The following is a 53,932-nucleotide window of genomic DNA, read 5'->3' as shown; positions in this document are numbered from 1 at the left end:
TAAATGTGTGGTGGGTGTGTTGCAGGAACCGCTCCGCCGTAGGGATGTTGGGAAGACTTTAGTAAAGCCAGATTGGCGAGACCGTTTTTGCATTGGCTCCCACAGGTCCTTTCCTCCCTGCTGCTCTGCCACACAGTCCCAACACCTATCTCTTCATCTCATATGATACCTATAGGTAACATATGAGAGGAAGAGATGGGTATTGAGACTGTGGGGCAGAGCGGCGGGGAGGAATGGATCCGCGTGAGCCAATGCTAAAACGGTCTCAACAATCTGGTTTCACTATAGCAGGGCAATGTTGTGCACCCGTGAGTGAGGAACGTTTATTTGTACACCATACCACTTTTCTTTTGAAAGGCTAATCCTCAAATGACTTGAATTATTTTTGTGAGCTTGTTATGTGAAAATGATACATACATGTAAGGAGGCAGGGCAGCAGGAGGCAGATCAGCTGAGCGTCACTCTCCTGCCCACAGTGAGTTGCCTCGTAATCTTAAATGTAGTTGACTATGATAGTATTGCTGAGAGCTACACTGAATTTCTTCCCATTTAAAAAGATCGTTTTTTTGTTTTTTTTTTAAGTGTACTCTCCAAAGGTTTCAAGGCGTATGATGTAGGAAGAACGGCTTATCACTGTAGGCTAACTGGCGCCGCAGAGACAGCCTTCCCCCTGCCTGGTCAGAGGCTCCCACCACAGCAGTATTGTGGCTGCTGGGTGTCTATTTTGATATCTGCATCTGTATTCTCCTGCTGCAGCACTGGCATTTCCATCACAGAATCCATACTAGATGAATATCATATCAATACTAAATACTATAAGTACTGTACGCAACTCACCGCGGGCAGGAGAGTGACGGTCAGCTGATCTGCCTTCTCCTGCCCCGCCTCCCTACATTTATATATTAATTTCACATAACAAGCTCACAAAAAAATATTTATTCATTTGAGGATTAGCCTTTCAGAAACTTTGAAGTGATATGGTGTACAAATAAGTGTTCCTCACTCCAGGCTGCTTGACATCGTCCTGCTAATCTTCCCTACATCCCTACGGCAGAGCGATTCCCGCAACACACTCGCCACATGTTTAAGCAACCTCAATTTATAGCAAAAAACAGCATATGTGAAAAGAGTATTTCTGTCTTAGAATGAGGTGAAGTATCATATCCTTGAGTTTCTACCATAACTGCAGGACACCATATATATATATATATATATATATATATATATATATATATATATATATATATATATATATATATATATATATATATATATATATATATATATATATGTCACCATCCTTATGACAATCATAATGGGAGGGTCACATTCAAACAAGGAGAAAAGTGATTGAGGAATGATCTTCCTGTATAAAAAAATAAAAAAAAATAAAAAAATCCTCCCTTACACACACACACACACACACACACACACACACAGGAAGATCTTGACAATTTATGAATGGAGCCAGGAGTGGGAAATAAATTTAATGCAAAGAAATGCAAGGTATTAGAAATGGGCACCAGTACAAAAAGACTAACATGGGACTACTTGATGGGAAAGGAAAATATCCACAAGGCAAAAGGGGAAAAAGACCTGGGAGTATTGGTCTAGGACAACCTGTCACCAGAAAAACACATTAACAAGAGTGTTGGAGAAACGTACAAGCTGTTGATGAATATAAGAATAACGCTTCACTACATGAACGAAGAGATGATGAAGAAACTGATAGTAGTTATGATTCGTCCAAGATTAGAATATGCGGTAGTAATATGGTACCCACACAAAAAGAAGCACATATACAAGATTGAAAGAATGCAGAGAGCAGCAACCAAGGCAGGCCCTAGCCTGGCGGACTTAACATACCAAGAAAGAGTGGAAAAGTTGGGGCTACCATCCCTAAAAGAAAGAAGAGAGAGGTGATATGATTGCAGTTTTCAGGGTGATGAAGAGAATAGATAAAATCGATAGAGAGGATCTGTTTGTATGGGATGGAAAAGCAACTAGAGGACATTAAAGGAAGCTGAGAAAAGAAGATGCTTGAAAGATGTAAAGAAATACAGCTTCTCCAATAGATGCATTGACCAGAGGAACAGATGTTGTTCAAACCAGAAACATAAATGAGTTTAAAGCAAAGTTTGACCAATTGAGACTCAGAGACGGGACCACACGAGCGTAGCTCACTTCCTATCACAACTAGGTAAATACACAAGAAAATTATTTAACATTCCATATTCATATTTGTCAAAACTATAAATACTTAAATGATAAAAATGTTACTCATCTTGAGTTTGCCAATTTCCTTATGTTTCCACTGGTGACACCATACATGGGGAAAGGTTATGGTCAAGCCCAAATTTCTTAGAAAAAAAAATTCATAAATTAACAACCTCCACCATCCACTGGGTAGCAATGAGTCTCAGTGACTTCGTTGGCAGTTGTACACCACAGACAAGCCACCTTTACAAAAATTAGTAATCTAAAAAAATAAATTAAGGTTTGCACAACATATTTCATCACTTTGCAAATTTGTTTTGGCACAGAGAAACAGTAGAGGTGAAGAATTATTGAATCTTAACATAGTCTCCTTGACTGAATTAATGTGGATTTTACACAGAAAAGGCAGTGTTTAGTTAATGAGTGACTTTAAGGGTACTGTAAAGAATGAGAGGCATAGGAAAGAATTCTGGAAATACTGAAAAGATGGATGAGAGATTATCATTGGTATTATTTTTGCTAGCATACTAGCTGAATGAACCATGTGTCAGTCCTCAAAGACTAGGAAATGACTGGAGTACAAATCTGGAGGCTTGTTACAAGTAGTAGAATATCAGGTCACTTCCTGGGCACTGGAATCACCCTTCAAGCGCAGACACTGGTCAGAACCTTTTTCCTTGTGATTTTCAAGTTTGGCTATTCTGGAGCCAAACTGGATTGCTCGCTTGGGTAGACGGGCTGCCTGACTGAGGCCAAGGGTGGCTGCAACAAGACGCAACAACAATTTCTCCCCAGTGCCTCGGCCCAGCAGCATGTTGGTCTTTATCCACACAGGCATCTCATTGAGTGTTGACACTACTTCCTCATCCAAGTATGGGAACCTGCAATGAGGATGTTTTTCTGTTCAGCTTTACTTTTAGACTTATTTACTCCCTTGGCTGTTTACATTAATTGAGGAAAACTGACAGGTAAAGTAATAACTAAAGTAAACTCAGATAAGGTGTCTAAAGCAAATTTTCATACATGCTTAAAAAAAAAACTAGATTCTGAAATTTACAATCACAACAAATTTTTAACCTGACGTATGAGTTATACAGCTGACAAACACCAAAAGTAATGTACAGTGTCTATGATCACAATATCTACATAAACAGCTTCCCTATGAGAAATCTGCTCCCATAAGGTAGCAACACAGTCTTCAGTTTTTCTTAGGCCCACATCTTAATATTTTGGGACTCTAAGCCGAGGCATATAAGTGGGCCCCTTCTCAATTATCAAATATTACTATCACATTTTGTGTGATAAGTAATAGTTGAGGTGGTTTCTCAATCCTCTCTTTACTTGAATGCTTATATTGCTACTGATTTAATTCTCTTGACTGACCCCATAGCCCACCTGCCATTATCTCCTCCATCAACCCCACCCACCTGGGAGCCCGGCCATGGTGGGCCAAGATGCGGTTGTCTCGGCCCAAGTTTCTGGTGTGAATACGAGCAACTTCCATCTCAATTTCCTCCAGAAGGGCCAGCCAGCCTCCTGTGGTAAAGCGACCCCGGTGGCGGGAATATCCCCCAAGCTGCTCATCAGCACCTTGTCCACAGAGTAGTACCTGCAAGACAGACATAAATAACATAGATTTGCTGCCAGGTTATCACATCTAATTAAAGAGATGAGGACCTTGAGTATAAGCATCACGTCAGTATACATACAAAAATACATTGGCAATAGGGAAACAACAAAAAAAGAAATTATCTAATTTTCCATACATGTACTACCATTCAATAGTCTGAGATATCTGAGAATTTGGCACAAGGCTGATCTGCTGCAAACCAGAGAAGCAAAGTATATGTATACATATATACAGTAAACACCTTTCAGTTGGCATGCTTTAAGCCAGAATTATGGATGTTGGTAGGGCAAAAAATTACTTATCCAGAATCCATGAACCCTTAATACATACCATGCCTGATGAAGCCATGGGAAGGGGAGGGGTCAAAAATTACAAAGATTTACATAGATGTTCTGACCACATAGACCCTATTACCCAGAGTAGGTGGTCTATCCTTAACCCCTAAAGGTCGGCTGACATGGTATACCCTCAACCTGTAGAGGTCGGTTGATGTGGTATTCCGTCTGGGCTAGAAGGTCGGCTGATGTGGTGTTGCGTCAATATATATATTTGTAGCCCGATTGAGCAACATTTCACTGTATATGCTACACTGCTTATTAGTGCGTATGAATAGGTCCTCAACCTGCTCGGTAGTCAGTTTCTGCCAATTTGTGATAATGAGTTAGAGTGATTTTTCGAGTTCTCCCGCGTTCGGATCGCTGTGCTCCCCTCAGCTCGACGAAAGCAATGCTCTCACTCCCTCTCTCTTCTCTCTCCCTGTTTCTCTCTCACCACGAAATGACATGTTTGGGGCGGAGTGAGAAAACGTTGAGAGACTGGTGTGGTGGGTAGTATTAGCACTAACCCTGCACCAGCCCGTCGCCACAGCCACGCTACGCGAACAAACACATATGCTCTCCAGCACAGAAAGTAGTCCAATTATACTTGTCATATCTCAGCATACACACAGCCCAGAGAGTTCTAGTTGGTCTCATTCGAAAGAGGAGAACTTGAAGGTAATGTATGATGTGTTGTTACGTCAGTACAGTATATAGGTTAAGAGTGAGCGCGGTGGGAAATAGAGTGAGAATCGGCAAATTCCACTCACCCAGCCACACTCGAGCATAGTGGGCTGGTGGGGGGGAAAACTTGTACAAGCTCAAACCTGCCGACCTTTAGGGCTTAAACCTAAACAAAATTACATCAAATGGCCATCAAAATGCTGCAGCTCTACCTTGGTGAACACTAAGGTAAAGGAAGCGGCAGTAGAGTTTGTTTTTAAATTAATCAATCATGTTGCACTGGTAGGAGCTCAATCCATTCATTGGTGAAGAATAATTTGGTGGTCTGAGCTAATTTTTTATGCATAAGTTTAATTTCATTATTTCTTGTTTGCAGTGTATAATTATAAAGAATGTGGATTCATTTACACTTATGAAGCTTATGTAACATATGTGGGAAGTAAAGAAATGTGAATATATTCTGAACCTACAGCCAATCAGCAGTGTCCTTATTTACTCAGTTTGGGATCTAGCCACTGCTGGGAGGGATCCAGCTTATGTGAACAAACTATAGTAACAACAAAACATTCTTTTATCTTCACATAACCTGACACATTACAGTTCAGCTGCCTAGTGCTTGGATATAATCAATCATATCAAATCCCTGAGAAACAGTGTTGGGTGTCAAAATATACTCAAATGTAACCTTATGAGTAGCACTGTGATGGAAAAGTAATAGAGAACCCAACTCCCTAGCCTTAACCTCCTTACCCTTGAAGGTGACACATAAGGAAGGCCCTTGGCTGACCCTTGACCTCTGCCAGCAAACCACAGGGCACAGCCAATGCTGTCATCAAGAACTGAGGCAAGGGGAGCCACAAGGTGACGGATGGTCCTTTCCCTTTCTAATGACAGCTCCTTCTCTGTCACATCAATCTGGAAAAAAATAATTATTTAATAAAGCCATCCATCTCAGACTCAGTATACATACAAAGCTACATTGGCAATGGGGAAACAAAACAAAACACACACACAAAAAAAAAATCTAATTGTCCATACATGTACTACCATTCTGACATATCTGAGAATTTGGCACAAGGCTGATCTGCCGCAAACCAGATCAGCAGAGTTTGTGTATACGTATATATAGTAAACATCTTTCAGTTGGCATGCTTTAAATCAGAATTATGGATGTCGGTAAGGGAAAAAATTGCTTTTTTTATGCAACTGTTCGATGAAAGTCAGAAATATTACCATATTTTGCGGCATATAACGCGCACCTTTTTCACTTAAAAAATGCCAGAAAGTTACCCCGCGCGATATACGCCAAAGGTATAAATTTTGATTTTTTTTTGTTCTGCCGTAATTTTGAAGTTTGCATGGGGTTTTATGGGTCAGCATTACTCCTAGGCTGGCACACAAGTCCTCAATGCCATTCTCTGTTTACATGACTGTAACGATGGCAGGAGAGTTTTTGGTATCTTCTGTGGCTGATTCTGCACTCAAATATTCACAGACCTTGACTCCTCATAAGCCTCCTCTTGCTTCCAAAAGAGCTCTCAGTGTGAACGCAACTGGGAGAGAGCTGAAAGTGACTTTTTCAAACTTCGAAAGTGGTGTTAGTGGTGAAGACAATGACATCAACAGCATTGAACTCCAACCCCTCGTCTTATCAGGAAGGCTGAGCCCTGTTATTGTGCAACCTCAGTTTGGTGGCCATCCTGTAGATCAATTTCATTACGGTGATGGTGGAAGTGATACTCAGGCCCCTGAGGATGCATTCCACCACCCTTCAGGGTTATCAAGTTAAGAACATGAGGGTAATGAAAGGGGTTTGTAACGGGCTCGAGTGCATAGAGGGGGAAGGCTGCTGCCAACCACAAGCTACGCAGCGCTGCCAACACAGGCTTGCTCTGACCTTAAAGTTACTGTGCTTCATCACATCACCACGGAAACACCACATGACGTAGAGATTTCGGGTTTGAGGCAGACTGAAAAGAAAGATGGATAAATCGAATGCTCATAAATTTAAAGCTACTGGTTAGGTAAAGCCGTGAAATTGATAATGGAAAGTGACCAATTTTCAGGAGAACGTCAGAATACTGCCATACGGGGAGAACAGATTTCACGGTACACATCCGCCCTTTAGGGGTTAACAGAAATTTCGGGAAATTGTACATCATCAGTCTCGTTTAACTGTACATATTTCTGAGCATTTTAAGCACTGAATAGGTTTTTTTTATAGTTGTCTTAAAGTTTAGGGTGCACCGGAGTGCATTATATGCCGCAAAATATGGTACTCAAATTATCACATTTATGCATAACCCTAAGAAGCTCCCCCTTCCTCTTCCTACTCCTTCTAAGGAAAAATGAAGACCCCCCTCTTCTTCACCACGTAAAATTCAGAAATATCTATGGAAAATCATAAAATGAAAAAGTAAAAAGAAGGATCCTCACCTCAACAAAATTCCAGTTACGATGAGGCCGAAGTTGCTGCAACTGCTGCCAACACTCTCTGCCAGAAATTCTATCTGGGACCTCAAAGCTAACAGATGGTGGTGCAACATTATCCACCTGTTTCTTGGCTTTATGCTTGCTCCCAACTTTAACATTGACACACACTTTCTGAGAAAAGGCAACATTGAGCAAGTCAATGCTCTCCTCTTGGGGCAGGCAGGCATCTAGGAGCAGGGCCAACACAGCAGAGTCAAGACCCCCGGAAAACAAAACAGCAATTCTTGGATGGTGGCAGTGGCTTGGTGAGGCTGTGCAATTTTGGCAGCAAGGTGGGCACTTGTCTACCCTCCTTTGCACTGCTTGAGTTAGTACCTTTAAAAAATTCCCAATGTTGTTTCCTAGTAAGGCACTGAAAGTTTCTAGATTTCCCTGCTCCAGTGTTGGAGGGAGACTCTTGAGTTGTTCTATGATGGCTGGGGAAGGCAGGGTCATGTTGAGAGGTTGCATGAAATGTGATCCTAACCTCACATCCTTCACCACCTCCACTGCCTTGTGGAGTGATGACAAGCTTTCCTCTTTTATATGAGACCACAGAACCAAATTCATCCTAAACCCCTCATCTACAGTGATCATGGAAAAGTCTACAATGAACAGGCCATAAGCTGGTACCTCTTGTAGCTCATCACACTGCTGCCACACTGAAGTCACCATAAGTCTAGGGTGCTGAGGCGAGGGTAGCTGCCACAATAAGCTATGACGACCAAACACATCCCGGCCAAAGTACAGCCTCAATGATGGCCGGTGGAAGTACACCAGAGCCCAGGGCCCCTTGATGTCTTCCAAGAATGACAAGATACTTTCCTGTTCTCCCGAGGCCAGCCGCTCTGACACATACTGAGTGTCGCTCTTGTCACCAGAAACCTGTAAGACAGACTAGATTTTACACACAGCATCAATTCTCGCTATACTGTACAATGTCTCTCCTGTATGAACATTTTGATATATCTTACATATTAAGTGTTAGTGTATGCTCTCACTTCCCTCAAAGCATTTTAAGATGTCTTACCTGATGGCCGGCCAATATGTCTCCATTCCACAGCAGAACATTCCCCAGTGGGTCCAGGAGGGGCTGGGGCGTGGGTTCAGGTCCTTGGAGCCACAGCACACACCCTTCAAACAAAGCACTAATCTGCCAATTGTAGATAAATTTAAACAAAAATAAATAAATAAATAAAGGATGTAATTTTAGTGTGATGATGTGGTCATGTGAATACACACAAAAAAATTCCTACTGACCCTTATGACCTATTCCTTCAACTATTCAACTATTAATGGAATTATACTGTGGGCTATTTTGTCTGTTAGAAGGCAGTTATACAAACTGCTGTCTATATCAGAGGAGACACAAAAACTATTGAAAGAACAAAAATCTTACTAAACTTGATTACACAAAATTAACATTTACAAGAAGTCACACATTTAAATGAGAAAACACTGAGATGCCTGTTTCAGTGGCTCTAGAGTCTAGACCAGGGGTTCCCAAACTTTTTGTTCCTCAGTACCCTTAGACTCTTTTTATAGGTTCCCATGTACCCCTAACACTAAAAATTAAGCTTGATAGTAAAAAAGGACATTTAAATATTTTGATATTTTAAGTTTATTAGAGTCTTCATGTTTAGATTACATAGGCATCTTAAATGATGAAAACAGAAATAAAGCAATTACTAAGGTAACTGATATTTTGATCCAGCACATACAATACATACCTTTTTATTATTATTATCCAAAACATTAATGAACAAAACTCAGGTATTCTTATTTTAATGCATCGCACTAACTCAACATGAGCGCGATTAAAATAACTGCCGCCCTGTGTTTCTTATTTTATAATAATGAAATGTACTGCTCTTTAGCGCTGTCTTATATACTAATCAACACAAAGAAAATGAGAAAAGTGCAATCTGAGTGCAGATTACAACACCATGTATTGTGCAAGTAATTTGGGAACCCCTGGCTCTAGACAGTCTTAAGACATTGAGTCATACCAAGACTACAAAATGGGGCTCAATAACATGTTTCAAATAAGAACCATGTATTATAAACTATAAACACTATCATTCACAAATGAGACAACAGAGATCATGAAAGCTGCCTTTTTCTGGCTCTAAATACAATCAATCAAAACTTTACAATAACAATGTACTGTAGGACTAGTTCTTACAAAACTACCACTTAAAAATATTACTAGATTACAAACGAATGTAAAACAAAGAAATAACCCATAATCAGAAAAAATGGCCTATATTAATAAAAATGGAAAGCTGAAGTAGACTATAAAAAAGTAAAACAGGTAAAGGGTATACTTTTGCATTTTTTCATCAACTTATCACTTTTAGCTCACACTTTTGTTAAGAGAATAACAAATATAAGTAGAGAAATTCCTACTTTTTCCCCAGGCCTCACATCCCCCGTGGAAATTACACTCCCATAGGGGGCTGCGCCACTAGGTTAAGGACCACTCACTCGCTTAGAGTATCCAGAAAATTTACATTTTAACAGACAGCACTGACTGAAAGAGAATGATTGGTAAGACAGGGTAACTGACTATATAACTCTTAAATTCTTCTAACTGAGCAGCACTTCAAGTTCTTCCTTTTCTTTACTTTGCCTTCATACCCCCTCTAACCATCTCATCGTGCTGCTTTACATCTGGGGTGGCTTTGATATTGTATCTAATTGTCCTCTTCCAGGCTTCCTCTTGGCAATTTTCCCCCTTTCTCACACTAACCACACCCTTTTCATTTTGCTAGATATACTAGAAAAATACTTTTTTTCTAATAATAACACTATACAGCAATATGGTAATTAGTGAGATCAGGAACATCCAAAATTTTCCACATTAAGGGGAGAGTACGCCGTCGAATATATATATACAGTAGAGCCCCATTTAGCGCGAGAATTAGGTGGATAAACGCGGTCGCGCTAACTGAATAAAGTAACCAATATGAAAAAAAATATTTTGTGCACATGTGGGTCTGACTTTTGGGTTTGATAATTACTCAAAATAATCACTCACATTAAAAAAAAAAAAAAAAAACTACGATTGGCTGAGCTCTGAAAACACGCTTGTGATTCACTTGAAGTCCGATGACGTCATCGCCGGCGCTCACCCGGTCAGCGGCCTCGCTGCCTTAAGGCAGCATCACACTTGGACAACCGGCAAATCCAAATTTTTCGGGTGTGCGTCACACACGGCCAAGGTCAGTTGCCCGTATCCACATCCACAACGTAAACAAAGCACTTGCCCTGTATCAACATGGTATCGTCTGCTAAAGTAAGGGCTCTCGCGGCTTGTGCCGCGCATCATGGCGGCTTGTGCCGCGCATCATGGCGGCTTGTGCTGTCCATCATGGCGGCTTGTGCTGCGCATCATGGCGGCTTGTGCTGCGCATCATGGCGGCTTGTGCCGCGCATCATGGCGGCTTGTGCTGCGCATCATGGCGGCTTGTGTCGCGCATCATGGCGGCTTGTGCCGCGCATCACGGCGGCTTGTGCAGTGCATCATGGCGGCTTGTGCCGTGCATCATGGCGGCTTGTGCCGTGCATCATGGCGGCTTGTGCCGCGCATCACGGCGGCTTGTGCAGTGCATCATGGCGGCTTGTGCCGTGCATCATGGCGGCTTGTGCCGCGCATCACGGCGGCTTGTGCAGTGCATCATGGCGGCTTGTGCCGTGCATCATGGCGGCTTGTGCCGCGCATCAAGGTGGCTTGTGCTGCACATCATGGCGGCTTGTGCCGCGCATCATAGCAGCTTGTGCCGTGCATCATGGCGGCTTGTGCCGCGTATCATGGCGGCTTGTGCCACGCATCATGGCGGCTTGTGCCGCGTATCATGGCGGCTTGTGCCGTGCAACATGGCGGCTTGTGCCACGCATCATGGCGGCTTGTGCCGCACATCATGGCGGCTTGGCGCAATTTTCAAAATTCAGTCGTGGTGGCTGCTCGCGCTAACTGAGGCTTTCGCGCTAATTAATTTTTTTTCTTGGTAGATGGTGGCTCGCGCTAATTGCGGTTCGCGCTAATTGATCTCGCGCTAAGTGGGGCTCTACTGTATATATATATATATATATATGTATATATATATATATATATATATATATATATATATATATATATATATATATATATATATATATATATATATATATATATATATATACACATAAGAAATGAGTTGCATGTTGTCGCAATATCTATTGGCTTAGAAGCATTGAGTGGTAGTGTATTTTTTTGTCTACCATAAATTTAAATGCCCCTAGTGAAGGGGATTTAAATACCCCGCTTGTGGACGTGGTACATTGGGAGTCATTACTGTGCATTTTTTTCAATGAATAATGTATAATAATTACATATCAATGCGTTCTATAGTCGGTTCATACGAGTCTGAAGTGTGCATTATCGTGCAATTAACGGCAACCTGCAGCCACACCACATGTCCGATTCCGTGGATACTGTATGCTAGCCTACGCATAGTCAACAGTCGTCAGTGTCAGTAATACGCAGGCAGCAATAACAAATACTGTCAATTATACTCGATTATGAGTTAAAAAAAAATATTAGTAATGTCACAAATAGCTGTTTTAATAATTTACAAGATCGCTGATTATGATTATTAAACAGCCTTGAAGCTGTCCACTACCGAGAAAATTAGCAGGCTTTATATTAACCCTCTTGCACACCGTAAGTTTTTGATAAGTTTCTGTTCCACTCACCATGCATTTCTCAGGCCCGACCAGCCTTTTTTTGCCACCGCAATACTCTACATTCCCGGACATATTTTACCCTCACAGATATATCGTATCCCAATAAATTTGGTATCAATGGCTTGATAAAGACTTGTACTAGAACATGCACAAATAAGAACAGAGGAATATATATATATATATATATATATATATATATATATATATATATATATATATATATATATATATATATATATATATATATATATATATATATATATATATATATATATATATATATATATATATATATATATATATATATATATATATATATTGTTATGCCGGACGTGTTACGTGGGTTCCGTGTCGCCGTCAGGAGACTCCGTGGGAGGGAGATATGTAAACACTTTGCACAGCTTCTGTAGTTTAATATTCTTCTTTAGTAGTACACTTCACTCGGACTCTTCACTTACCACTAGCTTACTATGACTGGGACTGGCTCTCGCCTCTTCTCCTATATATATCCAGAACAGTACAGTCTAGAATATTACAGTATATTTCAGATCATACAAGAACATGTAGCAAAATATATGCGAGTTGGCAACACTTCCTGCCTGGCGCCTGGCCGTGGGGCGCGGACGGCTCGCCTTGCTCTCCGCCCCTTTGCTCGTTTCTCCGGGAGCCTTCTAGAGGCCTATGGTCGCCGGGGGAAGCTTCCAGCACAACACTATCCCCCCCTCTTAATTGTGATCGTCCCGATCACACACTTAACTATGTACAAACATAAGAGAATTAATCAAAAACATAATAATCGTCGTATCGCTGTGGACGCCTGCGTTGTCTCTGTCTTCTGTTCGTTGCCTCCTGCGCGTCTGTCTCTTGGTGCGCCTCGTCGTCGTCCGCTTCTTGGGGTGTCCCTGGAACATCTGCCGAAGCCGGGAGGTTATCTCCCTCGGCTGAAAGGGCCAGGAGGCCTACGTCGTCGACCTCCTCTCGGTCCTGGACGTCCCTTGCGTTTTCGTCGGCTGCTGGGTGTCTGGTTGTTCCAGGTGTAGTTTCCCGGACCGTGGTACCTCCATAGGCGGTTGACGTGGACAACTTTCGGCTTGGTCTTTCCGTTCTCCGGATTCGGTAAGTCACGTCGGAGAGGCGTTCTAGCACAGTGTAAGGGCCTTCCAGGGGCTCTGTAACTTCGGAGACTGTCCTTTCTTCCTCTGCGGGTTGTAAAGCCAGACTCGGTCTCCTTCCTTGAAGTCAACGTGGCTTGCCCTCATATTGTAACCGCGCTTCATGGCCTCCCCGGAGAACTTCAAGGCACCTCGGACTTGATGGTGCACCTCTTCCAGCCGTTCCTCTAGTTGACGGGCAAAACTGGAGGCGTCCCTTGGAAGGCTTTCCCCAGGCGGCCTTCCTGTCAGTAGGTCCACCGGCAATCGCAGCTCACGTCCAAACATCAGCTTTGCCGGTGAATACCCCGTAGTCTCGTGGGCGGCAGACCTGTAGGCCATGAGAAGCGCAGGCAGCTTCTGATCCCATGAAGACTGATCATTGTTGCACTGCTTGGCCAACTCCTGGCCCAACGTCCAATTAAACCTCTCCACCATTCCATCTGACTGTGGGTGCAGAGGGGTGGTCCGGGTCTTCTTGATACCCAGAAGCTTGCAGCACTCAGCAAGGACTGTTGACTCAAAATTCCTTCCCTGGTCGGAATGGAGCTCGTTAGGCACACCGAAGCGACAGAAGAACTCCTCCACCAAAACCTTGGCGATGGTAGTGGCTTCCTGGTCAGGGATGGCGTAGGCTTCCGGCCACTTGGTGAAGTAATCCATTGTGACACAGATGTACCTATTTCCGTTCGTCGTCAGAGGCAAGGGTCCTGCTATATCCACTGCCACCCGTTCCATGGGGGCTCCAACCTGGTATAGTTGCAGTGGGGCACGGTGACGCTTCTTGGGGCCCTTCTTTGCACAGCACACCTCACACGCGTGACACCATTCTTCCACGTCCTTCCTCATGCCAACCCAATAGAACCTTTGGCGCAGGCGACTCAGTGTCTTCTTTACCCCTAGGTGTCCGCTGGTGATGCTGTCGTGCATTTCTTTCCAGACGACTTCCGGGTACTTCACTGGTAACACCGTGGAGCATTATTGGTCAAGACCATAATGTGAGACCCAGGGTCGCTGCAACACCCGGTCGTGAATCCGAAGAGTGTCCCACTGAGTCCAGTAATTTTGGTGGTAGGGCTTTCTCGAGATTACTTCCCACCCAGGTCGCGTTGACTACTGACTCATCCACTACATAAGTGGTATCAGATCTAGTTCCTCCCGCTGACGGTTTACCCAGTCTTCCCATTGCACCTCCGCTGTCTGTTCCACTGTAGTGCGGCGGCACATATTCTGGACGCTTTCCCTCTGGAGGCAATGTTGACACCCGGTAGGCATGGGCGCCGGCTCCTGCTGTCCGCGTTACCGTGTGTTAGTCCAGATCGGTGCACAATAGTGTAGTGATGCTGCTCTAGTTTACCTATCCAGCGAGCAAGCTGGCCCTCAGGGTTTTTCAGTGACTTCAGCCACCGCAATGCAGCGTGATCCGTGCGGATGGTGAAAGTTGCACCGTACAGGTAAGCATGGAAAAGTCAAGGCTCTTGACTACTGCCAGGAGTTCTTTCCGGGTCACGCAATAGTTTTTCTCGGCTGGGGTGAGCTTCTTGCTGAAGTAGGCCACAACCCGTTCCATGTCGGCACATGCCTGGGACAGCACTCCACCAATCCCCTCATCACTGGCATCACAATCCAGTATAAAAGGCTTAGAGGGGTCTGGGTAGGTGAGTACGGGCGAGCTGATGAGGGCCTCCTTGAGCTTCTCAAAGGCAACCTGAGTTTCCGCTGTCCACTCAAACTTGCGCCCCTTCTTCGTCAGGAGGTGCAGTGGTGCATCAATCGTAGCGAAGCCTTTCACAAACCTGCGGTAGTATGAGGACAACCCGAGGAAGCTCCGCAGCTCCTTCACGTTGGTGGGTGTCGGCCAGTCCCTTACCGCAGCCACCTTCTCAGGATCAGTGCGTACTCCAGCCTCGCTCACGATGTGTCCCAAGTATTGGACCTCCTTTTGGAACAGACAGCATTTCTTCGGGCTGAGCTGCGAAAACCTCTGATAGCCTTTCCATCTCCTGCTCGAAGGTCTGGCCAAAGACAATCACGTCGTCGAGGTAGATGAGTGCCGTCTTCCAGTGAAGTCCCTCCAGCACCCTCTCCATCAGCCGCTCAAACGTGGCCGGCGCGTTGCACAGGCCAAAGGGCATGACCTTAAACTGCCACAGGCCTTGACCGTAGGAGAAGGCTGTTTTCTCTTTGTCCTGTTCCGCCATTTTGACTTGGTGATACCCAGACTTCATATCCAGTGTTGAAAACCACTTGGAGCCCACCAAGGCGTCGAGCGTGTCGTCGATCCGTGGGAGTGGGTATGAATCCTTGATGGTGAGATCGTTGAGGGCTCGGTAGTCCACGCAGCACCTGAGGGAACCGTCCTTTTTCCTGACGAGCACTACAGCAGACGCCCACGGGCTGCTGGACCGCTCGATTAACCCTTGTTGCCGGAGATCATCCATTACCTCATCCATCTCCTTGCGACGGGCTGGTGCCATCCTTCGAGGAGCTTGCTTCACTGGGCGGTGGCTACCTGTGTCGATGTGGTGCTCTACCAGGTCCGTACACCCCAAGTCCAGGTCTCCTGTGGAAAACACATCTGCATTTCTCACGAGAAGCTCCCTGAGCTGTTCCACTTGGGGTTCCTCTAGACACTTGGAGCTCCTGTCAAACAGGTCGCACAGGTAGTCAGGCAGCTCCTCCTGGGGCTTCGTCAGGGTTCTCCTGCACACTGATATCTTCGGGGCATGTACAGGACAGACTGGTCGTTGCCCCCGTGAACCAGTCCTTCTTAGTTTCCCGAGTGGTGGTCCCTCGTTGGGGGCACATTTTTCCGACACTCATTCTTCCAGTGCCCCTTTTCTCCACAGGTCCAGCACTTGGGTCCTTCCCTGGGCTTCTTCTTAGCGGCACCTTCATATTCCTTCTTCCTCTTATAGCATTCGTTCTCCTTGTGCCCAACCTTCTCGCAGTACCAGCACTTTCCTTGGAACCTGTCTGTGTCGCTGACAGCGCCCTTTCGTGCCCTAAAGCCAGAAGTCGAGTCGTCCCTGAAGCTTGACAAGCTAGACCTAACAAAGGACTCAAACTCCATGGCACGTGCCAGAGCTTCCTGCATTGATGTTGGCTTAGCTTGGTTCACTTGTATCTTCAGCTGAGGGCTGTCCAGGCATCGATGAATTGATCACGCAGCAAAACCGTCAGCAGGTCAGGGGTGGCACCTGGGTATGCCTTGTGCGCCATGCTCTCAAGGTCCTGAGCGAGTTCCTGAAGAGACTCGCCGCGCCTCCTGTTGCGGGTTCTGAACCTAACCCTGAAGAGCTCGTTCTGGTGCTTGGTCCCATATCGTTGCTCCAGCGCCTGTGCCAGCCCGCTGTAGCTGCCCTTTGTCGCATTGTCGAGCTGAGCAAGGACCTCCAGCGCCGCCCCTTTCAGGCTGGTGGCCAGCTGTACCGCGCACTCTTGGTCATCCCATCCGTTCCGAGCTGCCAACAGCTCAAACTGAGCGCGGTAAGCCTCCCAGGAGACCTTGCCATCAAACTCCTGAGGCTTCTTTCTAACAGGCGAACCCAGCAGACCCATGGGGCTGGCGGAACTTCTTGCGGGGATAAACTCAGGCGAAACAGGGCTCAAACTACCCCGGACTTGCGTAGGAGAAGCATCTTGGGTACAACTAGCCCCTGCAGGCACTGGCTGTCCGTTTCCAGCCAAGCAGTCTTCAAGGGCCTTCACTCTGTCACTTACGTCACAAACTGCCTGTTCAGTACGGTTCACCCTTCCCTGCACTTCTAATATTTCTTTGTGTGTCGTCTCCCGTACCACCTCCATCTCTTGTTGAAGATTTGTGTGTTCTTTCTCCACTTCTATCAGGCGTTGTCCCAAGTTCGTGGTTACATCAGTCATTTCTCTTCGCACTGACTCACTTCCATCTTGTACTGCTTTAAGCTGTAGCTGTAATCCTGTGAAGCGATCTTCTAGCTGTTCTTTGAGTTCTTGGAGTGTTCCTTCTTGTTGTTGCTGTGCTCTTTCTTGTTGATGCTGTGCTCTTTCTTGTTGTTCTTTGAGTTCTTGGTGTGCTCTTTCTTGTTGTTCTTTGAGTTCTTGGAGTGCTCTTTCTTGTTTCTCCCCCTGTAGTCTCAAGGCTTCCAAAAGTTCAGTCAACATGTCGTCCCTCTGGGCAGCTTGGGAACGAGTCTCCATGGCGAAAAACAAATGCCTACACTCCTGACACCAGTGTTATGCCGGACGTGTTACGTGGGTTCCGTGTCGCCGTCAGGAGACTCCGTGGGAGGGAGATATGTAAACACTTTGCACAGCTTCTGTAGTTTAATATTCTTCTTTAGTAGTACACTTCACTCGGACTCTTCACTTACCACTAGCTTACTATGACTGGGACTGGCCCTCTCTCGCCCTCTTCTCCTATATATATCCAGAACAGTACAGTCTAGAATATTACAGTATATTTCAGATCATACAAGAACATGTAGCAAAAATATATGCGAGTTGGCAACACTTCCCGCCTGGCGCCTGGCCGCGCCCCGTGGGGTGAAGAGTAACACCATCCAAGGGAAAGATAAGGAAAAGAAAGGAGGATGGTGGAAGTACCAGTGAGAAATATGCATTGGGGAACTTCTAGACCAAATCTGGTGACAATGTGGGGCATGGTGCGTCCTGCACCCTTGCCCTTTAGCGACAAATGGCCGTACGATACATCTCCCCCCACCACCTTCCCCTTCCCTTACATGGTGCCCCTTTTCTGTTGGGCACTATAAGTTGACACTGACCCCTTCCCTTCCTAGGGGGTTACTTTGGGTTGGGTTGGTAGCTTCTGAAAACACATCTACATGGAAATCTTGATAATTGAAGCATTTTACAAACATTAGTGTGATTATACATATTTTTTGATGTATAATAACAAATAAAATGGTTGATTGAATGGTAAATATATAGGTATAATTACGTACATAGCGTGAGTGATACGGTTGGCATCCCTGGCGGCCCGTGTTTACATTTTACCCACCTCTATTCAGTCAGGCAGGAGTCCACACTTTAGCTCTCACTGCTCTCTCCACTCCAGCCTCACAATCCAACACATCTCCAGACAACAAAACTCATGTACTTTCTCTATTCTCCCTCCCATAGTCATCAGTCCTCTCTCTCTTTCCCCTCTATTATTTCCTCCCCTTCTGCAAGGTGGACACTGAAAATTCTGTCCCCATTTACACCTCTTAGTCCTGAACATCTCAGGTGACACTGTTTGTTGCATTCCACAGAAAATTTAATTTACTCCCACTCCTCTTCCACAACATCCATAAGGTCATCTTCTTGACTGTATCTTGTGATTAGTGCCCTTTCCAATTACCATTACTGTTGTTTTTTTCAAGTTCACTTTTATGGATAAAAGCTAATCTTTAACATATTGTTCATATTTGTTTTGATGATACTTTGTGTCTGTGTGTGACTGAATGATATTTAAACAATTTGCTGTAACTGGTGTATATTTATCCCCATTTTTGATCATGCACAAGTATTTACAGAGTACAAAACTCACTCATTAAATGTCTTGATGATCTTGATACAGACATTGCATTTAACAGGTACATTGACACCTGCAGAAAACAGGTGGAGAAAAAGTTACAAAAAAAGGACACACAAACTTACTGTGGAAAGTAGGGGGGCTTTTTTGAACTTCTACAAACTGATAAAGCAAAACACTGAACAACATAAACCTTATTAAATACAGTCGTCCCTCATATAGTACGGTGGTTAGGGACCCAGGATCCCCGTACTATTAGAAAATCCGTATAAAATTAGTGCCCCCCCCTGGAAACACACCTGGGCTGTGTTTGAGAGAGGGAATCGGGACTCTCGGAACGTCCCAAGTGCTCTCAAATGCGTGACGTGGCAGCATGAGTAGCCAAATCGGCACGTCTGCTGGCTCCCGGCTTTGAGAGATGGAGCGCCTCATGCTGTGAAGACGTTATCAGCAAATATGGCGGCCCAAACAAACACATGTAAGTGTTTCCATTGCATTTCACCTCTCTGTGCCACCATAACCACTGCAGCTTCCTTTTCATCTTCTGTTGTAAGGAGTTCGTCAGCCAGGACAGCTAGTAATGCATGTTAAACGTCGCCAGGAAGATCAGCATAAGCCATTTTGCTGCGAGTGAGACGCTGTTACCATAGCAACGATGAGGCTTAGTTAAAGGACGGCCTTTATCTCCACTCTTGCAGCACTCTTGGAGCACTGGCAGTTACTGCGGCAAGAATTTCTTTTACACTATGATTTTCAGGGTGTTGGCCCTCAGGGAGTACACCGTTTCAAAGGCTGTAGTTGGGACTGAAAGGGACAACTACCTCCCGAACCAAGACCAAGGGAGAAATCCCAGGCCACCTGTGACGTCAAGACCAAGATCAAGATCATAGATACAGCGAATACTGCTCTCATTCACGTGGTATGCTCTCCCTATGGCAACGTAACTCATCCCAAAACGTAACTTTTCCTAAATTCGAATTCTTCTGCAAGGTGAACACCTTTCTTGAATGCTTTGGGGTGCTTTCAGCAGGTGTTTTGATAGAACTGTTGCCACTCACACCATGGCTACTTGGTGCGACGAGCGGGAAATTTAAAAATCCATAGAAAATTCTTCCGTGACAATCCATATAAAACCGAAACTGTACTATTGGAAACCGTACTATTTGAGGGATGACTGTAGTAAGTTTTTTACGTTGTTTGCGAAAAATTTCACATAACTTGGTAACGTAGTTCAGAACAACAGTGAGTCTTGCCAGGGAGTTTTACAGCAGATTGGCTTGGCCCACGGTGTTATGGGTTTGCTCAGCATGAGTATATGGCATTGTCGATACCTGTGCAGAAGGACAAAGATCTGGATCTTCCAGTCCCTTGTGCTTCCTGCCTTACTTTATGGTTGAGAGACATGGACACTAAACTGAAATTATTGACTGTATATTGTGTATTGGGTAGGCGGTGGCTGAGTGGATAGCGTGACAGCCCCGCATCCAGGATGACGTGGGTTCACGCCCCACCCGGTGCCACAAGCTGGGATTTTTCAGTCACCGCCGAGTGGCCTAAGACCAGTGGTGGGCACGGTTCTGCTAATCCGCTAACTGTTAATTGGCGAAGCTAACATTTTCGTAGGCTGATTAGTGTTTTCGCTAACTTTGGAAATAGTTAGCAGACCAATAAGGTTCCGCTAAATATAGTTCCTCCTCTGCTAACTTTAAGCCCATTAAAAATTTCATACAGGTTTGTTCTTGTCCATTGTAGGCAGACACAGCACCAGTTGAGAAACATGCCGCAACAATTCCAGGGCTTCCACTTTTGGGAAAATTATGCCTTAAAGTAGGGTAATTGGACAATTATTAGGGAAACTTTTTGGTATTTTAGGGTAATGCATCTCCCATTTCCACCTGACAAGAAATAAACAAAATAATAAAAATAAAAGTGTCAGTAATGGAAAAAAGTAAAAAAATGCATAAATTTGCAGGAAATCTTAGGTAAAACATATGGCTTTAGGATAAACTGGAGGCTTCTTTCTCTTCTTGTTGCTTGTTTGTTTGTTTTGTTTATTTGTGTACACCTTTATCATCATCTGATTTTAGCATGCTATACCTTTCTGGAAAGCTCTATGTCTAAGCTCAACATATTGAAATTTCAGGTCACTAGGTCTGTTTCTAACGGTTTTAGAGTCAAAATATTAAATCGAAGATAAATCCATATAAAAAAGTTAGCGATTAGCGTCAGCTTCCACTAATTTCTTTATCAGTTTAGCTATTTAGCGTAAGCGAAGCTAACTTTTTAGTTAGTGGATTACCAGTTAGCAAAGCTAACTTTTTGGTTAGCGGTGCCCACCACTGCCTAAGACTACCCACATGCTGTCCAGAAGACCACCAATCAACCCGGACTCTAGATTCTAGGATCAAAGAAGCTTCGGGGGGCAGCATGAGCCACTGCAACATGGTGTCACTATAAAACACTTGCCTGCGCCACAACGGGGTGGGGCTGACCATTAGGCCCTACCATCCATCAAAGTCTACCGGCGCCATAGGCAAAAACGTAAAAAAAAAAAGGGGGGGGGGACTCGGAGAGGCGGATTGATGCCTTTGGTAACAAATGTCTGCACAGAATCATGGGATATTGCTGGAATGACTTTGTGACAAACTGGTGACAACTCTGTGAGACTGATTTGACATATGAGGTGTCAGGAGGTAAAGGGGCAATATCACTAAAACCTAGTTTTGAGTGAATCTCATTCAAAGTTTAGCTATGCGTACTGCACTTTTGTCTTGACTTACCAAGTTTTTTCTTGTATTCATTTTAATTGTATGGCCTAGCTGCATAATATTTTTTTTTATTGAAAAATAAATCAATTTTATTGCTAAATTTTTATACCCCAATTTGGAAATTGGCTATGATAATTGGAATATCCATAATGTATGTGAATTTTTAAAATCTATGTTGTTCATGTAAACTATAGTATGAACCATTTCATTTTAAACCAAAATGCGGATTTGTTATGAATTTTTATAATTATAATAATGCGAGGAGTCCTGAGGACAATGTTTACTTCCTGGGCTTTATTTAACTCAGATGCTCTGCTTGGTGGGCAGCGTGGCCTATGATTGGCAAAGCAGTGGGAAGCGTGAGAAAACCAGCTCCTCATTGATTCTCATGCTGCTGGCGATGCCGCCTCTTTACCTCTGACAACCACTACACGATAAGGAATTCTTGTTCACACTTATTGCTAGTACACCTCGATTCTCCCTCTCTCTCTCTCTTTTTTTTACATCTTCGCCTGTGGCGCCAATAGGCTTGCGTAGTAGGGCCTGATGGTCAGCCCCAGCCTGTTGTGGCGCAGGCAAGTGTTTATAGTGATGCTATCTTGCATTGGCTTATGCTGTCCCCCAGAGCTGATCTTTGATCCTAGAATCTAGAGTCCAGGTTGATAGGTGGTCTTCTGGACAGCATGTGGGTAGTCTTAGGCCACTCGGCGGTGACTGAAAAATCCCAGCTTGGTGTCACCAGGCGAACCCGCGTCGTCCTGGACGCAGCGACATCACACTATCCACTCAGCCACCACCTCTTGTTATAAGGGTCAGTATACCTTGCACTGTTTTTGGAAATCATAGAAAATGCGTGTGCCTATTGCATGGTACACTTAACTAAAAACGCCAGATTTGGCAATGTTGCCCCTTTACTTCCGGACGCCTCATATATTACCTGCATAGTCCGTCAATGCCAACTCTGGATATACATGTATGTGGCACGCTACCCAGAAGCTGATCCTGCTCATTGGGTTGTCTCTGTAAGAGACAATCTTGAGTGGAGGAGGCCAAGGGGACGCCCACGGAGTTTGTGGCTTGAGCAAGTCGATAGATCCTGCCAGGAGGTACTCAGGATGGGAAGGGGGCCTGCATGGAGACTCACCTGGAGACTTGGCGTCGTAGGGTGGGTGAGGCGACGTGGCCCCTGGCATATGCCCTCACTGATTGATTGATTGTGCTTTATTAGTTTGTAGAAGTTTAACAAAGCCCCCTTATTTTCCACAGTGACCAAGGTTATGTGTCTCATTCACCACCCAAGGCATCTATTGGAGATCAGACATGGCATTCCTTCATCCACTGCATCTCTTGATTGTAATGTGGCACATTTCATTTTTAACCCTTTCCATCCATGACGCAGACATCGGCGTCACAGTATGGAAAGGGTCAAGAAGAAATGGAAGAGCATTAATCCTCTTCTAAACCTCTCAATCCTCCTCTAAATTCCTCTTCCATTTCCTCTTATGAGATTTAGAAGAGGATTAAGAGGTTTAGAAGAGGACTAACCCTTTCCATACAGTGACGCCATCGGACGCCGATGTTGGTGTTGCCCGAGGTAAGGGGTTAATAGAAGTGGCATTTTCATTTTCAATGTGTTTTAACCATGCATTTTCATCTTTTTTTTATTTCCTCCTATTTTCTACTGGTGTCCTCTTTACCTGTTAATTGTTACATCTCTGTATTAAATCATGATTATGTTGGAGATCTTTCAGAAGTGAGTTCTGATAATTCTGTCTCGCTTGAGGCATCCCAGTAGAACTTCATCATCAGCTGGCTCTGCATCATCAATCTTGGCTATGCCATTAATTTGAACATCCTGTAAATCAACATTTACATCCCTAATCTCATCTGACATGTCGATTCTAGTTTGTACTGCAATATTATGCAAGACTACTGCAGCAACAATAACTGCTTTGGTAGTTTCTAGATCTGTTCTTATGACATTTCTAAGGTATGAGAAACGAAGTTTCAGCACCCCAAAAGCTCTTTCTATTGTATTCCTTGTCCTTGCATGGCTAGCATTGTATCTTTCTTCATGTACGGAGTTCGGTGCCACCAGCGGTGTCAAAAGATAACTTCGACAGCCATAACCACTGTCACCCAAGAGATGGCCTGGCAGGAGGCCATCTCGCAAATCATTACACACCCGACTGTCTTCAAAAATTTGAGCATCATGGACACTGCCTGGCCATCGCACCACAATATTATAGAAACTTAGGTCAGGGCCACAAACAGCTTGAGTGTTTATTGCAAAAAATCCTTTCCGACACCTGAAAACTTCAGAGTCTTCCCGAGGTGGTCTGGCAATCCTTATGTGTGTGCAGTCAATGCAACCAATGACACCAGGCATCCCAGCAATTCCATGGAAGTCTTCAATGACCGTAGTCAAAGCATTTGGGGAAGGAAATTTTACATATTCCCGGGAAAGACCCGCTAGGGCTCGGGACACCCGTGCCAGGACGATACTGATTAGTTGCTGTGACACATCATAACTGTCTGCCACTTCCATCTGATGGCTGCCACTAGCCATGGCTGCCATAGTAAGCAGGACTTGAAGGTGTGGAGGCACACGGCAACCTAGAGAAAAAAGAATACATAAATATATATAAAAATAAATTATTTGGTGCTACAGAAAACAAGTAGACAACAAGATTTTGACTGTAATGATGCATTGCACCATGACAGGTTTGATGCAATCAAACAAGCCTATAATTTTACCTCTTCAAACTTGCTTTCTGCATATCTTAAATCGATGAAATTAAATTAACTTTCAAGATTTCCCCAGCCCACTGTTTGCATTAAGGGGACCAGCTCATCAAAAAAGAAAAAAAACTTTATTTGTTGGGTTATTACATATAAAATTTTACCAGGAGTCAAAGACACCATATACATATTTCCTATCCCAAAAAACCCAATCTGTGACTTTTTAATGTTTCACTCACCCCCTCCCCCCTTTTGAAACATTTTTTTTTTAAATGGTTACTCCTATAATAATTGCTGTACATGAGTGAAATTAATATGGCAGAAGAACCTTATCTAGACCTTCAAACAAATGGTGAGAAATCGTAGAAAAAATAATTATTTTGTGGAATATGAATTTTCATATTTTTAGTCACCCTTTCTCCCCTGAAATGAGGGAAAAATATTTGGCAAAAATCAACCCTTTCAGATATATAATAAACAAGACTATTTAATCAATCAGGCAGGTTTAGGCATATTCTGTGTAATTTTCATTGACACTGGTTAAAAAGGTATGGAGGATAAGTTTGAAGGTATAAAACTTAGGTTTTGAGATACGAGCTGTCAAGATAGGTTAGAGTTGTGTGGGGGGTAGGGGTTTATTGCCATAACTATGAAAATAAGGCGAATTGTGATGAAATACTCCACATACAGACTATCGATTGCCATATGCAGATGCAGAAATTTTTTCAGTTTTTCATTTTTTTCCCAATTTTGACCAGCCATTATTGAAATTATTTATATAATATTTTTTGGGGTGTGTTGGGCTGCTGGTTATAGCTTTGAGAATAGTTGCTAGTTATCCTTTTTATTGGTTTTAGCTACACAATCATTATTAAAACAAATAAAAATTATAATCAGATCACTACTGCACTTGAATTTTTAATTTCTTACCTCTTCTATCAGCAGAATCAGGAAGTTGTACTTGTATTTCCTGTATAATGGCATTAACTGATTCTTTCCTCAACCTAAAACGAGTGACAAATTCCGTGTCACTCATCGCAGTGAATGGATTCATCCGGTCAGGTACAATGCGCCGGCTCCGGTTCAAAGCAATCCTGTGACGGTCCTCTTGAAATTTCCTCCACTGCCTCCAAACATTCCACTGGTTGTTGAACATTTTTCAGTCTGTAATAAACCACAGACTTTAAACAGATCATCATTACAGGGAACTTTGTAACATACTGCAGTGAAAAAAAAAAAGTGAACTCCTTTCATTCAAATTATTCTTTTCTTGTTTGCAAATACATTGATGGAGTTACACAGGTACATGAGACATAACTGAAATTCATTTGCATAGGTAAGCACAGTTACTTCAAACTATTTTAGGTCTCCATACTGACCCCTCTTTCCTCTTAAAAAGGAACAAGCATTGTATGACAATATTTGAGGGCAGATGAATAAGAATTGTATATGTAAAAACTCTACAGAAAAATAGGTCTCTTCTCAGAACATCAGAAATATGTGAATCAGAAATTTAACCTATCATGACCAACACACTACTGGAGAGTTACCAAAATGTAAGTGTGTGTGTGTGTGTATTTACCTAGTTGTAGTTTTACAGGGCCTAGGCTTACGCTCGTGTGGTCCCGTCTCCGTATCTGTATTTGTCCAACTTTTCCTTAAAGTTTTGCACACTCTTCGCCAATACTACATCCTCACTTAGTCTGTTCCAACCTCTATATTTATTTGAGGGAAGCTATACTTCTCTATGTCTCTCAAGCATCTTCCTTTCCTCAATTTTTTACTGTCCTCTTGTGTTCCTGGTGTTTATTCCTTCTTTTAGTAGTAACTCCTAATTATCTACTTCCATTTTGCCCAATAATTTATAAATTTGTATTAGGTCTCCTCTTTCTCTTCTTTGTTCTAGTGTTGGTAGGTTCATTTCCTTTAATCTATCATAACATGTCAATCCCTCCAGATCTGGAACCATTTTTGTTGCCACCCTTTGTATTCTTTCTAGTTTTTTATGTGTTTCTTCTTATGGGGAGACCACACCAATTTTGGCCTAATCATAGTGGTTATTAACTTTTTCATCATATCCTTATCCATGTAGTGGAATGCTAATCCTATATTTCTCACCATATTATACGTATCACCGAATATCCGATTAACGTGACTCTCAGGCTGTTGATTATCTTGTATTGTCACTCCCAGATCTCTCTCTTCTTGAAATTTCTTTAATATTTCTCCATTTCCCATTTTATATGTCCATTTTGGTCTCCCTTCGCTCTTTACCATTTCCATTACATGACATTTCTTCACATAGAATTCCATCTCCCATTTAATACTCCATTTCCAAATCTTGTTCAGGTCATCTAGCAGAATTTCAGTCTTTACTGTTTCTTATATGTCTTAGCAGTTGTGAATCGTCTGCAAACAGGCTCATATAACTGTTTACCCCCTCTGGCATATCATTGACATATACTAGGAAAAGTACTGGTGCCAATACCAATCCCTAAGCCACTCCACTCTCTACAATTCTCCATTCCGATTTTATGTCCTTTACCACTGTCATCTCTCTTTCCCTAAGGTGTGTGTGTGTGTGTGTGTGTGTGTGTATAATGAGATACAGAGAAAGGATCATTTTCACTGTCTCACTCATTAACAGTGAGTTGTCTACATAAAATCAGCTTAACATGGGACCAGATACAGATTGCACTAGATCATTCACTCTCGCTTGAGTGCTTATGATACACCTCTTAGAATGAACAGACTTTGACGTAACACTACACTAATATTATTACAAAACTTTGTTTCACCTGTTACCTAATGGGTTAAGATTCTGTATATGCACTGTACCCTATCTTATTTACTTTGAGACAATTTGTAACTTCTAGCCCAATATAGACCTTTACTAACCTAAATAGAGTTGCAGCAGAGTGGAGTTACACGTGATCATTGCAGGGTACTGAGTAACACACTGCACTGGAAAAAAAAAAAAAAAAAATTGTGAACTCACTTCAGCAATCAATTATTTTTTTGTCTGCAAAAATGCAGACAAATGCAAGTGCACTGATACAGTTACACAAGTACATGAAAGGTACAAACAAAACTCATTTCCTACATTACCTATTGAAAATTCAGGGCAAAGCTGCCCCCAACAGGAGGTTCATGTATATCAGCTTGTCTTTTAGTTTTCTTAAGGGAATTTGACGTAGGTGAAGAACCCAGTGACCACGAGCATTGCCACACTCTTGGATTAGAACTGCAGTTAGCATACTATGAACACTGAATCTACCCTAACATAACCTTTACTAACATGAGATATACACCAACTCTGGTGCCCTGTGCATCTTTAATAGAAACAGACACATGAACAAAATGAGTTGCAGCAGAGTTGAAGTTACTAGTGAATGCCCCTTTTCCTGACACTGGAACGAACCATGTGTGGCTTCACTTTTATGAAAAATGCTATCCTACATTCTCTAAACCATTACAATAAAGTTATATTACAGATTATATAGATATTTTTATGCATACCTTTGTAAAATTGCCAGTGGGGAGATGAGAAGAGGCAGCGGTCAGGTCAGGTTCATGGGCGGACAGTAGTCGGAAGGTTGTGTATTGACAGAGCAAATGGGTAAAAAATCATGATACAAACCCTAAAGTCTTTAACAACATTTTAAATAGGGATGTACCGATACCAAAATTTTGACCGATAACGATACCCCAATATTTGACCGATACCGATACCCAAATATCTGACCGATACCGATACCCCAATATTTAACCAATACCGATACCGATACCTGTGCACTGATTTTTCTTTTATACAACAATTCCAGAAGCTAAAGGGCAATATCAAATATTAACAAGAAAAGAAATACCAACTACTCATTGTTCCACCAGAGAAGGGAAGAAAAAAAAAGTAATCAGTGCTAGCCTGAAAAATGGTGTCCATAGATTCGTAGCCAGACGTGCTGACCACTGCAGCATGGAAGCGCATATTAACCCTATATGACGCAGTGAAGCAACAGTGCATGGTTAACCCAAGTTGTAACGCCCACCCCTATGAGTTTCGACAAGGGGCGAGGGGGCAGGCACCTCGTGAGGTCTAGTTGACTCAGCTAGATTAGCTTTACCTCAATTGCCATACATTTAGGCAGCCCTGGCAGTGTGCCCTGTTGCGGGGCGACCGTCTGACTGACTGAGCCTGGCAAATGAGGTGAGTGGAGGGGCTCCGCCAATCCTGCGCTGAAGCTACTAAACCTGTATTGTACGCGTCCGCGGTACAAAGGCTATACTGTATACTAAGTATTATATACTTGTATTCAAAGTAATATGAATCTTATCGTTTAAAGTGATGAAAATTAAATTGCAGGAAATTCCAAACTATGTAGTACCATGATACTAGATAATTACACTTTTCTAATTGAACAAAATTACTTGCAACGAGTGACATGCGACGTACAAAACTATTTTTCAAGTATTGGTAGTATCGGCAGAAAATCAGCCGATACCGATACCTATACTCTTAAAATGTGCCGATACCACCAATACCGATACATCGGTACATCCCTAATTTTAAATCATTTATTTAAAAAAAATTGCCGATTCATATTAGATCAAACAAATTTTCTTATAATTCCTGGATCATTTGCTACTATATTAATGATAGAAATACAAGATTGACGCATAAAATATGTGAAGGGGCTGACGAAGATGTGCCTGTCCCGACCCCTTGCCAGATTCCAACAATTTCACCTCCCAACACCTTCCCTTCCCTTCCAGAAAAAAATATTGGATTTTTATGGTGGCAGAAAATGGCTGAAGATGTTTGACTGTCAGAGGTTGATTTATGGTACGGCCATAAGACCTTTTATAAGGGGGACCAAGTGCCATATCATTATATACATGCATTGACAAGTAATTATTGAATCCATAGCATTCATATAGGGGCAGGTTTGTGGCACTGCAACATCTCAGGGCACAAAAATGGAAACTAAACTTTAACCCATAAACTGCGCAATTGAGATTTGGGAATAGCTCCTGGGTGGCAATAAATGGCAAAAAAATAACCTGCTGGAAAACAAGTAAATCACTGGAAACATCACTTTGTCAATTTCCTGTAATATTTGCTTGTATTATTTTTTTTAGCACATTCACCTTTCATATCACCTATTTTATTTTCCCTTACCCTAAACTATTTACAGTCTACCTTACACTGTGCTTTTCAGTATTCTTTCAGTGTGTGATACTCAGTGAAACAGGGTACAGCACACATTGGTACTTGACATTCTGCGCACATAGTCACCATTTTTCTTGACCTCTCACGTTTGTTTGTAGCGGTACATACGTGACTCTGTTGTTTGTGTCCTTTTTCTGTGTCTGGTAAATATTCTAACTTGTGTCTGGTGAGGTAGTCCTTACACAGGAGTCTGTCAGGACCATGTGACTGACGTCGTCCTCGAGCTGTACCTGTCACTGTCCCATATTTCTCCAAAAGCTGGTAGGCTACATTGTAAGAAAACTCAGTTTTTTTTCCAGTCTTGAATAAGTACATGTTATATGCATTCAGCATTGTAACATCAACAACATGAAAGAATAGCTTATGGTACCATTTGACACATTTCCTCACACATTCAATACCAGCAAGCTGACAGTCACTTTTGTCGACTAGGCGCATATTCGCGTTGTAATCAATGACAGCATCTGGCTTTCTAATTCTCTCATGTGTCCTGTGGTCTTCCTTGTCAGTGTCCTGCATGTGTCCTTGATGAACAGTGGTGAGCATGGTCATGTCAAGTTTGTCATGCCAATTTATGGCCAGGACTTTTCCACTCTTTTGCAGTTCCACATTACCACGAACAGGTCGTGCTTCAAATTTTGGCATATGTTTCCTGTTCTTACATACTGTGCCACATGACCCAGTCATATTTTCTAGTAAATACTGACACAGACTAGGGCTAGTGTACCAGTTATCAGTATATAGGATATGTCCCTTACCCATGTACCTTTCCATCATTTTCTTCACAACTGCATCAGATACTCCCAAAGAGTCACCTTGTGGAATGTCAACAGGGGTGCCAGTATACACTATTGCATCTAAAACTATCCCTGTTTCGCAGTCACAAAGGATAAAGAATTTGATACCGAACCTATGCCTTTTTGAAGGTATATGCTGCTTGAATATAAGTCTCCCCTTGAACAACACCAGGCTTTCATCTATAACAACCTTGCAAAAAGGATAAAAGAATTGTGTGTACTTCTTAGTAATCATGGTAAATACTCTTCTAACCTTCCACAAACGATCATTTTCATCACGTTCATTATTGTCATGGAAATGTAGAAACCTTATCAATAAAAGGAATCTGTCTCTTTTCATGAATTTCCCAAAAATTGGTGTAGGAATCAAGGCATCAATTTTCCAATAATCACTCAGCACATGTTTTTTTATATGTGGCATCAGCAGTAACAGAGCAAAAAAAACATACATTTCTTCTATGTTTGTGTCTGACCAGCGATGAACCCGTGATTTTGGGGTGAATGTAGCATGCTCCATAGTGTATTTGTAATAGCTGTTTGTTTGTGACACAACAAGCTGCATTACCTGGTCATCAATGTATGTTTCAAAATAATCAACCTCTTGTGCATCATTATCAAGAGGCCAGTCATTAGTCACACCAGCAATATTTCTGTCAAAGTTATGAATGTCTGGCACAAAGTCTGATCCATCAGACCAGACGAATGGAGTACGCGTTGTCTCTCGTCTCTGAGGTTCCTGTTTTCCCTCTGCCTCCCCCTCCTCTCCCATCCCAGCTGACACCCATCCCTCACTCAGTTCATTAGCTGAGTCTTCTCCTATACCCCCACTGTCGTTTTCCTCATCTTTCTGCCACTCTGGATCATCAGACAGAGATGACAGTGATTCATCAGGGTCTACTAGCATTGGTAAAAATTTTATTGGTGTCAGTGGCTGAGTAGGCTGCCTGGCAGCGCATCTGTGACCTTGAGGGCCAGAAACATGCTTACGCTTGCCATGCTTCCTCAGATCAGCTGAATCTGATGGCTGAATACAATCTGAATCACTGTCACTTTCAGATTTGTCTACTACAATCTTTCTCTTTACCAATATACTTTCTTTTTACCACCTCCCATGCCTCCCCCACGGTCATGACCGCAGGAGCTATGGGGCTGGTTAGCATCAGTAGATGACATACTTCTACTCTCCATGACTGCTAAAGAGCAACTAATATGATGATGGTGACAACATGGTGCGAAAGAGGGATGATGTTGCCACACGAGGTTCATTGGAATATACTTTGGCATTGCGAGAAATATAAATATCCACCTTGGAACATGCGTCATCTTAAGATGTCTGGCGTACTCTAACTTATAGCATCTTAAGATGTCTGGCACAGTTTATGGGTTAATTGTTTTTTTCAAAACTAGGTATAAATATAAAATTCTTGCGCTTTTATTTTTTGCGTGACATTAATAAAACTTGAGGTTTTAAAAGTTCAACTATTAAAGAAAAATGTGCGTGATTACATTTTTTAAAGGTCATATTTTTTCCATTTTATGTAAAAACACATAACAATTAAAAAAAAATCAAGTAAATGAAAACAAAGTATTCACATACGTTTGTTAGGGTTATGGAAAAGTATCTTATGTGCAAGTAAAAAAGAAATCGGTGAACAAACAACAGCTATAACAAGTCTTTTTTTTTTTCTTAGAAAAAAAAAAAAACTTATTTTTTTATGTTTGATCATCTTGAAATTTTAATATGATAATTATGGTACTGTTATACACAAACATAGCCCAATCAAGACTATAGGTGCAATTTATAGCTACAGTATACTCTTCCTTTGAGGGGAGAGTACAATGTCGAATATTAAAATAAAAATTGAAAATTTATGAAATTGAGTTTCATGTTGTCCCAACATCTATGTACTGACTTAGAGACATCGAGTGGCGGTGTATTTTTTGTCTACCGTAAATCTAAATGCCTCTCATGAAGGGATTTAAATACCCTGAATGTGGGCGTGGCACACTTGGAGTCATTACTGTGCATTTTTTGCAATGAATAATGTATAATAATCACATATCAATGCTTTCTAGTGAATCCCACAACTCATTTAGTGCCTCTCATCATGGCACACCACTGATCAAGGCCACCAACCTCAGTGCGTGAGGAACGCTGGTTGGAAGGGAACCTCAGCTGCATACATAAAATAAGGACTGGAACTCAGAGAGAAAAGAAGAATAACACCAACCAGGGGGAAGAAAAGGAAGAGGAAGGAGGGCAGTGGAAGTACCAGTGAGGAATATGCACTGGGGAACTTCTAGACCAAACATGGCGACAATGAGGGGCTTGGCGCATCCTGACACCCTCGCCCTTGAGTGACTAATACCTTTTATAGAGGGAGACCAGGTGCCATATCATCATGTAAATGCATGGGCATGTGATTATTGAACCCACAGTATTCATATAAAAGCAGGTTTGCGGCAGTGTAACTTCACAGGGGAATGAAAATGGAAACTAAACTTTAATTGCGTTTTTCTCAAAACTAGGTATAAATAAATTTTTAAATTGTCTATGCTTTTATTTTTTGCATGACATTAATAAAACTCGGGGCTTTATAAGTTCAACTATTAATGAAAAAACGAATGCGATTAGAATTTTTAAAGGTTATATTTTTTTCATATCATCTAAAAGCACATTTATATCTTAGAATTAAAAAAAAAAAATCAAGTAAATGAAACCAGATATTGAAAAAGTATTCATATACATTTGTTAGAGTAATAGGAAAGTATCTTATGTGCGAGTAAGAAAGAAATCAGCGAACAAATGACAGAGCAGACCCAAGTCAAAGTTTTTTCAACAAAATGAAAAGTAAATCGTAAAAATTTATTTTTTGGTCCGATCCTCTTGAAACTATAATATGAAAATTATGGTACTGTTATACACAAAACATAGCCTGATCAAGACTGAAGGTGCAATTTATAGCTACAGCGTATTCTTCCCTTAACCTAACCTAACATAAGTAAAATCAGTTAATTCAATCAAATACAATGGCCAACACTGTCTAACCTAACCAGGGGTGTGGAGTTGGGGTCGGAGTCCCCAGAGCCGCCTACTTTTGGCCAGAATTGGAGTTGGAGTCGGAGTTTGTAAAAATATCTCCAACTTTTCCTTTACGTAATCAAGTCTCATATCAAGTACCTGGCTGCACTGTAGAACAGCTTTGCAATTTTATGATAACTTTCCCCAAATTTGTGGGAGGCAACTTTTGGTGGGAGCTCTTGTGGGAAGACATTTCAGAAAATTATTTTAATATGGATTTTCAGTGGAAATGTGGATTATTAATCTGTAAATTAATGAGATAAACTACAAGATGACATAGAAGACGTACCGAACGACACGTGCGAGTCTGATTCCTATAATGTACTCTTGTGCGTCTCCACACTCATCTCAGCACTGAATCTGTGCTAGACTGCTCAGAGCTCAGTATAGGTTTGCCATGTCTATCCTTTTAAGGACAACCTCTCCTTTATGAGATATCGATGTCCTATTCATGCTAAACAAAATAAGGACAGGCTGAATCTTTGGTTATAGTGTGAATCGTTGTGTAATGTGAACTGACCAGGTGTAGCTAATGGAGTGCCATGTAGCATGATGTGGCTGGGTGTTATGTTGTATGCTGTGGCTGGGTGGTACAGCATGATGTGGTGTGGCTGGGTCTGATGTGTGGTGTGGTGTGGCTGGGTGTGATGTGGCTGGATGTGATGTGTGGTGTGGTGCAAAGTATGGTGTGATTGGGTGTGGTGTGTGGTGTGATATGACTGGGTGTGATGTGTGGTGTGGTGTAGGGGAGTATGGTGGGAAGTGTCATGTGGTTGGGTATGGTGTGAGGACTGGAGTGACTAGGTGTGATGTGTGTAGAGTGACTGGGTGTGATGTGGTGTGGCTGGGTGTGGTGTTGTGTGGCTGGGTTTGGTGTGAGGTATGGTGTGGCTGAGTGTGATGTTTTATAGTGTGGTGTGGTACTGCTTGGTGTCATGTGTGGTGTAGTGTTGCTGGGTGTGATGTATGGTGGTGTGGCTGTGTGATATGGTGTGGTGTGGCTCAAAGTGCTGTGTGGTGTAATGTGGCTGAGTCTGGTGTGAGGTGTAGTGTGGCCGAATGTGATGTGTTTTGTGGTGTAGCTGGGTGTGATGTGTATGATATGTGGTGTGGTGTAGTGTGGCTGGGTGTGGCTCCACGGTGGTGTGATGTGTTTGCATATGATGTGTGATTTAGGGTTGCTGGGTATAATGTGTGGAATGGAATGGCTAGGTGTGGTGTATAGCGTGGCTGGGTGTGGTGTGGTGTGTGTTGTAGGTTATGATGTGTGATATTTTGTGGTTATGCATGATGTGGTACTTTTGTGTGGGGACTGTGGGATGTAGTGTGGTTGGGGATGATGTGTGGCAAGATGTGATGTGGTGTATGGTGTAGTTTGGTGTGATGTTTGACATGGTGTGACTTGTAATATATATGGTGTGGCTGGGTATGATGGGGCATAGTGAGGCTGGGTGTGATGTGCAGTGGTTTGGCTGGATGTGGTGTGGTGTGGCTGACTGTAGTGTGGTGTAGCTGGGTGTAATGTGTGGTGTGGTGTGCGTGGGTATCATGTGGTGTGACTGGGTGTGGTATGTGGCTTGGTGTGGTTGGGTTTGATTTGCCTACCACAGAACTGCAGAAGAGGAGAGGGAGGGGGGTGGAGTCGGAATTGGAATTGCAACCTTAAAATTTGATGGAGTTGGAGTCGGTCAAAGTTGGAATTTTTTATAGCCGACTCCCTATCCCTGAACCTAACCCACCTAACAAAACAATAAGTAAAACAAACTAACCACCATATGCACAAACCTAACCTGATTAAGTAACTAAAGGGTTAAAGATATAATTTTTTTTCTTGTTATACAGTCAACCTAATTACAATATTACCTAACAGCTTTTCTTCTCATAATCTGCTCTCAGCCTGTATGTTAACTCTTATTTTATACTAACTGCCAAATCATAATGCAACAGCTTCTCTACACAACAGAAGTTGTCTCCTCACAAACTTACCTTTTCATTGATGGAGACGAGCTCCCTGGAATGAGCATCTGGCCCACGATTACACAGCAATGAATGGCTCAGTAACTCTTTCTGAAATGAGGTGTGACATTCAGGAACCAGTGTGAATTGCAAACCACATAAACAGTGAACGCACAGAATATTTTTGGGGTGGGGGATTTACCTATTCTTCAAAATCATTACTTTTATCAACAGTGTCTTGTTTCATAAGGCTGCACTCAATTCTGGCAGGTCCCAGCAAATATTAAGTGTTGTAAATGTATTTATTTGAGTGATCTGGCCACAGGGCACAACATAAACCCATAAAAATGTTAAAAAAATTTGAGGATTTTTGGGCCTGGAACGGATTATTTTTTTCTACATTAATTTCAATGGGATAAATTGCTTCCTAATTCGAACATTCTCAATTCGAATAGCCCAAATGGACCAATTAAGTTTGAATCACGAGGTACCACTGTACATAGAAATATAGGAAAAAAAAAATAACATAAAATGGTTGTGTGTTCAGTCGGCACCAGCGGACAGGGCAAGGCAGAGTTTATGCTGCCGCAAAGTTGAAATAATGATTATGCAGTTTCTAATCACCATTTCACATTTCTGATTATTTTGAAGTCTAATATCTACATTCGAAGCCTTGAATCATTATATTTTTAAGTAGTAAAACCAATATGTAGACATAGGAATAAAGCACCCGCAAAATATGCTTGAGATTTTGCAACAGAATTACACCTGCATTAATTTGCTCAACAACTATGCATGCATATGAAAAACATTGCCTTTATGAGTTTCCAGCATCTTCCTTAATACTTCTGGAGTAATGAATTAAAGATAAAAAAGATAAATGACTGCAGCTTAACTGTTTAAAAGGGCAAAGGTAAAAGTACGTACTAAACACTTCCTTAGGAGGTACATGCTTGTATGTACTAAACACTGCACAGGTTAAACAAAAGAACACTATGCTTGAAAATGTCAGATGGTTAGACAACTAAAGAAAGTGAATGGAAAGAGTGACTTTAATTGTAAAAGGATGCCCTGGAAGGAGTGGGATGCAGAAGGAAGTGAAAAATTCATATGGCAATGAATAACATAATGACCAGAGGGCAGAGCATGCAGTCCAGTATGTTGGTGTATGAACTTACGGTACAGTACCATTGTGAGGTCAGTAAACGTATGGTGCGATATTACGGCACAAATCATTCATAGTACAGGTTGAGAATGCTTTATCCGAAATTCCAAAAAACAAAAGTTTTTTTAATGCTGACATGACGCTTTATTTTACGGATTTATTTTTTTGTTTTTTTTTGTCGCCACCTCACGGGTGGGGACACAGGCTATATGGAGGCTGTCAGAGTCAAGCGCGTACATCCCTCCGAGGAGAGACCACTGACCCTTGCTGGGTGACGGCTCATGAAGGGCAGAGGAGAATGCCGATTGACCGACTCTATCGGCTGACATCAGCCTAGCCGACCAAGTCAGTCTTTCGATGAGGACTGGCGTGTCTTGTTGTACAAGTCGAAGACATGAGCGTGGGTTCCTTTAGTTCGCCGCAAGACGAGAGTGCTCAAAGCAGAAAACAATGGGAATAGTCTCAGTTAGGGTTGCCACCTTGAGCTAAAACAAAAAAAAAAAACAAAACACAACGCATCCATATTTTATTAAGGAACGGGTGGCAACCGTAAGGCCAGTGTCACACTATGCGGTGGTGCCGTTGTGGCGCCGCTGCATTACGAAAACACACACAAACGAATGAGAGTTGTCACACTATTCAGGTGCCACAGGATGCTGTGGCAACGCCGCACCGCCACATCTCGTCAGGTGACAAGAGATTGAAGGGAACACACACAGTTCTATGCACATGGTCACACTGTCCAGCAATGGCGCACGACGCTCTCCCATTACTGCTCTTGACAAAATGTTTGACGTGGATTCATTTATTCAGTGTGTATAGGAAAGGACAGCAGAATGACCTGTAATATTTATAATGGGTTTAAAGAATTAAAAACTGAATTGGTTGCAAGGGGCTGCAAATTAGTATGCTCAGTGAAACTTATAAAAAAATAGCAGTTACCTGTGGGAGATGTCCTAGACATGAAAGCAGTGGCTGCTGTATAATACACATCGAGAGGGTTATTTGATGGGTGAGGCTATTCAAGTTTCTCAGCATGCATGCATGTGTTCTACTGTCACACTGTGCGGTGTGACATGTTACAGGAAATGCGGCGACGCCGTAACGGCGGCGCCACATAATGTGACACTGGCCTAAAATTTCTCAAGCCTGCCATGACTGAAAGTCACTGTCCGTTGCTGGGGGAGGCTGGAGGAACGTTACGATGCGTACTTTACACGTATTTCAGGACGACCCTTGACAAACATAATTCTATGGACTGGTTTTGTGGTTCACTGATAAATGTGCTCACTACAGTTTTAAAATGCAGAATTTTATCTCCTAAACCATTCAGACAGCCAAATACGGAACAAATGGCGTATGTAAAGTTAGATTTGGTTAGTTTAGATTTATTCGGCACACAGTGTGGGGCGGTGGAAATACGTAACACAGCGCAGGATGGGACATGGCTGTGGCGGTCCACTATACGGGGTCGGTGTTGAGAGAAATATCTCCTCGAAGAAATAAGTCGCTCTGGTGTTCAATACGCATGTACACTGGAGGAATATACAGCCGGAAAACATTGATTTGCCTGGTTTTGCTCTAGTTTGTCCACTTATGATATTTGTGAGTGGTGAGTGAAATATAGAAAGAGTAAGCAAGTTGAACCTCTCTGTAAGCTATTTTGCACAACAGGCAATTGAAAAGTCAGTCATTTAATGATTTCCAGAGAAAAATACTATCTCCATAATAAACAGCATCATATTTTGTCCAGAAATAAGTAGTCAGCATCTCGAAATTAGTAGGCTACCCTCTTATAAATAATCCCTTATTTCAGTTTTCCTTTTATTTCAATTCAAATAAAAATATTCCGAAATCCGACTCTCGGTCCCAGGAATTTCAGATAAGGGATTCTCAAACTGTAGTAGTCATACAGCTGTAGTACAGTACAGTTTTCGTACTAAGCTACACCAGCTGGAGACTGGATGTGGACCTGTCTCTGCTCCCTCACCATATCTTAAGGAAGGACAGTAAGGTTATGAGACTCTGTTCCCATTGTTTTCCGCTTTGAGCACTCTCGCTTTGCGGTGAACAAAGGGAACCCACACTCACGTCTTCGACTTGTATGTACAAAGAGACATGCCAGTCCTTGCCGACAGACTGACTTGGTCGGCTAGGCTGACGTCAGCCGATAGAGACGATCTATCGGCATCCTTCCCTCCCCTTCATGAGCCATCACCCAGCAAGGGCCTGTGGTCCCTCTTCGGAGGGACGTACGTGCTTGACCCTGATGGCCTCCATATAGCCCGTGTCCCCACTCGTGAAGTGACAAAAAAAAAAGTGTTATGTTAGCATTAAAAAAAACTTTTGGATTTTGGAATTTCGGATAAAGGATTCTCAACCTTATAAGCAAGATTTTGAGAATACAAAAAGCAGTAGATAGCTCATACCAGTAAAGACTGGAAAAGTTGGAACTGCTGTCCTTTGGACGACAGAGGAGGAGTGATCATGATTAATGCTCAGGGCAATGATGGAAATAAACAAAATTGATAAAAGATTTGCTTGTATAGGATGGTGGAGAAACAATAGGTCATGGGAGCAAATCAAGCTTACTGTTGTTCATTTCCTGAATATCACAACTAGGTAAACACACATGCATGAATGCATGCACACCTACTCACAAACAAACACATGCATACAGATGGTCAAGAATAATCTGTTTATAAGGACACTGGTAATGCAAGAGGTCATGGTAAGATACTGAACACAAGGTGCCTCAGGGATATCAAGAAACATAAATAGTTTTGCCTATAAATCTTCTGAACATTCTGACAGCATTAACATTACCATACCTGTCCATCCAACTCTTGGGCACAATTTTCAAAGTCACATATAAAACAGATGCCACACATTGTCAACTGGGCCCACTGCTTGTTAACTGTGATGATGGAGAACTAAGGTTTCAAACTCTGCAAGGAAAATTGTGAAATGAATTACAAAACACCATGACATATTTTTGATGCTGTAATCACTCACTCGTATCTGCAAGCAATAAGGGCCCATTCACACTGTGCTGACTCTGGACCACAACAACCCACCGACTTTTAGGCCCCCTTCACACTGTGCCGAATCAGCATCCGTCAAACGTTTCTAGACCTCTTTCCGACCATGTGCGACCCTTTCACATCAATATTTCACACCCAAGACCTTGTATATCCCGAGTCACTGGGTTGTCGTGTCCCAGAGTCAGCACAGTGTGAACGGGGCTTAAGGGGACCAGCTGATCAAAAAAAAAAAAATAAATAAATAAATAAATAAATAAAAAATAAAAAATATATATTTGTAGGGTTATCGCATATATTTTTTTACCAGGAGTCAAGGACACCATATACATCTTTTCTATCCTAAAAACAACAATGTGCGACCCTGGGATTTTAGCTCTGACTAAGGAAGGAGAAATTGGTACAACATCCACTAAGGTAATCGGGTCCGATCTCTCTGGCAATAAGAAAGTGGCTATGAGATTAGATTTATCCTGGAAGTCTTTTCCAAAGGGTAGATCTCTGATAATAATACTATCCTTCCTCTTCTCTCTCTCACTCAGCTCTCGAACCTCTTCTCTGATGATGGTACGCACATCAGATCTGTCAGTCCTCCCTTTTCCCCCAGAAGGAACGTAGTCCCTTTGAGTTTCAGATACGTAAATCAATAAATTTTACTGAATTACTGAAACCAACAATGGTGTTAAACATCTGTGCCAAGCATTCCCAAAGTGACTGAAGGTCAGGGCTGGCAGGTGAACTTGAACATCTAGTGCACACATATTTCACACCCTTACCCTGGTGCTTCAAGACTTCCTTGACAAAATCCGAGGGAAGGCCTGTGCAAGTCTGGGACTTGTGGCACCACTCATTGCACTCATCACAGGCAATCCCACCCTCCTCATCATCCTTAACTGGAAAACAGCAGGTAACACAGAGGGAATGAGCAGTGGTTGCAGCAGGGGGTCCTCTGCCCCTCAGTAGCTGGGCTAGTCCACCTCCCGGCACTCATCCTCCTGGTCACCACGCCCCGTCCACGGCCAGCACCTCCACCACTCGGCATGGCTAAGGCTAAACCCCAAACAACACAAAAAATAACAAGGAAATAGGAACCAAAACTGTACCAAGGACAGTAAAATGATTTCATGGAAGAAACAAAGCCGTCACTTACCACTTACTTGTTACTTACTTGTGTTTCTTATTTATCTGGTCCCACTTCCGCCAAAGCGCTCTGCAGGACCCACATGTTTTAATTCATTAAATTTTCAATATTGATCACAACTTATATGCCATGTTAATTGTCAATGTTTCCATGTCATAGCAGTCAGAGAACAGAAATGTTTTAAGTTCTTTCTTAAATTTGGAGAGATCCTTTGTTCTTCTAATGTCAGGATGGAGCTTATTGTACAGTTACCAACGAGCTACCAAAACAATCCACCAGGAACAACTGGCCCAAACTCAGAACAAACCAATACAAGAAAAGCTACTAAAACACAACACACCCAGAAAATTACAACTTGACCATAAAGACAGACTAACACTAATAAAATACAAAAAAGAAACCGAGATATACCGTCCAGTACTCGGTGGACAGCAACGCGGGAAGAGAGCACACAGGAACACAAGTCTCCCTGGACGAGTGGCTTTGTATTGTAAAAACACACCAACATAAACGCTTTCAAGATAGCAGAATATTACTTTACCAAAACTTGTGGCTGTGGAGGCTTTGAAGGTGGTGCAGAGAGACTGGCACTGAGGTACACGCGTGTGGGCAGATCTGATGCATCTTCTTTACTCAAAACCCTCGATACCCTCACCGCAGTGGTTAATCAAATCATGTGACTAACTTACTTCAGATGGCAGATGCTGTGGTTGTTGCTGGTGGTGAACTGAAGGGCTGTGACGAATGACGATGTTCTTCAGTGTTTTAAGGGGCTGGTTAGGCTCACTGGACCCTTCTTCTTGTTCTTCATTTGACCTGCATCGCTTTGTATGGCTTCATAGGTCCTCCTCCTCCTCTTGGTCCTCTCTCCTGCTTATCCACATGCTTTGCTTTTCAACGGCGTTACGTTATTTATCTTTCCTCACGGCGTCTTGGTGCATGGAACTACAACACTTGAAGGAGCACTTGTTTTTGTTGTGGACGACTGGGGACTCAGTGGCGAGGCTTTCCGGCTTTTTAACGGGACCCTAACCATGCCATGCCAACCTGACGGTACAAACTAAACCATGGATCAAGGAGTTCTCTTTTCATTGCCGCTCTCTTTATATTCTTTTTTTATATTTCAAGCATATTAGTGATCCTACTCCATAAGGGCAGGCCAAGGAGGAACTTACTGGGACACGATCGAAATGGATTCCTTAATTTTTTTGGTGGGTCAGTGCTCTGAGGGAAGCCTACCGGTAAAAACTACAGCAGAGTAGGTCTCAGAGGTGCTTTGACTGATAAATTAAACTTCTGCCTACGCGGAAGGGGTTGCAACTCAGTAAGAAATTTTACGCATATGTCATCTACGGAAAATTGCGTAATTAATTAACTGCACATAGATATGCTATATGTAGAGTAAGAAATAAAGGAGGGCATGTTAGGATTTTAAAATATTAGTCTATCCGTTGAATCAGTATACTCATCGACACGCCGCGTAGCCGAGTGTAACACAATCGTGGAGAGGCGTTTTGTGTTCATTTTCCATTTTTTTCTTGTTATATAATTACCGGAAGATCTGCTCGTTCACCACGTTGAGTTAGGATAGTATGGAGTAGGTACTCCAGCAGTGTGGTGAGTACAAGAACGATGTTTACCTAATCATTCGATCTAGGCAGGGAAAGAATCGGATAACAATCTCTGTTTGAGATGCTCTGCTGTGCTAACATCTGAGCTCCGAGTGCCACATGATGATTCCATTACATAGTCCTCCATCTGTTTATATTTTCGTCTCTGACCAACAGAGGACTTGGATGTCATGTGTATCGCAAATGCAGTGCCGAGTGTCCAGTCCACACTGTACCTCTCATCGCTCGGCGCTCGGCGGTGAGTTTTTCTCTTTGTGTGTGTGTGTGTGTGTGTGTGGAGAATACTTATTTATTATTTTTTGGAGGGACGGGGGCACGGGGCCCGGGGGTGAAAAAAGGTTCTGGGCTAGAGTCAAAACATTCAGGGCTCAAGCCCCGGAAGCCCAAGGCTAACGACGCCACTGCATGAAACACATTCTTCGTAATCGTGACTCGACAACCCTCACGAACCATATATGATATTTTCCGACGGCCAGGATAACACGCCGTTATAACATTATCCTTGCCTATGATAATAATCAAAGAATTGATGTGACCACCTTCTCCCTGACGGTGAATCTGAAAACGGCAGAACTCTCCCACTGACGCAATAATATGAGAGATGTTGCTATAGGAGGAGCGAGTGGAGCAGCGGGGTGAAAAGCAGGAGGGTGTTGGGAAGTTTCCAGTCGATATTTTGAGCTAAGGTAAAAACAAAGGATATTTAGTGTTGAAGAAGGTGACAGCTGAGTGTTATCGAAGAATAGGGGATAGGTGTTTGGAAGATTATGTCGAATTGATAGGTGGAGAAATTGGGTTTTTGAGGCATTGAAGGACACAAGGTTCCTTTTACCCCAATGGGAAATGATAGCAAGGTCTGAGGTTAAACGTTTTGCAGCCTCCAGTCTGGAGTCTTGTAATTCCTGTTGAGAGCGTCTTCTGTTGAAAGAAGTTGAATAATGCAGAATGGAGTTGTCAGAATATGAATGGATAGGACAGTTTGTTATGGAAAGAAGATCATTGATGAATAACAGGAAGAGGGTGCGTGATAGGACAGAGCCGTGTGGAACACCACTGTTGAAAGGTTTAAGGGAAGAACAGTGACCGTCTACCACAGCTTAATATTAACTAGAGTTGAAATGCAACGTTTTGGAGCCATCTGATTAATGTAGAATCACTTAGGTTTAAGGACAGACCACCTAGTCTGGGCCATGAGGTCTGTGTGGTCTGATTTTCAATGTAAATCTATGTAAACATTATTGCGTCAGTGGGAGAGTTCTGCCGTTTTCAGATTCACCGTCAGGTAGAAGGTGGTCACATCAATTCTTTGATTATTATCATAGGCAAGGATAATGTTATAATGGCTTGTTATCCTGGCCGTCGGAAAATATCATTTGGTTCGTGAGGGTTATCGAGTCACGATTACGAAGCATGTGTTTCATGTGAATAAAATACGAATATATTGTTGAATATAAGTAATTTTCTTGATATAGTCACCAAACGCTTTTGGACAGGGCTTAAATACCACCAACGACCCAACACAGAAGCAACAATAATAATCGCGTTTGATTCGTCCTAGCGACTGATCGAAGCAAACCTGGTGAGTTTCATACTCATCAGTGTTACCATGTTCAGAGAGCACCACACCTCCTCGTGGGTGGCTGAAGTGTTTCTGTTTCATGTGTCCGCCACTGTACATAACACCATACCATTAACATTGTAAATATTACTGCATATCAACCATTGTAAATACACATTCATGATATTCAAAACATGTATATGCTCGGAAATAAATTTCCTCGTTAATGGAGTCACCACAAGGTTTTAAGTGGTTTCTTTTAACCTAGAGGCAGCCTTAGCGGACTCGACACGGCGAAGCTCTCAGCTTCGTTTGGCAGCCCGAAAGCACACAAGCAGCAATGCTTGGATTTCAAGTAGCGGCCCAGGCAACCGCTACACATGTACCGGTGGGAGTCCCAGCAGACTTTTCAGGCAGGCGAGTCCTACTGGCGGGAGCCATTATGTAGTGCGACGACTAAGCCTGATGGGCGAGCCTCCCATAACTCACTCTGCGAGGGGGGTACCTCTTTGGCCGATTGGTTAAGGAGTGGCTCTCCCGTCTCGCTGGTCGCGGGTTTGATCCCCGGCGCCGGCAAACCTTTTCTTGTCTGGATTAATTTCTCGTGTGTTTCGTTACACGCGGTGGTCGTGTGGGAGTATATTAAAGAGAAAAATTCTGGCATTACAGTGGTGGCAGCGGTGGAATCCTCTCCTGTAATTCTGTTGTGTTTCCCTGAAGGGGTAGTAACAGGCAGAGTGATGGCCCATGCTCTCCGAAGTTCATAGAAAATGGGAAATCTCAACACACAGAAATTAATCTACAAAGGAATGGGGAGCCGTGTAGTGCGGCGACTAAGCCTGATGGGCGAGCCTCCCATAACTCACTCTGCGAGGGGGGTACCTCTTTGGCCGACTGGTTAAGGAGTAGCTCTCCCGTTTCGCTGGTCGCGGGTTCGATCCCCGGCGCCGGCAAACTTTCCTTGTCTGGATTAATTTCTCGTGTGTTTCGTTACACGCGGTGGTCGTGTGGGAGTATAGTATGTAAAAAAATTCTGGCATTACAATTACATACGATTTACGGCAGTCAAGTACATTACAATGGTGCAAGGCTTTTGGTATTCCCGAATGCATCAATGCAAACCCCGCAGAACAGCATGCAATATAAATTTATGTAATCTATTAACTATTGTACGCATTCTTTGACTCTATTGGTCATTGCCATTCATTTCGGTACTTTTCGTGTATTATTCGCCCCCTTGCCTCTTCCAATTAGCATTTCAAACACCACTTCCACCACCATCACCCCCAGTGCAGCAGGAGTGGGAGATGGGGGGACGAGAAGCAGGAAGAGGCGGAAAGAGAGCTTGAGGGACGGAGACGAGAGGGCGGAGAGGCCAGTAGGGAGAGCGAGTCTGTTCTGGTTGCCTGTGCCTGCCTGGGTCTCTCTCAGTCAGTCAGCACGAGCAGTGCGGAAGGTGAGGCAGCCTGCCGTGTTGGCCCGCCCGCCCGCCTGCCTTCATTCTGTTCCCTGACACGCGTTCTGTCCTATCTTCTTCCGGAGCGTCTTGCTGTGGAACTGTGGAACCTTCATCGCAAAGACTCACTCACTCGCACTTTGTATTCGTTCTTTGTGTCTTTTTCTTTTTTTTAGTTTGTGTTTGTGTGATTTTTTACTCCATAAGCACGAGGTTGATAGTAGAAGTGTGAGGTGGCTGTGGTAGCGAGTTTGAGATGGTGGTTGTGGTGGTGGTAGTGGTGGTATTTGCAAAGGTAGTCGCGGTAGTTTTTACACATATTTCCGCGTCTGACGAAGAAGAGTAGTGTCCGTTTCCAATATTTTCCGTTTTGTGTTCGTTTTGCAGTGTATTGAGGGTACGCCACTTTTTCTTTCTATTTAGTTTGTAACATCCATAAAAGGGTTACGATTCGACAACCACTAAGAGTCTGAGAAAGAAAATTTACTGACGTGTTGGAAATGGTAAATAGCTTATCGGTAATAGGAGAGAGAGAGAGAGAGAGAGAGAGAGAGAGAGAGAGAGAGAGAGAGAGACATTGACAAAAAGACATAGAAACGGACAGGAAAATAGATGGACAGAGAAGAAGAAGACAAATAGACAGGCAGACAGACAAACAGATACACAAAAATATGAACAAAAACTAAAGATAGGGACAAAAATGAAGACAGACAGAACAAAAACGAAGACGGAGAACAAAAATGAAAATCTAGACAAGCACAATCTGGAGACGACAAGCAGATGGACAGTAGAAAAAAAAAATTACTTGTTAGAAAATCACACGGACAGACTGACAGACAACCAGGAACAAATCATACCTACCGTTGCTTATAATCCGTATCGAGTTTTGGTCCGAGAGGGGGGGGGGGGGGTGTTATAGGGGTAGAGGAAGGTTGTGGCTTACCTCTAAGTGAATTTATAAACATACCTCGCTGTTCTTAGACGCTTCCACCTCTCACGACTACGCGCTCTCAATCCCTCGACACAACACAACGGTAACCAGACTGCCTATTCCCCTCTTTCTTTTTTTTTATCTCTTTCTCCCTCTTCTTTCTCTGTTTGTCTGTATCTTTGTGTCTGTTTGTCTGTGCCTGTCTGTCTGTCTGTCTTTATCTCACTCTGCCTCTCTGTCTCTGTCTTAATTATTTCTGAAGGCCAAAACAAGAGGGTAAATGTGTTCTCATGAGTGTTTTTTTATGTTCTTAGTGCAGAAAAAATAGTCAGACTAGCAGAAGGGTTACATAACTATCCCTGAAAGTGGCCAAAACTCCTAGGAAAGGCTTGTCTAATATGTGTAGATACTTGGGCGACGAAATGTTTAAAAGTACGACCCACAGTCCGCTCATCACTAACACTTGATTAGAGTGATGGACATAACGCGGCATTTGGTGAGGAAGGTTTATCATTTCGTTCGCCCATTTATGTAATTTCTATTTTTCTAATCTTTGCAGGAGAGGCGTTTGGGTATTTATTTTTCGGTTAGTAATTTTCTTTCTCTTTTTCTTTCCTTCTTTCTTTATTTTGTTTTCTTTATGTTGCCTGTGTGTGCGTGCTTTTGAGCTGTTTGTTTTACTGTAAAAAAAAAAAGACATTCCACTTACTACTCAGATCAGAAAGAAATATTGCTCTAGGAAATTGGGGTGAGGTAATGAAAAAAATTATATATATATATATATATATATATATATATATATATATATATATATATATATATATATATATATATATATATATATATATATATATATATATTGTAAAAATCGAGATTGATATTGAAACTTTATTTTGTTTTTTGATTTTTGTACCTCGGCTAGATACTCCATTTTTATTTTATTTTATGTTCCTGATATAAGTACAAATTGGAGTGTTACCTACGAATGGGCCTATTGGATTGGTGCGTATGAATTGGCAAACATATCTCACAGAAGCGGGTTAGACTCCATCCCTGGCCTCATCTCAATCAATCAGCATAAAGTGCGCAAAAGATGCTTAAATTAACGAAAGATGCGAACTATTAAGAGTGTGAATTTACCCCTCTCCCCTCCCCCCCAAGAGTAGACTATATCGAGAAGTAAGTAAAGACATGCGTAAAGCTGTATGCCATAATCCCTGTATAATCTATACAAAGACTCTATCGTGTGGGTGTATAGTCTCTCTCTCTCTCCCTCTCTCTCTCTCTCTCTCTCTCTCTCTCTCTCTCTCTCTCGCCCAATTTCAAAAGAGCCAACTTCGTAGAAATCCGACGAAAACTAATAGATATGCAACTATCAGATGATGGCAATGTAGAGGACGCCTGGCTAAGTTTTAAAAATCACTTACTCACTCAGCAGGACACATGTGTCCCCTTGTGCGAGAAGCGAATTAACACTAATAAAAGCCCACCTTGGTTTAATAGCGAAATTAAACACTCAGTCAAGGAGAGAAAATTGTTTTACAGGTTAAAGAAAGAACAAAGCACGCCCGAAAACATTAGACTCTACAATGATGCCAGGCGACGAGTAAACAGATTAGTGCGTCAGGCAAAGCGTAGATATGAAGAAAATATTGCAGCCAACTGTAAAAATAATCCGAAATCCTTCTTCAGTTACATAAACAACAGAAAGGCAATCAGAAGTGGAATTGGACCCTTAACAAACAACGACGGTGCACTAGTGACTGACAGCCAACACGTTGCAAACCTATTAAACAATTACTTTTCCTCGGTGTTTAATAATGACAGTCCTCCCACCACTACCACCAACACCAGTACTAATGTAAATCCCGAGCATGAATTGCCTAACTTTGAAATAAAACCCGATGAAGTCCTTAAAGCCTTCAAATCACTTAAAACAAATAAAAGTCCTGGACCTGACAAAGTATATCCAACTCTGCTGAAAGAATCAAAGAGCGAAATACTCTCCTCCCTCACAACCGTATACAATATGTTCTTGCGACAAGGCATCGTCCCTTCAGATTGGAAAAAGGCTAACGTGACACCGATTTTTAAGAAAGGAGACAAAAAAGTACCAGGTAATTACAGGCCCATTAGTCTAACTTCGGTTGTAGGTAAGCTACTTGAGGGCATAATTAGAGACAAAATTGTGAGTTACCTTGAAAGCCACTCATTAATTGGGGACTTAAACAAAAGATCCTGCCTATCAAACCTATTAACCTTTTATAACGACCTCTTCACTGTTTATGACGTAACCAAATCACTGGACGTAGTCTATCTTGATTTCCAGAAAGCGTTTGATAAAGTCCCACATCATAAATTACTTTACAAATTAAAGCAAACAGGTATTGACGGTCAAGTACACCAATGGATCGCGAATTGGTTGAGCAACAGACAACAAAGAGTAGTGATTGACGGATTTAACTCAGAGTGGGCGCCGGTCACTAGTGGCGTCTCTCAGAGGTCGGTTCTTGGCCCAGTGCTCTTCATTATTTTCATCAACGACGTGGATGTTGGACTCAATAATCGCATTGGTAAATTTGCAGACGACACAAAGATTGGTAACTCGGTTCTCACTGACGAAGACAGGCAAAGCCTCCAAGAGGATTTGCACAAAATTTCAGCTTGGTCGGATACATGGGAGATGCCCTTTAACGTAAGCAAGTGCCAGGTCCTTCAAGTTGGAACGAGGAATAAGAAGTTCGATTACGAAATGCACGGCGTCAAACTCAAAAGCGTTCAGTGCGTCAAGGACTTGGGGATCAAAATCGCGTCAAACCTCAAATTCTCACAGCAATGCATCGATGCAGCAAATAAAGCGAACAGAATGTTGGGCTTCATTAAAAGAAACTTTTTATTCAAGAATAAAGATGTAATACTCCCGCTCTACAATAGTTTAGTCAGACCCCACTTGGAATATGCGGTACAGTTTTGGTCTCCCCACCATGCAAAGGATATTGCTAAATTAGAAGGTGTTCAGCGTCGGGCAACGAAAATGATCCCTTCCTTGCGCAACAAATCCTACGAAGAAAGGTTTTCTACCCTTAACATGTTCTCTCTTGAGAAACGTCGCCTCCGAGGAGAACTGATCGAATGTTTTAAAATACTTAATGGTTTCACGAATGTAGACAAATTAAAATAGTTTATGATCGATGACACTTTGCGCACGAGGAACAATGGCGTAAAACTCAAATGTAGACAAGTAAATTCAGACTGCACCAAATTTTTCTTCACCAACGTTGTGGTGCGAGAATGGAATAAGCTTCCACCATCAGTGGTCCAGTGTATCACGATTGACTCCTTCAAAAAATAAGCTCGACCGTCACTTCCTTCAACTTAATATCAACTAGAGTAGAAATGCAACTTTTAGGAGCCTTCTGATTAATGTAAAATCATTTAGGTTTAAGGACGGACCACCTAGTCTGGACCATGGGGTCTGTGTGGTCTGATTTTCTATGTAAATCTATGTAAATCTCTCTCTCTCTCTCTCTCTCTCTCTCTCTCTCTCTCTCTCTCTCTCTCTCTCTCTCTCTCTCTCTCTCTCTCTCTCTCTCTCTCTCTCTCTCTCTCTCTCTCTCTCTCTCTCTCTCTCTCTCTCTCTCTCTCAGGGTTCTAGGCCCAGTGCTCTTCATTATTTACATCAACGATGTGGATGTTGGACTCAATAATCGCATTAGTAAATTTGCAGTCGACACAGTGATTGGTAACTCGGTTCACATTGACGAAGACAGGCAAAGCATCCAAGAGAATTTGCACAAAATTTCAGCTTGGTCGGATAGATGGGAGATGCCCTTTAACGTAGACAAGTGCCAGGTCCTTCAAGTTGGAACAAGATATAAGAAGTTAGATTACGAAATGCGCGGCGTTAAACTCAAAAGCGTTCAGTGGGTTAAGGATTTGGGGGTCAAAATCGCGTCAAACCTCAAATTCTCACAGCAATACATCGATGCAGCAAATAAAGCGAACAGAATGTTGGACTTCATCACAAGAATTTTCTTATTCAAGAATAAAGATGTCATACTTCCGCTCTACAATAGTTTAGTCAGACCCCACTTGGAATATGCGGTACAGTTTTGGTCTCCCCACCATGCAAAGGACATTGCTAAGTTAGAAGGTGTTCAGCGTCGGGCAACAAAAATGATCCCATTCCTTGCGCAACAAATCCTACGTAGAAAGGCTTTCCACCCTCAACATGTTCTCTCTTGAGAAACGTCGCATCCGAGGAAAACTGATGGAATGTTTTAAAATACTTAATGGTTTCACGAATGTAGACAAATTAAAATAGTTTATGATCGATGACACTTTGCGAACTAGGAACAAAGGCATAAAACTCAAATGTAGACAAGTAAATTCAGACAGCACCAAATTTTTCTTCACCAACGTTGTAGTGCGAGATTAGAATAAGCTCCCACCTTCAGTGGTCCAGTGTAACACGATTGACTCCTTTAAAAACAAGCTCGACCATCACTTCCTTGAACTTAATATTAATTAGAGTTGAAATGCAACTTTTGGAGCCTTCTGATTAATGTAGAATCTCTTAGGTTTAAGGACAGACCACCTTGTCTGGACCATGGGGTCTGTGTGGTCTGATTTTCTATGTAAATCTATGTAAATCTCTCTCTCTCTCTCTCTCTCTCTCTCTCTCTCTCTCTCTCTCTCTCTCTCTCTCTCTCTCTCTCTCTCTCTCTCTCTCTCTCTCTCTCTCTCTCTCTCTCTCTCTCTCTCTCTCTCTCTCAACAGAATGATTCATTTGTGGTCTTTTGTTGAATCTCAGGTCAGGCGAGAGAGAGAGAGAGAGAGAGAGAGAGAGAGAGAGAGAGAGAGGCATACATTCTTGACTTCTTTGTTATAAAAATGACACAATACATGTATATATTTTTCAATAATTATTAAAATGCTATAATCCAGTATTCAGTCCATTAAGACTTACCCAGGTACTGGTAAGAGAATATGAGTCCATTAAAAAATTATAAATCATAGAAGAAAATCATATGTAAAATTTTTCTTAAACCATTCATGAAGCTATTATAAAACATCGTATCATGAGGAAATTACGTAAAATCTTTATGAAAACAAAAGCTTTCAGTACATGTTTCTACGAATTGTGGAATTTTTTGAAGGAACGAAGAGTAATATAAAAGATGACACATTTTCTCGTATACGATCAGCGTGAGCGACATACTGTATAACTTTTTCAGCATTCCATCTTCCCGTAAGCTATGTCTGACCATATTACCTCTAGGAAGACAGACAGAGACAAACAAACAAAAAAGACAGACTGACAAAAAGTGAGGAGAGACAGACTAACAGATAGATAGGTAAACAGGGCGAACAGGTGTGGGTTCATAGTAAAGAGCTTAGGAGACACCAGCGACCATGAACAAAGTGTGGACGATAGTGACAGTGAACACACACACACACACACACACACACACACACCGCTCCGCTCCAGTAGCTCAATCAGTTGTAGCACCGCGCTGCAAGACTTCATGGCCAAACAGGCGGCGGCTCAAGCCCCGCTCAGGCCGGATTCTTTCCGATGACTAGGAGTGGTTACTGTCCCCCTTTGAGCAAGGAGGATGGGGTGTGTGGTGTGTGAGGTCCTGGCAGTACCCAGAGATCGACAATAATGAGCATTTGCTCACGTCGTGAGGGTACCTGCTGGCGAAAGCAAGTCCAACTCGTGATCAGGCCGTGGTGAATTACACACACACACGCGCACATGACAAACGTTAATAAACACGACACGCTGTCATGAAAGGAAGAGACAAGGATATGGAGAGAGAGAGAGAGAGAGAGAGAGAGAGAGAGAGAGAGAGAGAGAGAGAGAGAGAGAGAGAGAGAGAGAGAGAGAGAGAGAGAGAGAGAGAGAGAGAGAGAGAGACAGAGAGAACAGTAAAAACAAGGAAAAGGAAATGGCAAGGATGGATGTAAGGGAGAGGAAAGAAGAAAAAGAGAGAGAGAGAGAGAGAGAGAGAGAGAGAGAGAGAGAGAGAGAGAGAGAGAAGTGAGTCATAGATCGGATGAAGGTACAGATGTTTTGGGGGTTGAAATGGAGAAGGAAAAAAATGGGAGGAGAGGAAAGGGAAACACGGAGAGAGGGAAAGGAAGAAGACGAGAGTGGAAAGAAAGAAAGGTGCTTAGGAGAGTTGGAAAAGAGAGAAAACAGAGGGGAAAAAAATATGTTTAGGTATGTTTAATGACGGAGATGAGCACCGAGGCCACGCGCTGCTTTTGTGTATACCCTCACCCTTAAAGTTTATAAATAGCGCGGTAGATAGTGAATAACACTGTCTCAGGAGCTGACATGTGTAGTCCAACCGTCACCCTGTAGTCTCCTGATGCCCTTGTGGAAAGAGAAAGGTAAACTTTTTTCTCACGTAATTGACTTCTCTTTCGGCCGCCTCTTCGGATTCTTTACAGGAGCAGCGAGAAGTTGGCTTTTTTTTATTGTTTCCTTTTTTGTGTGCCCTTGTGCTGTCTCCTTTGCTGTAAAAAAAAAAGCGACGGATGTAAGTTAGATAAAGCAAAAAGTAAAGTAAACGATAGAAAGGTCAAGGGGAGGAGAAAGGAAAACAAAATAAAGACGATGAAGAAAATGAGAATGCGAAGGAAATGGAGTAAAAATGAGAATAAGAGAAGGGAGCAAAGAAACCGATTAGCGACAGGGGAGAGAGTTAATGCGAATGAAATATAGCAATGATGTAAACTTAAACGAAGAAATAGTCAGGAAAGAAATAAAGAAATAAAGAGGTGGAAATAGAAGGAGTAAACAACAAAAATGCAAAAATGTGAACTTAATAATGTGAACTTAAACGAAGAAATAGACAAGAAAGAAAGAAAGAAAGAAAGAGGGGGAAGCAGAAGGAAAAAGGAACACAAAAAATGCAAAAAAATATAAACCCAAAATTGATGACCAAAAATTGTAGACCGAAAATTGTAAACTAAAAAATGTAAACAAGAAAGTATACACCCAAAATTGTTAACTAAATAATGTAAACAAAAAAATATACACCAAAAATTGTAAACTAAATAATGCAAACAAAAAAGTAAACACCAAAAATTGTATACCCCAAAATTATAAACCTAAGCGAAAAAAAAGTTCAACAAAGAAAGAAAGAAAAAAAAAAAGGAAGGGAAGAGAGAAGAAGAAAAAAACAACGAGAGTGAAAAAAATGTAATAAAAAAATGTAAAGCGAAAATTTGCAAACCCAAACGAATTAAGAAATGGTCAAGAAAATGAATACAGAGAGAAAGTAAGAAAGCGTTGTGAGAGAGAGGGAGAGGGTAGAAGAAGGAGAAAAACATCAAGAATGCAAAAGATTATAGAGAAAGACACGAAAGAGAAACATGAAGGAGTAGGAGGAGAAGAAGGAGGAGGAGGAGGAGGAGGAGGAGGAGGAGGAGGAGGAGGAGGAGGAGGAGGAGGAGGAGGAGAAAAGATTAAGACGGACTTCCCCGTCACGCTAAACTCGATGCGTGGTGGTTTGCTGGTGTGGCGTGTGACAGGCTGCTTTTTGTCACACACGAAGGAGGGAGAGAGAGAGAGAGAGAGAGAGAGAGAGAGAGAGAGAGAGAGAGAGAGAGAGAGAGAGAGAGAGAGAGAGAGAGAGAGAGAGAGAGAGAGAGGGGAGAGAGAGGAGGGAGGAGGGAGGAGGAGGTTTGGCATAGAGAGTGGAAGAGA

At 42.4% G+C, this 53,932-nt stretch overlaps 1 protein-coding gene across 11 annotated transcripts; it reads right to left on the bottom strand.

Annotated features, from left to right (window-relative positions):
• Nucleotides 1-1,294: 1,294 nt before the first annotated feature.
• Nucleotides 1,295-41,616, bottom strand: LOC126998405 (asparagine synthetase domain-containing protein 1-like). Of its 11 annotated transcripts, none has more exons than XM_050860043.1 (9): nt 41,323-41,616; nt 40,269-40,385; nt 39,283-39,399; nt 35,317-35,397; nt 8,351-8,473; nt 7,285-8,205; nt 5,599-5,763; nt 3,645-3,826; nt 1,295-3,098 (listed from the first exon to the last, which is right to left on the bottom strand). In XM_050860043.1, the coding sequence occupies exons 3-9, from the start codon at nt 39,340-39,342 to the stop codon at nt 2,831-2,833; spliced, it is 1,800 nt and encodes a 599-aa protein (XP_050716000.1). In that variant the 5' UTR covers nt 39,343-39,399; nt 40,269-40,385; nt 41,323-41,616; the 3' UTR covers nt 1,295-2,830. The 11 variants fall into 11 exon arrangements, 9 of the variants coding, with proteins under 9 accessions (XP_050716000.1, XP_050716001.1, XP_050715999.1 ...); XM_050860044.1 differs by having other exon boundaries at nt 8,351-8,468; XM_050860042.1 differs by lacking the exon at nt 40,269-40,385.
• Nucleotides 41,617-53,932: the final 12,316 nt, after the last annotated feature.

The sequence above is a fragment of the Eriocheir sinensis genome, chromosome 14 (assembly GCF_024679095.1).
Source record: "Eriocheir sinensis breed Jianghai 21 chromosome 14, ASM2467909v1, whole genome shotgun sequence".
In the NCBI taxonomy this organism is placed as follows: Eukaryota; Metazoa; Arthropoda; class Malacostraca; order Decapoda; family Varunidae; genus Eriocheir; species Eriocheir sinensis.
Note: the sequence above shows the minus strand (reverse complement) of the source record. Positions and strands in the feature narration are given on the sequence as shown.

What these genes read in the sequence shown, in the direction of transcription:
- LOC126998405 (XM_050860043.1), bottom strand. Translation starts at nt 39,342, where the DNA reads ATGTGTGGCATCTGTTTTATATGTGACTTTGAAAATTGTGCCCAAGAG. An exon ending in ACATATTGGCCGGCCATCAG is followed by an intron (nt 8,206 to 8,350) that starts GTAAGACATCTT and finishes TCTGTCTTACAG; the next exon opens with GTTTCTGGTGACAAGAGCGA. An exon ending in GTAACTGGAATTTTGTTGAG is followed by an intron (nt 5,764 to 7,284) that starts GTGAGGATCCTT and finishes ATTTTTTTCCAG; the next exon opens with ATTGATGTGACAGAGAAGGA.